The sequence below is a fragment of the Salminus brasiliensis genome, chromosome 7 (assembly GCF_030463535.1).
Source record: "Salminus brasiliensis chromosome 7, fSalBra1.hap2, whole genome shotgun sequence".
In the NCBI taxonomy this organism is placed as follows: Eukaryota; Metazoa; Chordata; class Actinopteri; order Characiformes; family Bryconidae; genus Salminus; species Salminus brasiliensis.
Window position 1 is genome coordinate 8,934,252 of NC_132884.1, and position 72,089 is coordinate 9,006,340.

The window sequence follows — 72,089 nt, forward strand, 5'->3', positions numbered from 1 at the left end:
GCTGTGGCTCCAATACCCACAGAAATTATTATAGATATTTAAAGAGATTTCAAAGGCTTGTGAGTTCAACACCCACAGATACATTTAAAGAGATTGGACCCATCTGACTAACCCTGCAGACTGACCCTGGCTTTCCAAGCTGGGATATGCAAAGAGACAAATTTGATGTGTTGAAAGCATATTTCACTTATACGGTATAAGTGATTATATGTATAAATAGTATTATTATATATCTATATATATATATATATTAACTGTCCTATTAAATGAGCTTAAAATCTAAGCTAAGCTATTGTTAGTATCTACTAATAATACTACTATTACTACTACTACTACTACTAATAATAATAATAATGAGGACTAATTGTGTAATTATAGATGTAGGAATTTGTGTACAGTTCAGACTTCATTTTAAGGGGTGGTTTAATGTATTATAATACATTCTGTCATTACATGTTTATTAATACAGAGATTTGCAGTGTTACTGAAATGACTGATGAGGAATTTTATGCCAATTAACACGAGCAACATTGGATTCAGCTGGTCAGTAACTAAACTACGGAACAAATTGACGTTTGTTCTAAATTAGACATGGCTGTACTCCGGCAAATACCCTGTCACCCAGAAAAATATTTCACTCCTTCGCTGACATGCGGATAGGAGCCGTGCGTTAGCCAGAAAGTGTTAATTAATGAAAGACGAGCTTTTTTGCCAATTAAGTGCACATCTTTCAGTGTGTGTATGTGTGTGTGCGTACCCCCTCACCCTGTTAATCATCGCTGTTCCTATGCTCATTGTGTTGCCTTTCACTGCGGCTCTGGGTTTTGTTTTTTTTTCTTTGTGGCCCTTTCGGAAGAGGGAGGAAGGGAAGCGAGGGAGGGTGGGGAGGGGGAGCAGAGGGGAGAAAGGTTGAAATAATTTGTTTAATTTGGAGCTGCTCAGTGTCTGGGCAGGTGAGGGCTGGTGGGCGCGAGCGCTGCGGGGGATCATGGGACGCCAGAGACGGGGTCAAGCTGCCCGATTCGCCCTACGCTACCCCCAACTGCAAGAGCACTGTGACCCCAACCACAACACCCCCACCCCAACCCCCGTTGGAACCCCCACCACCACACACACCACCCTCCGGTGCCCAGCAACACAAAACCAGCCGCTAATTATCTCTGAATAGCAATTTTATTGAGCCCTAATTTGTGGTAATGGATTGTGATAGGTTGTGAGAAGAAGAAAGGGAGAGGCCACGGAAGGAGTGGGCGATGGAGAAAGATGTGTTCTGTAGCCGACATGTCTTTAAAGATGATAGGGGTCTCACTTCTGACCAAAAAGAGAGATTTTTTTTATCTTGGTAAATTTGTTTCCAAAATTGAAAACCTTAAAAAACTATAGTAGTAACATACTACAAATTATGTATTATTAATATTGCAAATTGCTGCTGTCCAGTGGGGAAAAAAAATCTTCATTATTGCCATAAAAGCAAGCGAGACTCATTTTGTATTTTCTCCATGGTTTGAACCCAGTAGCTGTTCTGTACACTGTGTACATAATTCTGGATCAATGGACCAATAGAAATGCTCTAAATTACTTGGAATAAACTCTTATTCTACATTAACTAATTACATGTTTTCAATTTCTTTTTACCGTAGAGAAATGCACATGCATGCACTAAGAGGACATTTAAAAGAAATGTCCACCAATTAAATGTGGATTAATGCGATGTAATCAGAACTGTTCACATTGGGGATGATGGGAGCCAGACAAGTGATTTATGCCATTAATGGCTATCAACACACTGATTCAAAAAACATTTTATTTTACTATAGCTGAAAGTAAGATGTTATGAGACAAAATAGTCCCCCACAACAGTCCCATTTTTAAGATTTACTGCTGTTTTACCAACATCAGATTAATATATTGTCACTTTGGAGATGCAGTTTTTATACTTTTTTATAATTGTACCAAATTTTCATGATGAATGGACCAATAGAAATGCTCCAAAATGACTGACTGAATAAAATCTTCTACTTCCATTTAAAGTTAAAACTTTTTGTTGTTAATTTTTGTCCAAAAGAATGGATACAAAACCTCAGAAATCTGGCATAGGTCCACTGGTTGCTATATTTTTATATTTTTTCAGGATGCATGCTGTGAACCTCTGGTTCCAGTCTACACCAATGGGAAAAGTTTCTCGATAAATGAATTTGTGTCAAAACACAGTGAATGACTGGAAATTATGTTTACATTGAAATTATTCAACTTTGAGATGCTTTTGAAAAATTGGAATTTCCTTTTAAGTATATTGAAGAGTGCTCTGCATGACCACGACTTCTGGTGATAGTTTGCTTATAATAATAATAATAATAATAATATTAATAACTATCCTAAATAGAATAAAATAATTAATACAAATATATATATACTAGTTCACAACTGAAACAGCAATCTCCCAAGATTCAGTGGGGGAAAACAGCAGTCTATCAGCAGCATAGGAGAGTAAAATCAGAAAAAAAGAAAAAAAGGAAGAATTATCTATAATATATATGTGTGTGTATATCTATCTATCTATCTATCTATACATATAACATGCACACGCACATATCCTTTCACACATTGTTGAAAGAAAAATCACGCTCTTTGAGGCTTGCTTGCCACTAAGTCCGCCTATGCAGTTTGCTGTACAGGATATACTGTATAACCTTTACAACGACAGCATCAGCATCCCTACAAAAATCTTACAAAACAAATAGAAGCATCCCTTTAATGCAACCACACAATTTCCATAGATACCATAGTTTTCTTTCCACAGCATCCGAAATAAATATGCTTCTCCGCCTGACACCTTTGGTAGGCTTTTTCCGCAGCGGTCGGTCATGCATCCCGTGTTTGCTCAGGATTTTCAGCAGCGTGGATGCCCATCGCAATGTGCAGCTTTAGAGATTTTAAAGGAAGAGGAAGGGGCTGTGACTGCCCCCCCAACCCACCCCACCCACCCCCTTCCAAAGCCTCACTCAGCCCGTCCACCTCAATCACACATCAGCCGCTTCAGCTGAGCTCCGCTTAGCTAAAATACCTGATTACAATTCACCAATACAATTCAAATATGATACCCAGGCTTAAGGCTAATGCCACAGTAACAATATCATTTATTTTTCTGCCTGTACTCTTTATCCATCTCTTACTGGGCACTAAGCCTCTAAACCCTTCGCCAAACAGATAAAGATCCGATAACCAGGCTGCGTTGTTTTTAGATGTTTCTACAGCTGTGACAATGGAATCCAATGCATCTTTTCTCTTTTCTTGTCTAATAAGGTGTGGCTTTTTTGACTCCAGGCTGACACGAAACGAGGAACAGAAAAGGTTATTTAGCATAACAACGATACAATAACAATAATAATAATAATTCAATCTTTTCAACATTTCAGGCAAACTACCTGTTTACACTAAGTAATTATGCATGCAAATGAACGGAAATAGGGAGCGTACAACAATGTAAATTCTGTTTGGCTTGACATTTTGTGCTCGTGACAGTGATGCATTAAAATGTTATGCCAAATGCTTAGGCAGTTTATTCAGATTATTTCACAAATGTATTCATCAAATCTTACATTTAAAGAAGAACGGCTGGCATTTACATTTTAAGTTTTGCAAAATGCATTAAGTAGAACTAATGAATAATGCTTTTTATTAACGACAGCACATAATAACACGGTCCTCAGGGCAAGTGTAATATTTCAGAGGGGTTCCAGTCTAGCGACTGATTTGTGAAAAGTTAAGTGATTTTAATATTTTGACAAGGACGACAAAGCGGGCAAACAATTGTACTATTTGCAAAACCAGTTTTCCGAAAGACATTTGCAAACAGACGCTACAATAAATGTCTACTTTACTGCAATAAAAGCATGTGTTATATGGAGGGGGAAGGATATATATATATATATATATATATATATATATATATATATATATATATATATATATATATATATGTATGTATATCACTGTCCTTGTTAACATTATCAACAATTATCATGATTAAAATAATTAAATAAAACATTTGACTCCATTCTAGTTATATACTGTAGGCAAGATCAGGCACGCCATTGGAATTATTACTATCAATTATTATTCTGTAATTAATTCTAATCTTATTGTAATATATATATGTATATATATATATATATATATATATATATATACATTATTTATATATACACACAGACACACACACACAATAATATACATTCAATACTTTTTTATTATAGTAAAACACTTACTATTACTAAATCACTACATTAATCACATTTATACAAAAACATTCCCACGCTCTCCTCATGGGAGTGTATTATTATTTTTAGTTGGCATTCAACACCTGTATTGATAAATCAGTGTTTAACGTGTTAAAGCAGGTGAGCTGGTGATTGAACTGAACAAATCCATGTGCTGGCTGGGGGTGATCAGGAGAAATCTGGAACTAAATTTTGTTCTTCAAGCTACCTCACAAGTCCAAGTCTCCACTATTTTCTACAAAAAGAGAGGTTGTAGTTATAGTCCCCCTTTCTGTGTTTTTACAAGCAAACACACTGTCATTATATACACAGTACTGTTTTACATACGTATCGCTTTCAAGCAAAAAACCTGTATCTCTATTTGTATTGTTTTTTGTTTTTGATACATGTTTGAGATGTTGAGATGCTTAAGTTGTTCTATACATTGAGTCCAAATTTTTATGATGGATGGACCATGCACCAAGATGACTTGAAATCTTTTATGTTACGCATAACATTACATATACATTTTTTCCTTCTTTAGGAAAGTGTCCAGTTTTTAATATTCAATATATATATATATATATATATATGTCTGCAAATGTCTTTCGGAAAGCTAGTTTCGCAAATAGTACAGTTGTTTGCCCGCTTTGTTGTCCTTGTCAAAATATTAAAACACATAATTTTGTGTGTGTGTGTGTATATATATATATACATATAATTTATTATTTATTTATTTATTATTATTATTTTATTTTTTATGGCTATCCATACACAGGAGGTTATACTCTGACCACTTCTGGTAATTCCCACAGTGGATTAAGGGCACTTGCTTTAACACAGGACAGAAACAAGCAGACCTTTCCTGGACTACCTGCTGACGCTGCATCGGTTTCGCCTCCTGCGTGTTTATGGTTAACACAGGGAATAACTTTAGGACAGCTGATCCCAGCTCAACGTAGAGCAAAGAACACCAGTCAGAAAGCCGCACTGATCCACAGCATTCTGCTTGGATTGGAACCACGTTCATTAGCAATTCAACTCCTTATTTTTGTTTGGTTTCCCCTCTGGCTGCTAATTAATGCTTAATCGAAACTGCTGAACTGAGCTCATAGAAAATTCATGAATATTGAAATAAGCCCTAACAATTTTTTGGGGGGGTTTCTCTGCCTCTGTTTCTTTCCTGTAACTGTCAGAGGACTGACTCAGTGTTTCGGTCACTGGCTTTCGTCTCTCTCCCTCTTGCTCTCGCTGTCTCCATGCCGCTAACGTATGTGCCCTAAGAGACGCAAAGATCAGCACAAGAGTACGGCCATCAAAAGCTCCTCTTGCCGGAGTCTCGGAACAACAGACAGATATTTGATCATGTCTGCAGGTGTGCACTTTCTTCAAACGGGGCCTCATGGAGTGGGGATGTGTCTTTTTAAAGTACATTAGCATTATGCAGAATTATGCCACTTAGCCAGAATAACGGTTCCCTCACATCAGTGGACTGAATCATGGCACATAATCACACCATTGTGTAAGAAATAAAGCATGTGTCTGCATGCTAGCGTTACGGCTGGCGTTCGGACTTGGGACGGCAGCCACCAGCTCTTGGAAGTGAGGAGGGGAGGCAAGGAGAAGCCCAAAACAATTCCGACCTCCCAGCATGAATTTTTCCCTTTGAGAAGTTCTTCTTCCCATCTACTCCTGTCTGTCTCCATGCCTTTTAATGGGAGATGATTATTAATGTTCCCTTGCAGGAGGAGCTGTCATGTTTCTCCGTGGCGAACACGGGAGGAGGTGGAAAATGAGTCTCAAATATACAGTAAACCGAGCTCTTTACCATATTTCATTAGAAAACCATTTGAAATGGATTTATTCAGAGGTTAAATCTTTCATTTTATTACTATTCAAGCATCCAGGAGAACAAGAACTCTTCCGGATGCTTTACGCAGTCTTTTTGAAGAACAAACATATGTCTATTTTTATTCGCTGACAAAATCGGGAGTGGCACAGAGGGCGCTCGGCCTTAAATCTCACTGACAATCGCTGTAAAGTTACTCAAATCCGACCTGACTCCTGACAAGAGGGCGTAATTCCCTAAAACGGAACATGCCTATCAGTGCAGGCCCCCATTTGCATAATGAGAGAGCCTCGCGTCTCCACCAGCAATGCTTCTGACATTCGCAACTTGGAGCTGTGCTCCAGCAAAAGCGAGAAACGTCGATAAGGATAAGTGAGAGAGAGGAGTGAGGGCAGCCAGATCCGGGGCGGGAGCAAGGAGGACAAAGTCAACTCTAAAGGCACACACACACACACACACAGGGTGCTGACTTTGGCAGAGTGGTTCATCGGAGCAGGGCAAAGTGGCGAACGCGCACCACCACCACCATCACCACCGCAGGAAAGGCTTTTTTGGACTTTTACTGACAGCCTGACAAAAAAGCCACAGCGCTGACGTTAATTCCATGTAGCTCTTTTGCTCTAATTGTTGATTCAATTTGCTAATTAGTAATTTGATTTAAGTGGCAGCCACATCATGTGTTCAGGACATGGATGGTTGTGGTGGTGGAGGGGCGGTTGGGGGGTGGGGGGTGCTAAAGGGAGGAGGAGAGGGGGGGGGGTGGCTGGGACGGCAAAGGACGTAGGTGCCGTGATGGCTTGTCATGCAAGGGGTAGCTGAGTTATGAATATTGTATGAGAGTTCAGTCCTAATTGTTTCTGATTTGTTTATTTTTCAGCGTGCTGCTCTGCAACACACTCCAACGATCCGGGGCTAAACACACACACACACGGATACACACAGACACACACACACACACTCATGCACGCACGCACATCCCCCACAACCAAATTTCACAAGTGGCGTTCAAAGCGTCCATCAAAAGAAGACAGGGGATCACTAGAAGTTCTAGCAGCTCTCAGACAGAAGCACTTCTGTATGGACAGCTCTCTTCAAATTCCAGCTTGTGGAGGACCACCTGAGTACAAAAGCAAACACAACCGGCTCGGAGATGAGAAACCCTGACCTGTTGCAAGCTTGGCTTGCGTTTCCAAAAGGACTGTGGTGAGAGAGAGAGAGAGAGAGAGAGAGCGAGAGAGATGGAATGTTCCATTGGAAACAGATGAGCTACTTTGTTTTGGGACAGAATCTTCAAAAGCATTTTAAAGGCCTTAAATTTGCATGAAATATGCAAGATGTAGATGTGCACTGAAGATAATATACAACTGGACCAGACTAACCAAAAACTGTCATTCCTGGGATGTCAATACAAAATTCCTAGTTTCCATTACTAAGCAGAATGAGACTAAAAAAAGGCCTCCTGCTTCATGAAGGACTCTACCTACGCCATAACATGGCTTTTTGTTGGGCGCCGTGACTGACAAATGCTGTGTTTCTGTTGCTGCTCCTGTTTTTACTGTTTTCACGTCACGGCAGTGCCGCAATATAGAACTTTTTTACCGCACATCAAGACTCCACAAGATCTTCTGAAATCTTCTGGGCCAATTAGAGCCTTCTCGATTGTGAACTTTAAGTCTAAATTGCACACTGCCTCCTGTACAATTACTGACATTACCTTCACAATGAATTTGCTGTCATTCTACACTCTTGAAGGAACACCAAAATACACTGTCTGTCTATTTTCTCTGTTACAGCATCTATTTTCTTTGGAGTTTGGAAACGTGTGTGGTGGGTGGGAAGCTTTGGGGATGTATAAGTGACGCTTCATCACTACTTTGTCTATATAGTATCCATCCATACCACATAATAATAACAATAATAATAATAATAACAATAATAAAAAAACATAATAAAAACATATCATATATGATAAGTGATAAAAATCTAAGTGTACTGGAGTAGACATACCTAAATGTGTATATAAGACGGACAGACGGGGGGATGGATAGTGGATAGACAGTGGCAATGAATCGTGGCCTGGGATTATTATATTACAGAAGAAAAAAGAAAAAAAAAAAGAAAACATTATTTCCTGTTATTACCAAAAGTATTATTGCATATGAAGGCACTGCTGAAACAGAGTCAGCTTGTTTATCGTTTAGATAAACCATAGTCTATATTTAACTTTGTCTTTTTTACTTAATGCATTCTATGGTTTTACTGTGTGCTTTTTAGTATTGCTGCTACTCATTTTCTTGAATGACAATCAAAAAATTCCATTTGCTAATTCTACTCTAATTTCTATTTCTACATATATATATTTTTTTTTATTATTTAACTGAACTTTCAGACTATTCATTTTAAACCATTCAATAAATGTTTAAGACATCATTTAAAAAGAGGCTTTTTAAAGTTTGATTACAGCTCTGATATGAGGACATGTTCTGCTGAACAAACTTGTTGAACACTTGTAGTAAACGGCATTTAACCGAACTCGGATGGTTGAAAAGAGCATCATTGTTCGTAGTTACTCACTAAAGTGGGGTATCATGTTCCCAGACGAATGAAAGCACCATCGCTCCAGTTGCATCCCACGCTCTTTGGTGTCCTCCCAGAAACGAGATGATCGGCTGTCGATCCCAAGCGCCACTTCCAACTGCCAAACCCAGGCTTCCCTTTGGAGTGTTACGCTGCTCCTCCTGGTTCGAACTGGAACTTTGAAAAGACCTGTAGGTCTGGGATTTAAGCCCTTATATTCCCAGAGCCTCGGCCTTGGACTTGCTAATGATACGTTGATATTGAACGGCATTGACTTTTGCAGATGTGAATACGTACAGATACAGCGTGGCTTTGTTGTGGTGATGGTGGGCAATGGTATAACGGCTCTAATTAAATTACATAATGACAAAGATTCTCCCTCAAGACCACTGCGGGCCGGCATATGTTGCTATGGTGATCGTGAATAAGTATGCTCATGTATTCAGTTATTAACGTATTAATTCATACATCTGAGTAGATGTTTAGTTTGGGAATGCTCATGTATTCATTTATTCATTTATACGTTTGGGTCATTCTTTTGGTCGGAAGTGCGGATTTAAGGAAAACAGGAATGGGACCGGGAAAAATATGAGAATTAGAAGAACACACCCCCACATAAAAAAGTTCAGTTAAATTATGTAAAATAATAAGTGAATACTCTACCAAATATTCAATGCTGCTTTTAACATACTTCTTAGCATACTTCCCCACTTTCTTTCTTATTTACAGTCATGTCATTTATTAGATATCTAAATATACTGATTTCCAACACAAATGAAACTGCATGGAAACATTCTGCAAGAATGCAGGCCTGGCCCAGCGGGCCACAGCCCGAGGTGCTCCACTTTGAAGTTCTTTATATTTGTATTGATAAATAAACATTATTTAAAACATCTGTCAAGCCCTGTTAAATATCCTCCTGGTTCAGTGGCTTTCGGAACCCTGGGCACGGAATATTTAATTACGGTACTAACTGAATAATCAAAAAGTCAATTTCCAAACCGCCACCCGCCCCATGTTCAGACAATTGCGTTCGCAATATCTGTGTACGTAATCTCGTTCTCGCCCCTTTCTGCATCCCCTCCTACAGTATTACCGGGGGAAAAAGGAACGAATTTACATACTGTGGCAGAGTTGCCCAACATCGGCCGCATCGCCAGCTTCCACTCGTCCATATTAATTACCGGCTTTGACTGCAGTTCGCCATGCAGTGATAGATTATACAACTGGACAGTAAAGCAGACCCTATTGATCCTGTTGTGTCCATGAAAACGAGCTCGTCGATAGCTAATCATTATTCTGCTGTAAATAGGTGAACGTTTCATGCATCTCATTTAACTGCTACACAACCTTGCCGTGTTGGGCGGGAGTGGATTCTTGGGAGGGTGGGGGGGTTGCGTTTGTGCGTTTACATTGCTGTGCATGGATTTATAATTAAAGGCAAACATAACCTCAATGATGTCTGATAAGTTTACCCACATGATTTCATTACTGGGAGATGCCACCTGAATGTATTCATTGTTTCTATATTGTTTGACACAGAGCACGCAAAATAAGTGTATCAATTATTATGATAATAAATGCAACATATTCTCGCTGCTGCATAAAAAAAACCGGCCAACTTTACAGGAGATGGAAAAAACCTTCTTAACTTGAAATGGAAGTCACTGGAAAAATATTTAATTCCGAGCAATTTTAGAGAATTTTTTTTACTGGTCCATTCATTATGATATTTTTTGACACAATGTAAAGGACAGATTAAGATGATGTCAAAGTGAAAAATGTAGATAAGGCTTTTGCAGGACAGCGATGATGTTACTAGTACAATGCATATTTTTACAGTTTAACTGTGTTTTGTTGTATATTTTTTGCATTATATATATTTGTATTTATAAATGTATGTATTTACTATTTTTATTTTTGTTGCATTATTAAATATTATTAAAACAGATTAATAATGATTATTATCAATTATTGTTTCTTATTAATTCACATCATAGTATAAAAAATATAAGCTATATATATAAATAAACTATATATATATATATTCATATTTTACTATTTTATAATTAGCTTCATTTGATACTTACTGCATACATTTTATATTACTAATCTTGTCTAATGCTATGATCATCAATGTATTTTCCTACTACTACTACTAATAATAATCATAATAATAATAATAATAATAATAATGTTATTATTATTTAAATTTTTTTATGATGTTTCCTTCCTTCCATGTTTATGAATTGTAGCACTATTAATTGCATAATCATATGATATTCAAATAATGATAAAGTATCTTATTGCTTTTTCGTTGCTCACATTAGTAAAACATTCATGAAATATTAATCAGCATGTTTTGCATGTTCAAGTGCTCAGAGTCATTTTGGGGCAAGTTTGGTGAGGCAATTTTACTATTAAATCCATTTGTTGGAAAGTAATTATATTAGCAATGCAAAATTCTGTGGTACTTTCTGAAATCACACTGTTAGACATCAGTATTCTAAAAAAACAACACTTGTAACTCAAACACTAATGTGAACGATTTAGAAACAGATAAGAAATACAAAAATGTGCTCTGTATGTTTGATTGAAACACACTTCTCTTTACATTGCAGCAACTGTTATAGGTAGTGAGGTGGAACCTGTGCATGCGTGCATGTGTGTGTGTGAGTGCGCGTGTTTGGCAGGCAGTACCAGGCCAGGTCAAAGCAGCTTAGTTCCAAGCCGTTGGGTGACCTGCCCGAATGCCATGCTTGCCTGCTCCCACTGACCCGCATGATTTCATTACTGAGAGGTGAGGGGCACACACAGACACACACACACACACATTAATACATAAACAGCAACATGCGTTGAATGCTACTCTGCTATGAGCCCTCAGCTGCCATAAGGAAGGGGTCACACACGTTCAGTCTTGCATGACCCCCAAACCCACAATACACTGAAAACACACACGTGCGAACATATAGACTCCCATTTATATATATATATATATATATATATATAATGACCTGCACTTTATACTTTTGTTTGTTTGTAATATTTTAAGGGGCTACCTTAAAGTTTTGAGCTAATCAACCTCAAATAGCAAGTAAACAGTGCACAAAGCATAGATTGTTGATCTATTAACTATTACACTGCATTTTGTTTGCTTTTACACTGTCATACGTACAATTTTAAATTGCTAACATTTTGAGGTTTTTATCTCAAATAGCATTTTTTGTTTGTTTACAGTATTTAAAGTTTTTTTTAAGCATGCATTTAAGACAAAAGTACAGAACACTGCAATTTTGTACTTTTATACTTTTTTACTGTAAAGATTTGTTCAGAAAGTAACTTCAGAAAGTAAGTTACCGGACTAACGTAAATATTTTTAAGGTTACTAAACTACAAATAGTAAGTTAACTGAACACAGTACAAATTTGTCTTTTATTTCCTTGAATTTCTAATGCATTTTTTGCAGTGTCCACTAGATAATAAAATGACCCCAAAAACATTACATTTCTTAATCATGTGTTTCAGTAGTCTACAAAACAATTTGTGAATTTACTTGATACAAAAGTGTTATTTCTACAGGGTCAAAATACTGTCATTGTAAAAAACAAAAATTGTTCTCATGTCATTTTGGAGAGATTTTGGTCTGTTCATCTAGACATTTCCACACTATGTAAAAAAAAGGTGTAATTTTGAAAAGAAAAAAAAAACAACAACAAAGTTCAAGGTTTTGATACGACATGATAATATTACGGGAACAGAATTGTCAATCAAAAGTTGACCTTTAGACCAAACTGAGTTGCATGTTGAACTGGGGTACACATTTGCATGAAGTAAAAGAAGCCCATTCTTTTTTCTTTTTTTACAGTATATTGTATTGTATCCATGAATCACTCACTAAAAACTATTTCTTTCTACTTCAGCATCCAGCTTTTCAACATTAGCAATATGACTGTTACCTTCATTTCCTTGTTTCAGCTGTGGCAGACGGACTCACTGTACTCTCCTGGACGTGGAACCAGTAGGGGTCAAGCCAGCGCATGTTGTGGTGGTCACTAGATGGCGCTGCAGGTTTGTGGTCTGCGTCTGCAAATGGGGGGAGTGGCGGCAGGACTGTGGCACATCCCGTCTTGTCCTACACAGCCTGATATACTGACACAGGGTAAACACAAGACAAGAAAAGAGAGATATCGTCATCATACTGTGTTGCTCTGTTTACTGGGACTTTACAGGGCGCAGCAATCAAAGTGGTCAAAGTTTTGAACCATTATCTTAGCCAGATCAGTCCACCTTTCATCTTCTGTTGTTGGTTCCATTATTGGTATTTGCTTCGGGACAAAACCCTGTGGATCCTGTAGACTTGTGTGTAAAAGAGGTTTGACGCTAGTACTGGGACATGGATTTCTTATGCAATGGCTCCTTCCTTAGTAACAATAAGAGCTGTCATGATATTAGAATCTGAATTCTGAAGCCGATGCCAAAAATAGTATCAACCACAATACTCAATACCAAATGATACTCTGACAACTCATCATTGCCCAAACAGTTTCTTGGACACTGATAAATTAAGTGCAGCCCTAATCACAACTGTTGTTGTGGTACTATAAAGAAAAAACTACCTGAATAAACAAAGCCTAAAACTAATCATGCCATACCCTTCACTAAACCCTAGCCCTAAATGCACATTTCCCAACCGCAGCTGTAGCTTACAAGAGTAACAGTTTTTTTCACCAGCACAGCAACTTTAAATATTGTGTGTGTGTGTATATATATATATATATATATATATAGTGTACATAAATAGTGTATGCATATATATATATATATATATATATATATATATATACGTGTGTGTGTGTGTGTGTGATCTCTGTATATGTTGTATACCTTACTTAACTGAGGTTATTTTCTTTGACAAAGCTGTTTATCTTTTTTCATTTAGTCTACCTTATATTCTGTCCTGTTGTTTCATGTGACCAGACATCAGCTATCAAAGCATTTCACTGCTAGCTGTTCTGTGTATAACCATGTAACTTTGTACTTTTACTTTCAATATTTTCATACATTCAATCTAGATTCTATTAGAATGAAACATATTTTTTAAACTCTTCTATTCCTTATTAATAAGTCAGCCTGTTTGCATTGCAGTCACTGTAGTAATATAATAATAATAATAAGCTTTTGGGTGTAATATAGCTGATATCTTAAGGGATTCATTAACTTGACTTATTACAAATCTATTTGTAATGTAAAAAAAGAGAGTATTGTATTGTTTGTTAAACTGCTGTAAAGAGAAGGTACTTTCTGGCCTTTCTGGTAAATGTATATAGTGCAAGCTTCATGTGGTGTTTTCAGAAATTATGTAAAATAAAACAAAATAAAATAAAACAAAAAAGGTTTTTGATCTGAAAACAATTATAAATTAATCATAAATTAATATAGCCAATAACAAATAAAATTTCTTTAATTGTTTTTTTTTTCCATATTTTTCTTAATTATCTATAATGAATACTGTGGATGAATGTATATAGTGATAAGACTTTTGGCCAAACCGCTCAGCCCTATCTGTCACACCCCCACACAGGAGACTGAAAGATGTGAGTCTTGATTACAGTAATAATCCAAGTTGTGGAGTGAATGAATTGGCTTGGGTGTGTGCGTGTCTGTGTTGGGCCGGGCTGGGGGGTCGGGGGTGGGGGGTAATAACGCAGGCTGTGTACAGTGCAGCTGCCCACTTCAGAGCCACCTGACACAAAGCCTCCCGCCACCCTTGTTCTTTATCCCCTCCTTCTCCCTCTCTCTTTCACCCCCCCACCCCCCATCCATCCCTGGTTTTTAAGAGGTCCACAGTTTCTGAAAAGAAGTGGTAACACTTGCTGTCCTTCTGATTTCTGTCTCACGGTCAGAAGAGAAAAACACTGAAAGCAAAGCACGCATGCCAAAGAATAAGGGTCATTATAATATCCGTCAGCAAACAGGTACCAGAATACACTATTACTGCACGCAAGACACCTCAAACTACCCCTCCTTTATTCATTCATTCTGCTGTACCCCTCCCTGCTCCACTCCCCATCCCCCCGCCCCCACACCCCCCACCAAATACCACCCCCTTCTCCTTCTGTACTGCTACAATTCTCAGGTCGCACTTTGCGCATGAAATGCATTGTGAAAAACGGAAGACTGGAGGGAAATTGAGTCTAACAAATAGCTTGAAAGGAAAAACACGGCATATCAAACTCGGCCCGGCGACGACAGACAAAACGCTGCCGTTTCCTCCTAACTTCTGATGTCGATACGCAACAAGCTAGTGCGCTGACGCCGGCGGAACGGAGGAGCGACAGAATCGGCCCTGCATTTTGTTGGGCTGTCAATCTGACTTGAATGGGAAAAGTTAGCGTGCTGGTGTTCTGTTAGGTAGGGAGAAAAGAGGAGCTTGTCTGATTATCAGCCTCTCAGAAACTTCAGTCCTGTGTGGAGAGGAAGTTAACCTATTAAACCCTAAATGATCGTATTGGACGTGTTTTTAATTCCTTGATCTCACAGCTACAAAACTAACATAGCAGATTCTGAATCGTACAGTTTTAATAAGTAGTAATAAGTGAACAGTTTGACTACGGGAAACAATAAAACATGGCAAAATTAAGAGCACAGCTTAAACCAAAAGTAAATGGACAGTGCATTCAACTATGCAGGCGTGTAATCTGTACTTATTTTCACATAGTGTAAATCGACAGGGTGTGCCTACACTTTTGCATCCAATTGTAAGTTCAGTATATAAATAGTATACCTTTACTCCTACTAACATATGCTTTGAACTCCCTTACTGTCTCACGTGTACTTTACTGTGTCATTACTTTGCTATTGTGCTATTGAAAGGAAGAAAACTGGACTACCAGAAGAAATATATGATGCATTATTTTTCTATACAGGAAAGTTTTTGTGCAGACCCACAGGTCTTTTCAGAAATGTAAAATAATATAACAATAACTGATCATATCTAGAATAAGTCGGTGCATTTACTTTGAATGCTTTAGTAAATAAAAAAAAAATGTTCTACTTTTAGTCACACAAGATCGTACAAAGTACCTCTACTGTCACTCAAACACATGATTTGGGTAATTTGTTCAACCCTAGCAAAAATGTCAAACATCATGATGCTAAAAGACATTTGCATGGCAAGCAATACATATGTCATGATACAGAGCTTTTCTGAGGCTGTAGTTGAGATGGACAAAATGCCCCAGCAAAATGTTTGTGATTTAAAAAAGACATTTGTAATGTAATGCTGATAAAAGTAAACAACTTTAAAATGAAGATAAGAAGAAAACTGGTTAAGAAAAAGCTAAAATGTAAATAAATAAATGAAATACAATGGTGGCTTAATGGCCTACTGTTAACAGGCTCGCTATAACTGTAAATTTATATATTGTATATTATCTCTATAATATATATTTATTATTTATTGTACACAAAATGCAAACGTCTGATGACATCGTTAATGTACACTGAAAAAGATACTGGTCTAAACTGCCAAATGCAATCTCTCAGACAGACAGAAATTCTGCAATGCTTTACTTTCTGTGGGCAGCTGCAAGACTCGTCAGAAAGATAAACACACTCTGACGGATTGGAGATCGCTTTTGCTTTTGTTTTGAAGTTACATTAAATGCATTGGGGTTATAATCTTTATAAACCATCCCCTGAGAGCGGCACTTTTGTTGTTGTTGTTTGTGAGAGGGGGGATGGCGTTGTGGTCAGTATTGTGATTTTGTAGCCCTTTTATGGCCTGTTTTTTTTTTTTTTTAGTTATTTTTTATACATCCAGCCCCATCACGATTATTACTCTAGCCTGGCTGTCACCATCAAAGAGCTGTCTCAGGTCCCTTAGAGTGTACACGTTTGTGTGTGTGTGTGCGCGTGCTTGTGGGTCTGTGTGTCCACATCATTGATATTCGGCTAGTAAAGCAGCAACCTTTCCACACAGATCAGGAGAATACTAATGCCCTGTCTCTCTGTTGTTTTAAAACAACTAAATTACAGAAGCCATCCTCAGCGAGTGCGGAAATGACATAACATGCACACAATCATTTTCCCAGGTCCTGAACGGAGCGAGAGAGAGAGAGAGAGAGAGAGAGAGAGAGAGAGAGACAGAAAGAGAGAGATGGTAATGACACCATTATTCAGTACGCACCACACACACAGACACACACACTTTCAAGAGAGGACAGAGATAATGTAGCTTAGATATTACAAAGAGTTGTTTCAAGTGCAACTGTGGCATTTCCTTTTTATATAAATATATATCTACACTTTCTTTAATAAAGAAAACAAATGCATTTCTTTCACTCGCGCAGCGCCTTATTTTCCTGAAGAGACACTGGCTGAAAAATATTCACTTACTGAAATAGTTTTTTTTTTTTCTTTTTTAACTGTTTCTTCAAGTTTTTTTTTTTTGGGGGGGGGGGGCTGTTGTCATCATTCAGGAAAATAAGGCATGCCTATGAAGGGTACACGGAAAGCAGTGCATGGCCTAACACGTTTTGTTTTTTGCCATATAATTTTAAAAACACTTGGGCAAAATTAATACATTTTTGTATACAAGCAAATTCCAAAGCTTTATAACTACCCTGACCCGGCTAAAAGAAGACAGCAAAGCGCTTTCAGGTGGTCGTTTCCTCCGTCTGTAACGTGATTTTGAAATGGCAGTTAACAGGAACAGTGGAGGTCAAGTTTAGGTCTGGAAAAAAAACAAGAAACAGCCCTGTTTGTATGTAAAAAAAAAAAAAAAAAAAAAAAAAAAACAACCCTCAGAAAGATTCAGCAGACTCTGGATTAAGGGTGCACTGTTCTACTGTGCAGCGATACCAGAAATATACCACAAATATGTCTAATGCTGTGTTGAACCAGACAAGCTAATCCATATCAAACGAGGCAATGTTGCAGAATTGTTTGATTACAAAGTGGAAAAGCTACAAATTTTACATTATAAATAAATAAATCGTTTTTATTGGGAGGCTTAGTTAAACTCTAAGCCGCCGCCTGAAGGCCGCACTTTCACTGTGGCTAACTGTTCACTTAGGGGGTGGAAAATATGCAATATAATGTAATATAGAAATGAGTAGTGTGACTTATGCACACAACTTAGTAACTAAAAGAAAGAAAAAGAAGAAAAAAAAACAACACTTATAATATAATAAAAGTCCTCCGTTAACCCCAAACCTAAATGGTTTCATTTCGTCTACGGCGGTGTTTACAGCTGGGACACATCTGTGTGGTTCCTCATAATTCTCAATCAGAACGTCATTATCTCTGATTTGGAAGAACCCTTCACCCATGCCAGACTTTTTTTTTCAGACTAAAGGGCAAAAAGTCTAAAATGTCAAACCTCAGTGTTACCATCCTTGTTTCAGCACCGCTAGTACATCACTTCTCCCTGGCGCTGAGCGATATAACATACTCAGTCCTCTTTCGCTTATCCTAGTTTAACATAACTCATAACCCATAACGGAATTTTCCGAAAATGTATCACGATTCTGTATAGAAATGATCACTTTATTGGCTGTACTGTTTGTGTAAAACTATAACTGGCTTCATACCTCAGTTGCACCTCCTGATCTAACCGCTGCGGGAGGTTACCAGTTGCTCGCTAGCCCGCTGCTCGCTCGCCCTCTCTCTCCTGGCTCCTCGTGCCCAGATAGATGTGCGGACGCCGTGCATTGTGGGTATTGAAGTCCTTTGCGTTGTGTACTCTGCGCTAATTGCATTGAAATGTTTTGCTGTTGAAACTACAGCGTCGTCAATGTTGAGAGCCATGAAAAAAGTTAACGTGGTGACCTAATCTTCACGTTTTTACTCTTTAAATGATTAAAACAAACACTCAAAACTGTTTATTAGCTTAATGTAGTGGATCATTTTATAACAACTGCTAATAAACGTGATTTTGTATTAGGGAAAAGATCACTAAGTCAATTATACACGTCTTCCGGTCCCTACAAATATAGTGCTAGTTAGATGCAACTGGTTTTATTTTATTTATTTATTTATTTATTTATTTATTTATTTATCAAACCGTACAATATTTCAGAAAAATATAATTATTAAATAATTATTAAATAAATAATAAAGAGCTAAAAAAAACCCCACAAATATAAGTCTAATATAAACCTCTGTCCAATGCTGAAATTACCTGCTGATACCAGTTTACAGTCATTTGGATTATTACTGTATTTTTTCACTTGCAGCACATCCCAAACAATGAAGCCATAAATTCAAAACTCAGCACAATGCAAAGTTAAACTGACTCAAAGTCCCTCTTTCACCTTATCTAAAACCCATAAAGCTTTGAATGCCGATATATCGCTTAGCTTAGAAGACAATGTAGTCGTCTTGTTCTTGGCAGAATGAGAGGGACCAGCTGTTATTAGTAGCCAGGGTGAAGTGTTGATAAGGTGTTTGCTGTCTTAATGGACAGGCACTGAGTGCAATGCTGGCTTTCACATTTCTAGTAGCATCTTAAGATGGGGAGTCCAAGATAGTAGGTGCGGAAATAGATATGACTAAAAATTAAAGAGAAATTGAAAGAAAAAAATATAACATAAATTCTAAATAACTGTAAATTCTGTGATTTTTTTCACACAAAACACTTTGAACAGTGTCACATTCCTGTAATCTGTGTGTGTAGGGAATTGTCACAGTCGGTAGCAGTAGGGGGATTTGTGTGTTCTGCTGCAATTAATACACTGGCTAACTCAAACCCATAAAACCCATGAACCCATAAAATCACCAAAGACACATAATACAGTTTTTGGACATGGCTGCTGTCTCTCTTTTATGTGTGTAATTATTATATCCAGTGGGGATGAATATTCGTAGACACCATTACTATTACTAACTTGTTAGTAAAATCTCAGCACATTATCTATACGTGTTGCTTATACAGGCTACTTGAACGTGGGTATGTGAGTATCTGTGTGAATCTGCCCCTGTGGAGGAGGTAAGAGGAGGCGGCCGGCACCGTCTGAAGCTGCGACCTCCTGGCCCTCTCTCCCCACAACAGAGAGCATCCTGGGTAATGAATTGCCCCACTCCTGCTTATTAACCTCTGCTAATGAAATCGTCAGGACACTATTGTTCCTCTAATGAACCTTCAATGACAGGACAGAGCTCCATCTTTGTCCTTCGACACCACAGCTAAATTAGAATTCTATTCTTCTCTCTCTCTCTCTCTCTCTCTCTCTCTCTCTCTCTCTCTTTCTTTCTTTCTTTCTGGAGGGGTGTAAGAAAGGACGGTGTCCTGGCGGTGTTTCCGTGTGGTGCGGCGCTGAAGGGCGGATGGCGGGGATGGGTTCCCTGGTCTGTGGGTTAGCTGTGGCCAGCAGCAACCTTGCGTTAGCCGTGATTAGCACCTCCAGTGTGGAGCCGTGCTGCTAATTACTTGCTCGGCTCTGGTTCACTGAGATTTAAGTACCAGCGCCATCCCATTATCTGCAGTCCCTGAAGTCTGGCCCCGCCATGCTGCTCTGTAGAGCTCACCGCAGGGTTATCGATAAGAGCCGCCCTGCCTAGGCTTTTGTGGAGCTTATACACACACGCACACACACACACCCACTCACACACTTCCTCTGTCAGTGTGCACCTACACACACACATACTTTCTTTTTGCCCACACATACACACTCTGATAATCCTGGAAATGTATGTGTGTCTGTGTGTCTGTGTGTGTGTGTGTGTGTGTGTATGCACGTGTATATATATATAGGCCAAAAGAAGTACATGTTCTCCAACTGGCCACATGGGGGTTTAATAGTAACAGGCCAAGAGGCTAGTTGCAACAAGCACTAAAAAGTCAAGCAAATATGAATTAAATGCACGTCTATGTAGTTTGAACCAGATCAGTTTTTTAACCTAAATAAATGAAAATACATGCATCAGATTAAATATGACTAGAGGATGTGTCAAACCTGGCAAATTATTTTTCGCCCATTAGATAGAACAGTGAATTTGTAGTATGTTTGCACATAAACCTCCATGGACTTATACGGGTTTCTCTCACTGTTTACTTTGCGACGGCTTGGTTGTGAAAATGACTTACAGTGACTTACACTCACAACTCAGCCGGTGGTACATTTTTTTCTGTCCTGGCACCAAAGTGATTGAACAAGCTTCCCTTGGGTGTCAGAACGGCAGAGTCGCTTGCTATCCTCAAACGCTGACTGAAGACCCACCTCTTCCAAGAGTACTTGGGCGAATGGTAGTGTTGAGTATTGTGGTCTCCATACTGAGTTTTGTATTCAGTAATGTCTAAGCTTAGAGGGATCTTTTGAATCCTAGCAGAACGTCTGCTAATTGCCTTAAATGTAAATGTAAATTGTACCCCCCACATGAGATTGTGCCCTTTACAGGGATAACCTAGACCATCCTGACCAGATAAGGTGTTTTGTACAAAAGCTAAGTGATTCATTTTTATTGATATATATATATATATAATTATATATATATATATATATATATATATATATATATATATATATATATATACATTTTTATGTATACAATGAATACACATACACTTATGCAAAATAAAATTTGGGCACCCCTTGGGCACCCACCTCTGCAAGTTAACATGAAACATTTAAAAGACAATGGCACATTAAATATAATGGGTTTTGACCAATTTAAAATGTTCAGAATATGATCAGAAAAATGCAGATTTTATACTAATATTGATGACCCGAGAATGGCTGGCTCGAATCCCGATCCTCCCAGTGTGCCTGAATTGGATGGGGAGTCATTCTTCTTGCCATCAGCAGCCGGAGCCAGAAAGAGTGCAATTGGCCTTGTTCTCTTCAGGTGGGTACATGGCTCTCTCTCTCCCTACATCACTTCAGTTTGATGCTGGCCGACATGGGCGTCTGCTAGCTGATGCACTGGAGCTGGGTTCCCGGCACTTTCCTCCGAGCATGTTGGTTTCCCAGTGATGTTGTTTCGGAGCAATGTGTCTCAAGTGTCACATGTGAAAGGGTGGAGAGTACTGATGAGTGGGTTGGGTAATTGGCTATATGAAATAAATATAAAAATAAATACATAAATATCTCATCACTGTCTCAAAAAAAAAAAAAAAAAAAAAAATATGTATATATATATATATATGTATATATATATATATATATATATATATATACTGTCTTATATGAGTTCACCTTAGGCCCACTTTTGGGCCAAGCTGACAAAGCAATGAAAGCAAAGGGGTTTGTAAAAAAGAGGGGTCTGGGCATGGTACAAGCCAGGGCCTTTGCGGGGGTGGGTGGGTGGGTGGTGCAGAGTGGTTGAATTGGTTAGGGAGTTTTTGGAGGGAGTCTCCACCCTCTTGGAGTTGTCATGTAAGCCCCCAAGTGTGCGGAGGCCCCGCTCTGCCGTTCACCCCACAGCTACTAATTACAATTCACATGTCACATGTTCGCCGGATAATGGCAGTCGGGAAAAGCGGGATTGGAATATTCCAGAAAGCCTGCGGGGGTGTCAGTGCTGTGGAGAGGCAAGTGTGTCTGTTTCTCTCGGAGAGCGAACGGTGGCAGGGTGAGAGTTGTCGCTATATTTGGCATCTCTGCGTGCGCCCATGCCCTCTCTGTATATCTGTCCCTGCCATCCGTCCTTTCCGCTGGCACAGCGATGGCTGTCTGGGAGGCTGAAGATGGAGGGGCATCTGCCGGGTGAGGCTGGCACACGCGGATACGGGGGGGAAGGAGGCCCCGCTCGGCCTGGTCCAACAGCATGACATCTTCTGGAATGAAACCACACCCCATCTCTTTCTCACCCTCTTCTTCCTTGCTCTCTGAATCTCCCTCGCTGGTTCACTTGCTTGCTAAATAAACTCTTCAGTCCTTGCCTAAATCAAGTGCTCCATTCTATCTTAAATAGAAATAGACTACTACTCAAGTATGTAAAGTTGCAGACAAGCTGGCAAGTTTAGGCACCCCTAGTGAAATTACATGTGTGGTTTTCATGTGATGCTCAACAACCTTTCTGTCTATTTGTGTAAGTATCCATTCATCCATCAATCCATCCGTCCTTCTATCAAACCATCCATCCATCTATTGTTCTGTTCGGAATTTGATCTTCAAAAACAAAGGGATCATCATCATCCACCGTCCTCATTGACCTTATTTTCAGCTTCTTCACTCTCAAGGTTCTCCTCATTCATTGCATTCACTCTCCTTTGCTCAGCTTTAGTAAGGTCTGAATGAACTGTTTGTATTCATCCTCAAAAAGGTTAAATAATTTCACACTTTTCCGTGGCCAAATCAACAGCCGCCGCTGCGTTGTGGAGCCAGCGTGGTCATTTTCGCTCTGCATTTCATCCCGTTTCTTTCCTACTGAGTTTTCTTTTTGATTTGTGTGCATGAGTGTGTGTGCGTTTGTGTGTTTTTATCAAGTTCTTTTCTTCTTCTTCTTCTTTTTTTATATAAAACAAACAGCGTTAATGAACCACTGTGCTGACATCTGCAGGAACCCAACAACTAAATTAATGCGTGCACCACATATCAAGTAGGAGCCTTCCTACTGTCAGACATGGCATCTCAAAGAGAATACATAACAAGCCGAGACAGCTCGGAGAGTGCTGAAAAGAGAGAGAGTGAGAGACTCTATACCTTTCTACTCCAAGTAGCTATAGACTCTCATACTGTATACACAAAGAAAACCATTGCATGCTAAAAGTAACCTTAACACTGTGGAATTAGGCTAAGCACATGGTCCTGTTAATTACATGGATATAAGTGTTTTAGGATTGGGCTCATTTTGTTATAGAATGAGGCTCATATTAATCAGTTAAGATTAAGATTAGAAATATTATAACTGCTTATAACACTTATAATACTACACAAATGCCCCACTAAATATTTCAACCATATCAGGCAGACATTTGAAATATGTCTATAAGTTATTTATTATATTCTTAATAAATACATGATAAATCTAATACATGTAGGGTGAGACATTTTGCAAATTTGGAAACATGTGTATATATATATATATATATATATATATATATATATATATATATATATATGTGTGTGTGTGTGTGTATGTATGTATACACACATATATATACACATATATAATTATACACATATATACATATATCTATGTAAATATACATACATACATACATATATAAATGTAACTATAATTAATATAAATATGTTTATGTAAATATAAAAAAAAGTGTTAACGCAAATTTGTTGTAAGCATTTATTAATTATCAGAGTACTCTACGCACATTTGGGAGTGATTTTCAGAGTGGGACCATGTTTACCTCCTGCGATCAGCAGACTTGTTTCCTTATCTCTTTTCCTCTCCAAAGCGAATGTCTGATTCCTTTTTTATTTTGCTTTGTTTTTTTCCTCCCCATAATCACCAAGGCAGCAGTGTTGTCTGGGCAGAGAGAGGCTTTGGTGTTGTAAATTGATTCGGTGGGGAGAAGACGCTGATGGATGAATAGAAAATGAACATCTTCATGACTGACCCCTCAGCCGCCGCCTTGCAATTGCTTCACTCCCCCCAGCCAGTCGTTGATTGACAGCTCCCCTAATGAGCTGCGGCTGACATGGTGTCATCATTCACCTGGCCTGGACCCTCCTCCAGGTAACAACCAGCAAGAGAGAGAGAGAGAGAACGAGAGAGTGAGAGACAGACTTTATGGTTGTATGCATTAGGGGTGCAATGCAACACCATTGACCGTATCTGTATCAGAATCAATTACAGCTCCAAATATCTGCGGCTATGTTCAGATCCGAGGCAGAGGTGGGCGTAGTGTAACTCAGAACTGGGTTGGTGTTCAGACAATATCACAAACAGCATCACGATTCGCTTTTCAGGACAACTGTGTTCAGTCGAACATCCTGACACTCCTCATAACTCCTCATAACTCCTCATAACTGGGTAGATTTTTCTGTGTCTTTCATTTTACACTTCTATGCTTCCCTGTCCAGTGGTCATTTCTGAAACATGTCTGATAGCTTTGGTGTAGGCTAAATAGAAGGACATATGCAAATGTGATGGTTTTAGGGTATCACTTAACAATAAGAATACCCTTAGAAAGGCTATGTGAGTTTATTTACACCCTAAAATCTATATTATTAATTATCATAAGTTTACACAATTTGAACTAGCATCAGCAATCACTAGCAATGCCCTCAACACTACAGGGGTGAAGACAAGCACATATCCTCCAAGACATGTGACAGCAGCCAGTCACTTTTTTCAAACTGCCTCTGATGCAGGTAAGCGTGGCTCCCCAGCACCGATACGACACCTAACAAACGTCTGTGCTGACCAACACCACACTAGGAGTGAGGTGGGGAGGAAGTGCTATCAATCTATCCCTTAAAAAGATCAAGGCCAATTGTACTTTCTCGGACACCGGCTGCTAATGGCAGGCAGCATGACCTGGGTTTTGAACCAGTGGTTCTCGGATCATAAAGGCATTGCCTTAGTCCACTGGACGACTCTCAGCTCTATTAATGCGCAATTGTAAGAGTAGGCAAGCAGTAAAGCAGTAAACATACTATTTTAAGTTGGCTTGACATATTTTTCACAGCGCTGATATTTCAATGAAAAGTTGTGACACATTTACAGTACCAGTCAAAAGTTTGGACACACTTGATTAAATGTGTGCTGATCATCACGGTAAAATCATTTGATCCAAATGCTACCTAGGGTGACCGTAGAGTGTGCTCTTTAGGATGTGTCGGTGTCCAGTGTCCATATTTAGAATGTTGTAGCTGCATGATTCGAGAGGTATTTTCACCCTCACAGTCCTACAACTTAGACCAACAGAGAATACTCTGTGTGTCCCCAGTGTCCACAATAATATGGTCTTCAGCACACATTCAACCAGGTGTACCCAAACTTTTGACAGATACTGTATATCTATATTAACGAAGCAAATAATATAGCTAATGGTACAAATATCTACGAATACAATATACGACTGTTTCTTTATCAGTGATCAATGATGGAAACCACACTTGAGGGGTCCTTATGGCTTAAGGAGCCCTAAGCGACTGCTTGAAAGGGCCCTAAAACGAATGCTGGCCTGTGAATTAATGCTGATTTTTATTACAGGGAAGAAGTCATCCAAATGAAACAACAGAGAGGAGAGAAGTTTTTTTTTGCCTACAACAATTAGCTCTGAGACAGAAGCCTCACTTGTTTGTCTAAGTGATTAAAAGGTGAGGCGAGTGTGTTGATGGTCTGTCCTTTTAATCAGAGAGCGTACGTTATTATAACCTTGATTAAATCTTCATATTGTCACCTCTCATCAAGACAAACAGGTAGGATGCCGTTTTGATTACAGTGATTTCACTCTGTGCGTGAGTCGGGGTGTGTATGTGTGTGTGTGTATATGTATATATGCGTGTGTGCAAGAGTCCCTGCCTGCCTGCTTGTCTGCCTGCCTGCTTGTGTTTAAGCTTTTGTTAAATCGTCTGAAGGACAACCTGTGACAAATGCGCTGAAGGCCGTGACGGTACCGCTGTCGCTCTATACGCGGCGAAGCTCTCTCACATACAGTTAATGCGACCAGGCTCCGTCTTCCACCCACCTCTATGTTATCGCTGCCACTGTCGCGTTAAATCTGTAACGTGTAGGCCACATATCAAGTTGCAGTGTCATCCAGCCTCCTCTTCTCTCCCTCGGCACCGAACCTGCAATTAATTAGTAGCTGAGAGTGAGTCAGAGTCTCTTCATGGCTCATAATGATGATTTCACCAGTAGCAGCACGCTGACAGCAGCCCGCTAACGCTTACAAAGCCAAGTCAGCCTCGCATTACATTGCAGTAGACCACACAGCTCAACCGTGGAGTGACAGTGAAGGCCCAAAGGCCTCATCTACCTGTACGGACTCTTTTAATTGCACCATTCTACGAACAAAGGCTAGCAATAAAGGAACTGCGACGAGATAATGAGACAGGTACTGTAGAAATGGGCCCTTTTTTCCCCCCTACAACGTGCAAACTGTATTCACATCTCCAAACTAGTGCGTAACCTCTGGGCGGTAATAGCTGTTCCGCTAAGACGCTAAGTGGCTGCAGTGTTTGTTCATCTCTGCAGTCTATGAGCACATGTTTGGTCAGGCAGAAGATGAGTGGCTTCATGTAGCCCTTTCACAAGTAAGTTCTGGCTATCGCTAACGGCCCACCCAGAGTGAGTTCTTTTAGCTTGTGCGTGTCTGCAGTTGCGCAGAATCTGTAGGACGAAAGCAGCAATCAGTCAAGAGGTTGCCAAGGTAATTTTAGGGTGTCCAAATTCTGGGAACCCTCCAAACATTCCTTAGCAAGCTGCAGGTTGGATATTTGACCACCCTTCTTGGCAAAATTGGTGGAATTCAATTAGACTGGTTCAGGTTCTAGCAAAGACATGAGTTTTAAGCAATGTATATGGACAAAAGTATTGGGACACCTGCTCATTCATTGTCTCTTCTGTCCAGGCAAGACTTTCTACTAGATTTTGGAGCACAGCTGTGAGAATTTGATTTGATTGATAATGTTGGATGATCACCACCCTACCAACTCCGCAACTCATCATCATATTTAATGGAGCACCATCATTCTAAAGGACGCAGTTCCACTGCTCCACCGCTCAGTGATGGGGGGCTTTATATTCCTATTCAATTGGCAAGACTTCTCTACAGGGACTCGACTGTAATTGAGAAGCTGTGTGTGTGTGCATGTGCACATCTGTGTCAGCAAGGGGTGAAGGGGTGTCCACAAAGGCTGGGCAGGGACTTCTCCTTTGGACGACAGCCTCTTAGTCCATGATACTGCAAAACACTCTTTACTATAGAAAGTGACACTGGTGTTCCAGCAGCTTCAAGTTCATAGCAGAGTGTTGGTTCTTGGGTTGCTTCCGACTATCTGAACCATGTTCCTCTCAGCTGAGGGTGATAGTTTGGGTCTTCTTCTAGGTCTAGAGATAATGGCCACATTGTCAATGCTGGCAGTGCTGTCAAGAAATGCTGCACAGAGAAGCCACCAGCTGTAGTCAAGCATGATCACTAACAGGAAGTTAAGAGGCCTTGGACATTTTGAAACGTTCAGCACCACTGGATTAATAATCCAAGTGGGTGTATGGACATTATTGGCCCTGTATGTAAAATGTTTACCCTGTGTTGATCCCATGCCATGACATTAATATTCTTGATTCTTGAAGTTTACATTGATGAGCGTATGTAAACTTCAGATCACAGCTGTACATTATGTTCCGTGTATAGTTGTAAAGCCACTGTGGTGGATGCTAATAGCTGCGATGCTAATATGAAAGCGGCTGCAGTGTTTGTTCATTTCTCCGGTCCCTGAGCACATGGCTGATGTTTGGTCAGGCGGAAGGTGAATGCCTTTATTTAAAGGCTGCTGTTTAAGGGGTCACTGACCCTGACCTCTCCTCTAATGTCCACACCACTACCGCCCCCCCATTCCCCCAACACACACACACGCACACATTTATATACACAAACACACACACATACACACACATTCTCTGTCCCTCCTGCTGCTCTGGAGCTCTGCCCCTCACTGCTGCCCTGCTGAGCTCTGTGAAACGAGGGGTTTGGGGGGGTCCCATCACACCTGGCATCCAACCCTACACAGCCTGCCCACAACACCCCAGGTGGGTGGGTGAGAGGGGGTTATGAGGGAGAGAGGGCCAACTGTCTGCTCTGCACCTGGGGAAGAACACACACACACACACACACACACACACACACACCTCCTCACCTCCTCAGCCCTGGGCACAGGATTTGCTGACTGATCCAGTTTAGAGGACGCCTGGAAGATTCTCCACACTGCTTTATGGTCTCTTCTGCACCCTTCAGAGCAAGATTGAACCCAGACATGGCACGACCAGAGAGTGTGAGCATGTGAGAGAGGGAGGGCAGCATCTTCTGTAGCTGAAGATGAAGCTTTTAGGGTTTTCCAATCCTGTAGTTACATTGTTGTTGTATCAAATCACATGCTGTAGATGTTTCATCTTACATTCCTGGGTATATTTGCGAGGTAAAGCAGGTTGTGCGCTGCACACACTGAGCCAAATTCATAAAAGTCAGAGTCAAAGTGCCAAAGAAACCCCAAAGACATCAGAACCAGAGCAATGAATTAGTAAAACACAGAAATAAAAAGGCAAAAAATCGAAATATACAAGAGTGTACTAAATATACACTTCAGTGTGATGCCTGGTGGTACGTGCATCTGCATCAGAGGTAGGTACCTGGCGTTTTCCTCCAAGAGTGTTGGTTTACACTCTACACTTTCCAATAACTTAGGATCTTAGAATCTGCAGTTGTTTAGAAATGGACTTTCCCATTGTTCTGTCTGTGTGTGTTGGTCAATAATCCAGTCAGTGGTGTCCAACAAACCCTTTTATGTAAGCAAAGAAAAGCTACCAGCTGTAGTCAATCATGATCACTAACAGGAAGTAAGAGAGGCCCTGTCCATGACAAGTTACTGACCTAATCATCTAAGTGGGTGTATTGATATTATTGGCCCTGTATGTATATTTTTGACCCTGTGTTAATTCCCCCCCCCCCCCCCCCCCCCGCCATGCCATTATATTCATGTTCTTGATGAATGTATGGAAATTTCCAATCACAACTGTCCATCATGTTTCGTGCTGAGTTGAGTAATGCCACTGTGTGACAGGGAAAAGCTCCATCAAAATATCATTAATGAAAAATATCATTATGTGGGAGTCTCTCATGTTTTCAACATTCGTTAGTAGTGTGGGCCAGCCATTAGCCATGGTGATACTGGCATGCTTAAGATTCTATGAAATTTTGCCCCAGCACTTCTTGAGGTGTGTCACCATCAGGGGCGTCACTGAAGACGTATAGATGGAGGTATACCTTTACTATCATACTGTATATTATATGGGGAAAAAGCTCACGTTGATCTCAATAAGCTTTGAGCCGACATCCTGTCACAGCTTCGGCGGTTGCTGACCGTTCCCCCTATTCTTTCAAGTCCAACCGTATCTCTGTACGTATCTCTGTACGTAACTCTGTACGTTTCACCCTGCCCACTCTATGCCCACCCGAAGGCACTCCAGAATCAGTGGAAACCTCTGGTGTATGAAAATACTGTGCAATAGCTGTGGCATATTTTTCTGTTCTATTTTCCATTTAATCATCCAGATAGTTCCACCTGGTCCCTAAAGAAACACACACACAGCACGTTGTCCCAGCCCCTTGGAAGCCTTCACATGTCCTCCCTGCTCTCAGACATGACATCATCGACACTAAGCATGACTCAGCAGATCGCTGCTGCCTGCCACCCAGCCTGATTACATGCTCGTTATGTGCATAAAGCAGCGTTAGGAGGTGTCTAATGCAATTACCTTGCGCGCTACATTTCAATAACGCCCTCGCTCAGACATATGCACGGCCCATTCGCTGACACTAAATCAATAACCACACTGTCACGCCTGTGTGTGTGTGTGATCTGCCGCCGTGAATTCTGATGCCTCTGCTCGCGCTCAGAATGACTTCTGCTAGTAAAGCTTTTAGCTGCTGCTGTTGTAAACAATTAATGGCTTTATGGCATAAGATAATTTAGAGTGTGTGTCCGTGCCTGCGTGTGTGTGTGTGTGCAGTTTCTTTGTGTGTGCGAGCACTTTTGTGTGTGTATGTGTGGCTGCAGAATGTGGAGCTCTGTAGAATGTCTCACCAGCTGCAGCTAAATTACCTCCGAGCATCAGGTGACAAGACACCGGAAAAAAAGCCACAATCACAAAGTGAATACAATAAAAATGAAAGAGTGACACACAGACAGATGGAGAAGCAGAGGAGGGCTGACAAAGATGGGAAAGAGTCTGTAAGAAAGAAAGAGAAAGAGAGAGAGAGAGAGTAAAGAAAGGAAAAGAAGTAAAAGGAAGAAAAAGGGGGTAAAAAAAGAGGGACAGAGAGGAAAAAGAGAGGAAGAGGGAGGGAAATAAAGGAGAGAGGTAAAGGCCCCGTTTACACCTGGTCACTTCATGCATGTTGAGTATCAGGGTTATATCTGCAGAAGGCCAAGCCATATCCGTCTCTCCAGCCAATAACATTACAAGCATTTTTTGCAATCAGATCACATTCGGATTTCCCTTGTCTCTGCTGCAGAAGGGACACTCCCTGCCTATAGTGGGATCGATATGTGCTACATGTCTGTTAGTGTCCACAGCCCCATGCACAACCCTCCACTGTAAAGCTGCTGTGAGTTTTCCATTTGAGGTTTGTATAGAAATCTCCTGCAGCCTCGTGGAGTAAATGCCGGTGCCAACAAGCCTGACAATCTAGACTCCTTAAGACCAGAGAAAGACCAGAGTTCTTCTGAAGGACCTTCACACAAGCTCTATATAGTACCTTTTTGCACTAGCTGTGGCAGCTCAAAAAGAAGAAGTGCCCCCTCCTCCTCATGATTATCTTCTGCATTAGAAACTATAGGGTGGGGGAAGGTTCTTGGCCTCCACCTGACTGATGCTTCAAGATTTTCCTGAAAGAAACAGGCAATGCTGCAATCACCTCCTCCAGGACTCTCTCTTAGGACACCAGACTTTGGTACTATGGACCAGGCCTTCAGTACAGAAGAGAGAGAGAGAGGTATGTGAAGGATTGAAACATCTGTATTTTCAGATACTGCTTCTTATAAACCTCCCTTGTTTAATCACTTTCCACATGAGACCCTCCTGCCCACACACACACATACACACACAGACCTGGGGTGTTTCCCACACAGCCACCACCATTATAATCCCCTCTTATTAGCTTTAATTAGTAGCTTATTAGTCAGGCAGCCTCACCGTCTACACACACATTAAACAGTCATAAAGCCACCGATAGCTTTGGCCGTATTCACACTGACCACAGACAGAAAAGGGGTTGTTTAATTTTAGTATTGAAAAAAAAACAAAACTACATCAACAGACCTCTGAGGGTCTCATCATTTTGTACTTCTCTATTAGCATCTGGACAAGCCTGGGGCACCCTGGGTAGTTAACCAGCCAATTCCACCTCAGACTACATCACACACTGCACCACAACAAATCTACGACACCCTAAAACAACAATGTGTTCACCAAGGATTCTTTAGGAAAGAAAATGGTTCTGTGTAACTGTGGCATGGGGGTCTTTAAAGAACCTGGTTCTAGGTTCTAACCCCCTTCTCAATAATATTTTGAACCCCTTTTTTGTTATTAGAAACCCATCCCAGCCTAAACCTAGTGTTGTACGTGACAAATTGCCTTGAATCCTGCAGAAAGCTTTTTGTCAGGCCCTGACAACATCTGTAAAAAAAAGCTTCAGATGAAAAGAGGACGGGTTCCACAGCACAATAATGACACTAAACACACCTCAAAACCCACAATGGACTTCTGGAAAATGCACAAACCGAAGGTTCTGCCATGGCTCTCATAGTCCCTAAACAAGACCAAAACATCACTGGAAACCTGTGGATGGACCTCATAAGAGCAGTGCAGCAAGACAGCCCCAGAATCTCACATAAAAAAGAGCCCATTACAAGGAAGAATGGGCAAAATTTAAGAAATTAAGGCCTGAAAGACTTGTTACGAGTTACAGACCATACACATATACCTGTAAAACTATTTGGAAAACTATTCACAGTACCAGATATTTTAACCAGGGTGCCCAAACCTTTGCCTGCCACTGAGATAACAAAGCCTGTATATATTCGTCATTGTCAGACAACAACTTTTTATCTCCAATTTTTTACTTTTTCAGGAAAATAAAAAAGCTCTTAACTTTAAATGAAAGTCAATGTATAAGGTCTTCTTGGAGCATTTCTATTTCTATTCTTATTGGTCCATCCATCATGAAATATCTAGCATAATTAAAAATAAGGTTTCTACATTTACATTCAATTCTTTTGGTGTGGAAGGCCTGATCCAGCGCTTGCTCTCACCCACAGGTTCCAAACATCTCTGTAATTCATGCACCGACACTTTCCCCTCTCATCCCAGCCCTTAAACCCATCAAACATTTAAATCCTCAGACCAAATCCTGCTAAAAACTCATTTCCTGCTGATCTGTGATCCGGCTATTGCCAGTTCAGCTATTGCCCTCCCCCAAAAATGAAGATCTTGAGCAAAAGTATGCCCTTATTTAAAAATCATCAATTTGTATTTTTTCCCCTAATCTCCACCCACCACTCCCTCATGTATTCACTTAGCCTTGCGAAATGGAGAAAAAGAAAACTGAAGTGTGTCTGGTTTTGGATTTCTTGCCTATTCTTCTCAAGCCTCGACTTCGAAATACAGCAGTACTGTGATTACACAAGAACATCCATCATTAATCTATTATACACAATTAAAATTACATACAATTACATTGTTCATGGTATTTAGCAAAGGATCTTACCCAGAGCAACTTGCAAAAGTGCTTGGTCATTCACTTGGAATATCCAAATATCCAAAGTTAAGTAATATCAACCGAAATTAAGATACTACTGCCACAAATAAGCCACATAATACTTAATACAACCAATTTACACAAGAATTCCTAGAACCCGAATGTAAAAATCTCCTGCCCTGTGCCTGGTAGCTTGCATGGAAACTGAAACATATTTCAGTCAGTAAATATGTGTTTAAGCCCTTGCAGAAAGGCCTATTACACACTAAGGCATATTATTCAGTAACTACAGGGACTTCTGTACAAACTGGTGGGGCTATTCTTTGGGAATAGAAATTTCTAATAACACTTTCAGCCCACCAGCGGGCCATAGGCTGTTTAAGGGGTTAAAAGCATGCATCTGCTGGTCTGGTGCTGGTGTGGTTGACCTGCATACCGGTGTTCAAACCACAGAACATCCTGGTTTATACTGCTTTGGTGCTAGTGTGGTTCTGATTTGCCAGCATGCCCGTATTCAAAACACAATAAATGCTTATAAATGTTTATACTGGTGTAGTGCTGGCTGAAGGGGCAGTGGTGGCTCAGCAGTTAGAGCACCGGGCTATCGATGACTGAGTTGTGGGTTTGATACCCGTGGTTGGCAAGCTGCCTCTGTTGGGCTCTTGAGCAAGGCCCTTCGACTTCTCTGTTCCCCGGGTGCTGCAGTGATGGCTGTGCACCGCTCCAGGCATGTGTGCTCACGGTCACTGTGTGAGCTTGATCACTAGTGTGTATGTGTGTGTGTTTACTGCACGGATGGGTTAAAGATGTAGGCCAAATTCCATCTGTGTCCAACACTAATGGGAATACGGTTGTCTTGTCTTGTCCACCAGTGTTCAAACCACAAAGCATCCTGGTTTTATCGGTCAGGCGCTGGTGTGGTTCTGATTTCCCAGCATGCCAGAGTTCAAAACACAACAAATGTCAGTTTATGCTGGTCTCGAGTTGGTTGACAAGCATATTGGTGTTCAGAATGCTTACTTTTGTACTTAGGTTTGCGAGCACCAGAATCACAAAAGCCACCACTTCAGATCTTAACCTTGCTTCATTCAGTTCTGCTGTCCTATGGGGAAAAAAACCCAATGGTTATATACGAAACCATGTCGTCTCACAGAACCATTGGAATGCTTAATTAGTTCTGTGCCTGGCTAAAAGGTTCTATACAGCAGCAAACAGAGGTCCGTCCACAAGTCAAAGAACCCTCTTTTCAGTGCTGCATAGAACCCTGTGTGTTTTTAATGAAGTAGCCGTGTGCGCTACATATCAGCTGTGCAGCAGAACTAGCCAACACTCAAGTGTTACAAGTCTGCACACACCTATCATGCCTTTGAGGAATAATATTTACAGTAACCACCTATTTCTCCCAGAGAGGACAAGAGGAGGAGGTAATTAAGGAGAGCTGTATGATTGGCACACACACACATTAATAAATGAGATCTGCGGTGTGTGTGTGAGTGTGTGAGTGTGCGTGCAAGGTAGCAGGCCAGTGTTTGCAATGTAAACAAATGCCTGGCTGTGTTTTGCCGTGTACGGAGTTCAGATTGATCCTGACAGCTCCTCAGGTTTCTGAGCTTTAATTAGAGAGCCTGGGGTGAGAGAGAGAGAGAGAGAGAGAGAGAGAGAAAGAGAGAGAGAGAGAGTCTGCCAGTGCCCTGTTACTTCCACGTTTTTCTGCTGTGCAGCAGTAATTGCAAGCAGGTGCATTGCGACCGAATGTAACAACGTTTTTTTGCTGCTTCGTCTGCTCTCTCTCTGGTAGGAGCTCTCAGTGGCATACTGTTTTTTCTGTTTTTCTGGAGTCGAACTGCAGCTCTTGTGTTCCTCTTCAAGAACAGTCTTATTATTAGAATCAGAAGTTAAGATGGTAAAAAGTACAGCCGTGATCATTTGCTGAACTTTCACTTTACATTAAGGATTTCCTTACACATAACAACACAATAAATTACATCGATTTTTAAAATTCATTTGTCAAATGTATCCCTTTTTCCTCTCAATTAACCAGTTAACTCATCCGTTCGTAGCTCCCCCTAGCACTAGCAATGCACCCGTCACTAGGAGGGGAAAGACCTTATACATCTCCTCCACTACATGCAAAGGCAGCTACCGTCTCTTTTTTTTTTAATCTGCCGCCAATACAGCATCGCTGGTCCCCAGGTCATTTTGGAGCACTTCTGTCGTTCCTTATATATTGAAACATTGATACGATCTAAAGTGGCAACTGCCAAAAATATTATATGTGCTCTAACATCCACCCACAGAGTTGAAATATCACACCTTCCAGCCTCTTTAAAGAAACATAAATGTGTCAGTTTTAAACTTGAAGTTCTTTGAATGAGTTACAAATGAGAAATAATTCATATAAAATTACAGTTAGGTAAGAAGAAGTGCAAAGAAAAGAATAGGCCCTATCAAAAAACTATAGATGGAAAATATCCTGAATAAAAGTGTAAATCTAACAAATATATATAATATTCAAATATAATGTATTTATTTTTTTATTTTACGGCTGTTTTGATTTAAACTCAACAGCATAAACACACCCTTCCTTTTAGTGCTCCTATAAAAGCTTTGGTAAGTAATGACATCAGGCTTTACTGTTAGAAATTACTGTTAATTTGTCTTTTCTATGTTACGTAAATTTAGTGTATTTATTCTTTTTTTGTAATTCTTGTTTTTTAAAGATTTTGTCTTTAACACATCAAATTAAGGAGCCCAAATATTTTTTTCATTTATAGTCCACTTATGATCTTTGTGTAGTGTTCTGTACCATAATTAATTTGATATGTCCATTATATTAACTTCTTTTTATCTCGCGAACAGGCTGTTTTTGTTACTGTGTCTTTAAGACTAATATGTAAACAACTTCTGTTCTGATTGGTTGCCTTGTACCGAAGCACTCCACTACGAATAGGCAGAGTTAAACTGCTGTAGGTTGAATCTAAAATGGGCTGTTTTTGCATCCGAATTCGCACTGCTAGTTGTACCGTGTATGACTTCTGAATGCGATGAATAAACCTTCATTTGATTTTGACAGCAAACACAAACATATCAGCCAAAACCCAACGGAGTAAAAACATAGCTACCTCAGTGATAGCACCCTGGCTAGCAGCCTCGTCCAACATAGCTACCTCAGTGATCGCACCCGGCTAGCAGCCTCGTCCAACATAGCTACCTCAGTGATCGCACCCGGCTAGCAGCCTCGTCCAACATAGCTACCTCAGTGATCGCACCCGGCTAGCAGCCTCGTCCAACATAGCTACCTCAGTGATCGCACCCGGCTAGCAGCCTCGTCCAACATAGCTACCTCAGTGATCGCACTCGGCTAGCAGCCTCGTCCAACATAGCTACCTCAGTGATAGCACCCGGCTAGCAGCCTCGTCCAACAGAGCTACCTCAGTGATCGCACCCGGCTAGCAGCCTCGTCCAACATAGCGACCTCAGTGATCGCACCCGGCTAGCAGCCTCGTCCAACATAGCTACCTCAGTGATCGCACCCGGCTAGCAGCCTTGTCCAACATAGCTACCTCAGTGATCGCACCCGGCTAGCAGCCTCGTCCAACATAGCTACCTCAGTGATCGCACCCGGCTAGCAGCCTCGTCCAACATAGCTACCTCAGTGATCGCACCCGGCTAGCAGCCTCGTCCAACATAGCTACCTCAGTGATCGCACCCGGCTAGCAGCCTCGTCCAACATAGCTACCTCAGTGATAGCACCCGGCTAGCAGCCTCGTCCAACATAGCTACCTCAGTGATCGCACCCGGCTAGCAGCCTCGTCCAACATAGCTACCTCAGTGATCGCACCCGGCTAGCAGCCTCGTCCAACATAGCTACCTCAGTGATCGCACCCGGCTAGCAGCCTCGTCCAACATAGCTACCTCAGTGATCGCACCCGGCTAGCAGCCTCGTCCAACATAGCGACCTCAGTGATAGCACCCGGCTAGCAGCCTCGTCCAACATAGCTACCTCAGTGATCGCACCCGGCTAGCAGCCTCGTCCAACATAGCTACCTCAGTGATCGCACCCGGCTAGCAGCCTCGTCCAACATAGCTACCTCAGTGATAGCACCCGGCTAGCAGCCTCGTCCAACATAGCTACCTCAGTGATCGCACCCGGCTAGCAGCCTCGTCCAACATAGCTACCTCAGTGATCGCACCCGGCTAGCAGCCTCGTCCAACATAGCTACCTCAGTGATCGCACCCGGCTAGCAGCCTCGTCCAACATAGCTACCTCAGTGATCGCACCCGGCTAGCAGCCTCGTCCAACATAGCTACCTCAGTGATCCCACCCGGCTAGCAGCCTCGTCCAACATAGCTACCTCAGTGATAGCACCCGGCTAGCAGCCTCGTCCAACATAGCTACCTCAGTGATCGCACCCAGCTAGCAGCCTCGTCCAACATAGCTACCTCAGTGATAGCACCCGGCTAGCAGCCTCGTCCAACATAGCGACCTCAGTGATCGCACCCGGCTAGCAGCCTCGTCCAACATAGCGACCTCAGTGATAGCACCCGGCTAGCAGCCTCGTCCAACATAGCTACCTCAGTGATAGCACCCTGGCTACCACCACTTTTCCAACTAATATTATCTAGCACAGCATTCCAAACAATGCGTGTCCAAACAACAACACACCCAAAATATATATATTTTTACTTATCTTACTGATCTTTGTGTGGTGTTATTTACATAAAATAGCCATCATTCATTTTTTCATTTCATGTCCGTTATGTTGACTTATTTTCATCCCTTAGAACTGGAGTAGCTCCAGTGCAGACGTGTGTATAAGAGCCACACCAGGTTTCTGCTCGCACAAGCGCATCTTAGCGTGACTTTTAATCACATGACCATCTTGATCTTCCATTGAGGCGCGGGCGTGAGGAGATCCACCACCTGAGACAAACGGAACAATAAAGCGACATTACACCTTGAGTGACGATCCCAATCGCGCGCCTTTGTGATGTAAACAGGCCGTAAAAGGCGGCACGAGGGCGCACAAAAGGCTGCGGTTTATTCCCGGGGCCGCATGCGGCGGGCTTTATTATCTCCCTCTGATTTGGGCTGAATGAAGGCTTTCTTCCATTTTAATTAGCATCATAGTGTCAGTTTAATATCAGCAGCTTGGCGCTCGCGCGTGAGTGGCCCCCTCTCTGGGCGTGCGGGATAAAGTGGATGATAGAGAGAGGGAGGGAGCGCGCGCGCAAGAGAGAGACTAGCCGTAGATGAACACCACAGCAATTACGGCCAACAATAGCGCGCAGACACAGCGCTATAGATTCATTACCTTTAACAACCCTCCTTACTTTTCACTGTTAACTCTTATCACACGCTTTTCTTCTCTCTTCTTCTGCTCTCTTATTCAATAGACACAATTCAGGGCACCCCCCCCCACACACACACACATAAGTACACACCTGGATGGAAGCAAAAACACACTCCAGGGGCGCAGCTACGGCACTCAGGCTACCCCCAGATCTCTAACTGCTCAGCTAAGAAAAGCAACGTCAATGAAAATGTGAGGAAATGTCTTTCATCTCTCTCTTATAATAAAGAATGAACCTAAAGGCACTAAAAGGAAGCCCATTTCCACCACGCAAAATAAAAAAATCACCTATCACCAGCTATGTTCTTATTTTTAGATGCTAAATTACTGAGATACTAAGTTATTATTTTGAGATGCTGCGGCATTATTTTAGATGCTAATGCCAAGTCAATTTTTTTTTTTCTCATTATTTTGAGATGCTAAGTCATTATTTCGAGATACTATCTCATTATTTTGAGATACTATCTCATTATACTATCTCATTATTGTGAAATGCTAAGTCATTATTTTGAGATGCTAAGTCATTATTTTGAGATACTATCTCATTATTGTGAAATGCTAAGTCATTATTTTGAGATGCTATCTCATTCTTTTGAAATGCTAAGTCATTATTTTGAGATGCTAAGTCATTATTTTTAGATACTATCTCATTATTTTGAGATGCTAAGTCATTATTTTGAGATACTATTTCATTATTTTGAAATGCTAAGTCATTATTTTGAGATGCTAAGTCACTATTTGAAGATAATAAGTCACCTTGAGGTGCTAAGGCATTATTTTGAGTTATTTTGATTATTATGATTTCTCATTATTTTTAGAAATGTTCTCGTAGTTTTTAAATGCTTTTTTGTTCTTTTGGAAATCTTTCTCATTATTTTGAGAAACTTTCTCTTTACTTTGAGAGATATTCTTATTAATTTGAGATGTTTCTCATTATTTTACGAGTTTTTAGAATATCCAGTGGAGATTTAGTATCAAACGGTTTGTGATTGTATCATATTCAACGTGAATGCAGTCTGAAGTAGGCTACTGCTGTGGACGCTGATCATAAAGTGGCTAGCTTTCGCGCCGGGTACCGCAAGGCTGTCAGGTAAGGCTGTCAGGTAATGACCTCTACTTTTAGTTACTGTCACACTCTCTAACTGAGCATATTGTACTACTCACTGTATGTGTATTATCATTGTGGATCTGCTGTCATACCTGAAGTTCTACACAAAATAAACAACCCCATTGTTTAATAGAACATTTTTAGATGAGTAGCATTGCTCAAATAACAATTTGAAGACCCTTTATTTAATTTAATAGTGTGGGCTACCACTTGCATTGTGGTATTAAGCAAGCTATTATGGGGTATTAATAGTGTAATGGTGTGGGGAGACCTTTTCTTGGCACACTTTGGGCCTGTTAATACCTGCTAATATGTTCATTTGAATTCCACAGTCCTGAGCATTATTGCGGACCATATGCAGCCAGTCATATGTCAGCAGCTTCCAGAATGATGCACCATGTCATGATTGCATGATCTTAGACTGGTTTCATGAACATGGCCTTCCCAGTCATCTGGATCAAAATCCAATAGAACCCTTTGGGATATGGTGGAATGGGAGATTTGCAGCTAGAAAGTGTTCCTGAAGCACTGCAGGGATTGCGTAATACTCAAAGAAATTGTTGTGGAATGCCATGAAGATCTAAAGCTAAGAGGAGCAAAATGGAGGCCCTACCCAGTCCTAGTAGAGTGTAGCAAAAAATATAGTACAGCAAAAAATGATTTTTCCATGTTTGTCTGGGCATTTTTATCCTGAAACACAAGACAGGGTATGAAAAAACGGAAACTGTATGGGCTGTGGTGAGCAAAGCCAAAGGCCTTGCTTCAGAGCCTCCTCCACAGCTGTGGCAGTGCGGGCGGCTTAATGCTAATGCTATTGATCACCTCCTACACCTGACCCCTCACAGCCTCTGTCTCTGCTGCACACATAAACGCACACACATGCACAGCACTAACCCCCTACAGACCACTGCACTGCCTTTCCAATGTCTGTCATGTACACACATGCACACACTCGTACACTTTTGCTGTCTGTTCTTTTCCGATGCCCAGAGCAGGTGTTTACACTGCAGCACTGAATGGTACCAATAGATGGTACGAACCACTATGGAGGGTCAGTGAACAGCAGCGAGTGAGTGTGTGTTATGTGTAAAGTTGTCTTGATGGACTTGATGTAGTACATTGAAGTACAGCTTAACATTTTAGTCACTGTCCATACACTCCATATATGCAAATATAGCCGGTCTGGATTCTTTTTGTTTTGTGATGTCCAACATACTGCTTATTCGGCCTACAGCAGTTTAGCCTCACCCATTCAGTCCAAAGTTATAAGAAAGGTTTTAGCCTGGGCTGCTTTTTGAATGAGGCACAGTGCAGGGCAGCCAATCAGAACAGACATAGTTTACATATATCAGTCTTAAAGGTGCCACAGAATGCATTCGTTGAGTATTTTAAGTTGTTCTTTGATGAATAAATTGAGTATGTGACTTTGCTTGGGGTGAAAATGGCCATGCAGTTTTACAAGCTAGAGACGCTAAAAATGAGGAGACTGGGCTATTGATTGAGATATGAATGGGGACTGGGAAGACATGCTCAACATCCGCTGGCCGGACTGGTAGGTGGCAGCTGGTTTGACGCAGGTAGAGGGGACCACAGCGGGCAGTCTTCCAGCAGGTCGGGCTGGGTGGCCATTTACTTGGAGTAGCTTTTCTTGAGTTCCATGCCAGGATACCCTCAGGGTGCTTGCTTCAGTCTGCCCTTCTGTAGTCTCTGGTTGGCCTAGAGTTAGCTTTTAGCATGTCTTCCAAATTCTCTGTTGCATTTAGGCATCCTGTAGTGTTTATGTGAATTTTGGGGTCATGAGTCATGACTGTTACCTAACAGTTGGGGTTTTACCAAACTGTCACTATTAAAGGAAAATACTATTTGAGGGCAGGATGATTGGTAAATGTTATCCCGCACAATAGTGGAATAATAAAAAATTACAAGAAAGTACAAGAACAGTTGTGAACTCGCTTGTAGGGCTATTGTGACTGGTGTGGTGTATCAATGTGACTGTGGTGTTGTGTATCTCTCACCACGTTTACCACAAGCCTCTGAATTTCTTGCTGACATGCTACCATTACTGACATATGACTGAGCCAGAGTGCGAGAGGACAGCTTAGCACTGCCGTAACCTGTCCTCTAACACTCACTCTAAACTGCTCCGCACCAGTCCACCTCAGCTGGAGTCAGCAGGCTAGACTGCACTGTCTGGCCCTGGGTCCTAACTGCACTCCCTCTAATAGGACAGTAGCACTGCTACTGACACCAAGAGCGCCTCGTCTCATCGTTATCGGCCCACGGCTCTGGACTGTGGACGACTAAGTGACTGGGCTAGTAGTAGTCGCAGCACAGCAGTGCAGCAGTCCCGCCTTGTCCGCTACTGAAATAGAAACAGACACTCAGAGAGAGAGAGAGAGAGAGAGAGAGAGAGAGAGAGAGAGAGGTGCTCCTGGAAGGAGCTGGAGATCAAGCCACAACTTGAAAGGGTTTGTGCTGACAGCATTCGTGAGAAGAGTGTGTGTATGTGTGTGTGTGTGTGTGAGAGAGAGAGAGAGAGAGAGAGAGAGAGAGTGTATCTGAGTGGTAATGAGGGGCACATATGGGGTTGGGAGATGGCCCTCGTTAACCAGTCAGAAAAGGGAAACATCCTGTCACGGGCACCAGGCGCTGGGAAGTACCAGACGGGGGCACACACACAGACACACACACACACACACACACATACACACACACACACACAGATAATATGTTGCAATATCTCTTAAAACATACCGTTTTTATGAATCAGTAATTGTTTATTTTATAACAAAGTCAAGACAATGATTTAAATTTTGATATATATATATATATATATATATATATATATATATCCGTCTGTCTGTCCGTCTGTCTATCTATCTATCTATCTATCTATCTCTCTCTTTCTCTCTCTCTCTCTCTCTAACCTAACTCTACCAATCCTACCAAGAAGAGTGATTAAATACCCAACTAGAGATATTACATTGGGTCTCTCATTTTTAGAGCACCTGTCAGTCACAGGTCCTTAGAATTGTCCTCACCCACTAGAAATGTGTAGACAATTAATTACCCATCAGGATTTAAGGATGTTTAGCAGGAACACACCTAATTTGAGGTCAGTTTCAGGTCACGTCATCTGGGTTTTTACCTTAAAATATCCGCTTCAAAATCATGCTGCTGACCCATAATAGTATGAATAGTGCTGCTATCATTGCTACTCCTGGCTCAGGATGTAATAGACTGCACTATGTAACTTGGGCGAAGCGAGCAGGAAAACTCTCGCGAGAACTGTGTGATGCTGCGTAACTCGAGTTATATTTGTGTAAAATCCTGTAATACTACTTTATCACCTCGGCCCAGGTTCTGTATCTTTTAGCTGTATCTTTTAAAAACGTCTTCTTTAACTGTGGCTAAAGCACAAATTCCTGACTGTAGGGGAAGCCCAGGAGCAAGAAATGCCAATTCTTGCATAATGCTGCTTCAGATCATGGTGGATAACACAAGGATGGTGTGTTGGACAGTTGTAGGCAGTGACACTGCCAGGGATTTTGGGCCCCTTGAAAAGATGTTACGTTGGGCCCCACTGTACTGCCAAAATACTCTATTACCCATGCCATACCCATGCCCCCTGTTTTTAGGGTATGAACATGCTAATGCATAGTGTGGGACTAAACAACACTAGGATGAACACTAACTGTAACCCGACTGTCTGTTCAGAATGAGTAAAAAGAAACCGAGGCTAGTCTTGTGCATTTGGGAGGGTGGGCGTTTGTGGCTATTCCTTTTGTATTAAACTCATACCGAAACCGTGAGATACTTAACCATGACTTTTGCATACTACTACACCCCTATTTTAGGGATGATGCTCTATTAAACTTTATAAGAGTAGGGAACATAATACCATTACATTTTATGCAATTCTGGACCATTCCTTTTGGACCCTTTACCGTGAAACAGTCCAACAATGAAAAGGCCTTGTGTTCAAATGATGAAACAAAAAAAATGCAAAAACCCCAAAATATGATGAGAATATGACAGAGACAAAATGCATGCACAAGGACAGTTCATAATGATGCAATGTAATGTTAGTCATTTCTTTATTTTTGCATATTTTGCACCTATTTACTGTTTCGAGTGGACCCTGCTGTGGCGCTACCTGTTTGGGCTAATGGTGTCCAGCTGGCACAGTGCCCCTAGCTGTGGCATCCGGAGCAGAGGACAGGAGTGTGTATGACTCACTCGCTCTCTCTCTCTCTCACTCTCTCTCTCGCCCAGACCCCTTACCAGCTGTCACCTCAGCCCTGACAACAAAGCCTGTCAGTCAAGCCTACTGGGCTTTTCGCGCGCTGGGGCGAGGGACAGAGGGACGGAGGGACTGTCCTTCTCTCGCTCTTTTGTTCGTGGCCAGTAAGACGGGGCCAGGCTGCCAGGTGAAACTTCCTCGGGGACCTGCGTGCGGGGGGAGCGGTGAGCTAAGCCCAGTAGCACTGACACTGCGGCTGTCACTCACTCACTCACTCACTCACGCTCTCTCTCTCTTTCTCTCTCTCTCGTGGCCTGCTGGAGTTGAGCTGGCTGCTGATAACACGTATAGCTGCTGTTGCTGCTAGATCCCTGGCCGTTCTGCAGCCGCTGTGCTTTTTTGTAAAACTCCCCGACCCTGCAGAAGCCTGGTATAATAATGGTGTGATATAATGGTATTATAATGTCTGTTATACTACGCTTTTAGTAGTACTCTTGTGCTGGAGTATGTACAATGCCTTAGGGCGTTTTTTTTCTGGACCGAGGTCCGAACCAAGGTTTCTGTTTTTCGTACGTAGTTTGGGTTTCCAGTTGCTATTTAGCGAGCACATGTAAGAACTTAGCATGATATACCCACATTCAGTCGGGCTGGGTCTCCCTGTATTTGACACTGATTGGTGTGTCTGAAGTCGGCATGTTGTCAATTCAGCTGGAAGCGTTTTCTGGAAAAAACTGATTTATTTTGTTGCCATTTTGTAGCATCACTCCTAGCAGCACCAACTTCAAATTCAGTACTCGAGACTAGTTCCAATTCTCAATGTGCTTTTCTGTCATGGGCAAGAGGTATAATCATCGCCATGTGCTCCAGCCCCTCCAGTCTTTTCCTTCTGTCATTGCTTAATGGGTGTTTTCACACTGCAAATGAACCAAATCACGGTTCAGTTGAACCAGACCGTGACCACCTGAAATGTTGGTGCTTTGGTCCGAGGCACCTTTCACAACTGTTATTTTGGTACGGGCCAAACTGTGAAAGCACTGTTAAACACTGCTCAGTGTTGCACTGTGTAAACTGTGTTGTTTCAGAGGCCAAGGTAGGATCATCTTCCCCATGTGTAGAACTGTATCCTACGAATTACAAGGTTGTTGAATAGGCAAAATATGAATATTGCTACAAGCTAACAGACATCACAAGATTGGCATGCTAGCTAGCTAGCTTGCTTAAACTTAGTTAAGATCCTGGGGCAGCAATACTCTACAGATTGACTAGCTGATGATCATTATTTACTAGTGTTAAATAGTATTAGCAGCAGACTTACTTTCAGGCAACTTCGTTTCAATGTGCAACAATAGCATGCCCCTTCATTTTCATCTTCATCCTCATTTGCGACGAGGGTGAAACGATGAGGGCAGAGTGGTAGGACGTGCGACAATATGCAAATGTCCCATGATTTCTCAAAAATGATGGCCAACAAAATAGCAGTCCTCCTCAGCTGCAGCTTAAGCATTGGGGTGCCCCTAGTTTTTGTGGTTATGATATGAGGACTGAGTTGCCATTATTTCTGCTGCTAAGCCTTTCATACAGGTAGCAGAACAAGGCTGAGCAGGGAGCGATGTGCGTCACTTTGCCATGTGGAAAGCCCTTTAGCCTTTAGCACTTTAGCTATTAGCATGATCAGCTGTTAACTTATTATCATAGTGAATCAACTGACTTAAATGTAATTACAAATTAGGAGACGTCCCTCTGAAAATCAAACACATTTTAGAGCTTACTGTACAGCTAACCATTTGCCTCATACAAAGCAAATTAATCACATAGGTTTTTATTATTCTACACTGTGGTGTTCGACACTGTCTGACATACAGTTAACTAGCAAAATTCACAACATTAATAAAATGGGCAGGACAACCAATCAGAACACAGACCCCCCTTTTTTAGTTAAATGATAAAATATGTCTCAGCTGATTGGCTGTATTTGCGTGTCATTACGTGTCTTTTTATGCCATTATACAAAAAGATGTGCTGTCTTTTTCTAGTTCTAATATAACAGCATTAGAATTTAACTGAATCGAACTGAATTTAATTGAACCGACTTGAGGAGCATTCTTAGCCAAGCCACTGTCAAGCCTGTGCTAAAATAAAACCTGCAAAAGAGCCACTTCACATCCCCCCCAAAAAAGCTATTGACACTAAACATTGCCCATAGGGGTCAGTAGCACCTCACCAAATTCAGCATTACATTTGCATAAAAAAGGTAAATGCTCGGTGCGGAACAAAATCAAATTAAGGTGCAGGAACACACAAGTTGACATTGCATCACAAGGTGTGTGTGAACGCACCCCCGTAAGTCAGTGCTTACTGGTATATGCGTATGTGTACGCCTGTGTGTATGTGTGTGTGAGGTGCACATGGCTGACTAGGAGTCTCCCAACAAGCCCCCCCCCCCCCCCACACACACACACACACATGCACGCACACACACACATACCCCGGAGTGCCCTGCCCGTGGGCCGGCAGGAGGAACAGGCCCCCAGCCAAATCACTGCCACATGCTAATGAGGCCTGCATGGGCAGCCAGGCTGAAACGCAGAGACACAGGACCGTATGGCCAAGCAGCGGGACCACCCCACCCCGGCAAATGTCACCCACACTAAAACACACACACACACACACACACACACACACACACACACACACACACACACCATGTGCACACATACACACTTTGCTAAACTTTATGCTGCACCAACACCATACACACATACAAACACTACAAGAACACTAACCAACACATACTATGGTGCTCTGAATTTGTAGACATAATTTTTCTTTTTGCAGAATTTTGTCACAACTGATTCACTTCAATTACATAATAACTTTTATGTCCCCAGGTAATACATTCATTTATACTGTATTACAAAATAAATAGCGTACATAAATAGTGTACCACCAATATTAAATATAAAATAAATATATTTTATATATTTTTGGCCCTTGTTCCTAATCCTGACCTTAAATTATTTTGGCTTCAAAAAATGTGATTAATTTGCTTAAATGTATCATTGAAATATATAATTATTATAAATATTATTTTTGTCACTTATTATCATTTTAAAAATATCTTAAACACAGATAATGTATTATTTGATTCATTAAAATTTTTTCAGATTTTTGAACAATATACAACTATCCACGACATTACCATCATTACCGTAACAGCCTATTATTTCTGTTAGGAATTACTTACCAGTAACACTGGTTTATGTCATAACCATGGAAACAAAGAATGATGTCAGCCATGAGAGAAAAGTAACATTTTGATGCATGGGAAAGTGAGTCATTTATTAATGTATTCCTCCTGATCATCAATAGATTTATTCTGAGAAATTAAACTTAAAAAATATTTCTGATTCTACAGTGAAATTTAAGTCAAAGGCATCGCATCCTTATACTAATTTTCACGTTTTTCTGGCCATAGGAGATCAATAGGAGGCCACAGAGAAAAGAAAGTCAAAGGAAAAGTGTAGGAGGGGCTGTACTGCTAGCCAAAAGTGTTGGATGGAGCACCATCAACCCTCCCATCATTCCAGAGAAGTTGCACTGCTCCACAGCTCAATTCTCGGAGGACTTTGTACCCCCACTAGCTTAAGCCTGGCATTGGGCATGAAGCCAATAATTTCATGATTATCTACTCCAAATTCTATTGACAATACTTCCCTACAAGGCCTAGACAAGCTGTGTGTATGAATGTGCATTGCACATCTGTGTCAGCAGTGCCACTTAAGGTAGCTGAATGCATTAGAAGGGGTGTCCATAAACATTTGGACTCATAATGTATCTGGCCTTTTCCCTGGAGCTTTCATTTTATGTGTAACATACATTCTCCTGGTGATACAATCTGCAAAGCCCCTAAACAAAGCAGGGCTATTAGGTTTATATGCATATGGTAAGCCAGGACAGCAAAACCTTCGAGTAAACACAACACACTCACTAGTTCATCAGGCCTATCTGAAGATAAAAGTTGAGGACAGTCTATCCTCTGGCACTAACACCCGATGGCCCATCTACCATGAAACAGGCCCACTGTGCTTTTTTGAAGTCCCAATCAGTCAACATCCTTCTTTTTTGCTGATTGAGTGAATGATCAATTATTGTGCTGCCTAATGTTTTTAGCTTCACAAGGCAATGCAGGTGTGATGACGCTTTTTGGTGCAGTTTAGTTAAACAACTCTTTCTTTTTCTACTCCTTTGCATCATTCAAATATGTCCCAAACAGCAGGCTGGTCGTTAGCCAGGCATACCTCTTGCAGATCGTCTTGCAAAAGCTATGAGCGTAAACTTTGCTGAAAGATTTGTAGATGGAATCAGGTACGCCATAAAGTTCTCTGACTACGCAAATCTCATGTCAACAGTCATGGGCTCCTCTGAACAGCTGCAAAGTGCCAAGCGAATGGATGCTCACAAAGCAGACAAATACCAGATAGCGGGAAGTCAAATTGTGTAGGTGGATTACTAGAAAGGCAAATACAAAAACAAACCTCTACAATTTGACTACAGATAACCTTTAGAAAGATTGGAAGATCTGGAGTGGTGGTGCTCTGTTCTACTGCGCAGCGGCACCTGCACAAGTATGACCTTCATTTAACAGTGAGAAATGCATTGACACAAAATTCAGCAACAGAAGTTTTCAAATGAACATCTAATCAACACAGAGGTTCTTCCAGGGCTCTCACAGTCCCCTGACCTAAACATCACTGGAAATCTGTGGCTAGACCTCAAAAGAGCAGTGCAGCAAGACTGCACAAGGATCTCACAGAACTAGAAGCTTTCGCAAGAAGAATGAAGAATGAGAGTGAAAATCCCCCAAACAAGAAATGAAAGGATCACTGCTTCGGATCCTGAGTCATGCTGCTTGCCAACAGTAGCCAGAGTCAGAGAGAGCACAATTGGCCTTGCTCTCTCAGAGGTGGGTTGATGACACTTCTAGTTTGATGTTGGTCAGCACAGGTGTCTGTCAGCTCTCTGACCTGCAGACCATCTGCATCAAGCTGTGCTGGACCAAGGCCAAGAAGAAACCCTCTCCATGTTGCAGTCAGGGAATCACTTTCACTCCCTGAAAGCAAATGCAAAAAGGATAAGGAGGAGCTTTTTCCCACAAGCCATTTGCGCTCTCAAACAGGACAGCAATTAGGACTACCTCACACACACGTCATGCACAGAACGTTTTACTTTCTGGACCTTAATCACATCATATACTATTATTACCTGCTGCTCAGTTGCATGTTCACATTTCACATTTTGCACTTTACACCCTAAATGCTCATCTCTACACTGTACATTTCATTTCTGTACACAATATAAATCCCCAATCCCCAATGCCCCCAACACCACATGGGCCATCAAAGAGCCACTGATGCAGCAAGCTAGGTAGCCAACATGCTCAGAGGAAAGCCCGGCTCCTCAGCTGCGAAACAAAAGCTAACAGACGTCTGTACTGACCAACATCACACTAGGAGTGATGTGGGGAGGAAGTGCCATTCACCCACCTCTGAGAGCAGCAGTCCTCAGATCATAGTGGCAGTGCCTTTGTCACTCAGAGCCTTTTATATTTTTTATATTTTTAAATGTTATGTTATTTGTCACTAGCTGTATCTCCTTATCTTTTCTCTGTCTTTCTATTTCATAGATTCTATATATTCTGTATATTCTTTTATGTGAGGGTGCCGTTATCAAAGCATTTCTCTGTTAGTTGTACTGTGCACTACGTATATGACAAATAAACTTTGAACTGAAAACCTGAACGGGATTATCTGTGTTGTAAAACCGGATCAGTTGTGTGTGCTGTCTCAGATGATGTGTTAAGAATCCATGCCTGAAAGCTACAGGAATGTGAGGACAGAGACATAAATAATAAACATAGACCCATTTCCTTCCTATCGCACAAAACATTCAATTACTGTTGGATAAATGTTTAAACAGCAGCTTCTCATTTATTACAATGCGGGCGTAAACAAACAGAATGATAGACCTGCCATTCTCTCCCATTTAGCAGCACTACTCCAACGTTAATATTTATCCTCACATTTCACACAGCATTATTTTGCGATCAGACTGAAGAGATAACATGCTGATTATGCTCTACAGATTTCTAATGATGTTCTTATTGGGTTTCTATTAACAGGATCTCAAGTGTCAAACCCATTTTCACAAATGGCAGTGTGTTATGATCTATTTCTTTGATTGTGTTCTAATTAAAGTTTCTGCTTTCTGTCTTGCAGCGTCAACTACTTCTTTTAAGCCGAAAAGTAAGAGCACATCACAACTGTCAGTGCTAATTACAGCATATAAGAAGAAGCTGATGAACAATTCAGTTCAAAGTTTATTAAAACAAAAAGTAAATATATATATATATATATATATATATATATATATATATATATATATATATATATATATATATATATTTACTAAATATATAAATATATATTTATTTAAATAAAAAATAATTAATTGAATTTAAAAGGCCTTGTTTATATACTTTTAGTCTGAGCGGCGGTTCTGCAAATGAACATATCTTGTTGATGAGAGAGGTCTATGAGCAATAGCCAAACTGGTTTGAGCTGACAGAAAAGCTACAATAGCTGAAAAGCTTCTTACAATGCACAACAGGGTGAATTACGTTGAGGATGGGCTACAACAGCAGCAGACCATGTCAGGTTTCACCTCTGTCAGCCAAGAACAGAAAACTGAGGCTGCAGTGGGCACAGGCTCACTAAAACTTCACAGTTGAAGACTGGAAAAACACAGCCTGGTCTCGATTCCTGCTGGGGCACACAGATGGTAAGGGTAAGAATTTACCGCCAACAGCATGAATCCATGGACCCAACCTGCCTTGTTTCAACAGTCCAGGCTGGTAGAGGTGGTGTAATGGTCTGGGGAATGTTTCCTTGGCACACTTTGGGACCGTTACTACCAATCTATCATGGCTTAAGTACCACAGCCTATTTGAGGATTGTTGCTGGCCATCTGCATCCCTGAGTGGCCACAATTTACCCATCGTCTAACAACTACTTCCAGCCTGAAAATGCCACATATCCTCTAAAGTCTCCTAAACTGGGTTTGAGAGTACAGTGTTCTTCAGCAGCTTTCCCAGTCACTGGATCTAAATCCAAAGGAACATGGTAGAACAGGAAGATTTTCTGCATGAAAGTGCTCCTAAAAAACATGACAAATTAGACAAAAAAGGAATATTAACATCATCACAAAAAATGAGGCTGTTTTGGAACCAAAGGGAGGCCCTACACAGTATGAGTATGTTTCTAATAAAGTGCTCAGTGAGCTGCATCGAAAAAATTTCATCACCTAACTTTCAAGGGTGTTTATGCAGTGACTCCTGGTGGAAAACTTGGCAACTCATTTAGTGGGAGCTATTTCTTTAAAGCAGTATTATGTGAGCATTAGTGTTTCTTTCTCCTAGGCTTCCCCTACAGTCAGGTAGTGTAATTCACTCTTTGGGGCACTAGGGGACATGCATTACTTTACACATGCATTTCGGGACAAGCTGCGAGATACAAAACCATCACTGACAATAAAAATGTATGGACTAAGGCAGTAGATTAATATTATAGTATTTTAGATATATTAAACCTCTAAGTTTAAAAGTTTTTGCGAGCGTTGTCCTGTCCGCTTCACCAAAGTTACATAGCGTAGTTAACACCATGCTGAGCTGGAAGTAGCATGCTGCCCCTATTCTGCTTTTGTGAACACAGTTGAACATGTGCACAATGATTCTGAAGCTGTTATATTAACGTAAACATAATGTTGCTTTATGGTACACTATGAGATCTTTGTGTAAGCATTCTACCTTACATTTACAAAATTTACCTGTGCAGCAGTGTAGGAGGAGAATTCAGCTTGTGGATTTTTAGAAATGCTGTTATATCCCTTAGACTAGTTGAAAACTTCATGCATATGACCTTCCTTAGAGCACAAACCCAAAAAACTCACCTTTTTGCTTTTCCTGTGTAACCCTTTTACTTCTACTTTGTCTTAGAGGCATGTCAGAGTGAGACGCCATCGCGCAAAAATGAAAACAGCTCTGTGAGTGGAAAACAGCCCTCTCTCGAGCGGAGGTCGAGGTCAACTCGCGGGGCCCAGGTGGGTCGTAAACTTGACCTTCAGTCCTGACCCTTAAGGTTCCACAGGAGAACAAAATCTCCCATCTCCGCCCCCTATCTCCACTCCTACACACTCTCTCTTCCGTCTGCTTGTCTAAATGACCATCCAGACTGTGCCAGGCCGTGTGGAGGACCCTGCAGAAAGAAGAAAAAAAAGAAAAAAAAAACAGTGAGCGGGAGGGTTAGAGAGAGAGAGAGAGAGAGAGAGAGAGAGGGAGTGTGAGGGAGAGAGAGAGAGAGAAAAAACAATAACAGATGAAAAACAGAGATGTAAAGGGAGAAAAATGTTGCTTCTGGGGGCATTTGTCTCAAACCGGAGAAAAACACAGCGCCTCACCTTTGCAGTGCGTGGGTCAGACTGCGCCTTAGGCTGACTCAGCTGCTGGGAGAGAGAAAGAGAGAGAGAGATAGAGAGAAAAACTCTCTCTCCCTCTGCTCTCCGGGGCGGAAGAGAGGAAGAGGGCTGCGCTCGGAGACGAGCGGAGATGGATAGAGAGATATCTTTAACAGCTCCGTACAAACGGGGCTCCGAGGACTTCTTTGTGAGTGGTCGCGAGTCGGCCCGGGTCAGCCTCCAAGTCGGGCCTTGTCTCTCTCACTCTGGAATCTTGTGCTGTGAAGGAGAAGGGGGGGAGGGAGCCGTCGCCCCTTTGAAAATGAAATGCATTATTATAGATGTCAGTGTGTTCTAAAATATAAATGCAATATATTGGAATGTCCTCTGCAGAGTGCAGGCCCTTCGTGGTTGGAGGAGCTCAGTGCTTAATTTTTGAAATATCTGAGCGAACCTGACAGGACCCGACTGTTCATGTCGGTTTCAGAAAATTCATTTCTTGAATATTTGTCCGGCTCAGGTCAGATAAAATAATTTTTATGAATTTCCTCTATTTCCCTTTGCTTCAGCATGTCCCCCTGCTTTATTCTCATTTTCTACTTGTATTACCTTTAACAATGTTTTACTGTATACGCTTGAGTCACTTGCTTTGTAGCAGTAGAAGAAACACCCAAGAGCCTTCACAGGCCTTACAAAGTCTAATGATACCTGGGAACTAAATATAAGCATTGTATGCATTACACTACTATTCTTATTTCTTGGTTAAGCCTTGCTTGGAAACCAAAGGGTTAAAATCTTGAATTACCCAACAAAAAAATCATTTTTTTCATCTACCTAGGTAAAGCCAAGTGGGCTTTCCCATTGATTATGACTTTAGGTACAAAACTGTTTATGCATCTCAGATTAGCATAATTAGAAAGTGACAATCAAACTTGGCATTGGCATTTACTCGAGGACTTGATTGTGACTACAAATTGTAGTGCTACCACCGCACAATGGACAGGGGAGAGCAGCAAAGCAAGTGGGGCCTAGGCTAAAAGCTAACCCAACCAGAACACCTCCCCACCCCAATCACTTAGCTAACTGCACACAATGCTAACGGAACTCCTAGAGAGGACATGCACATTATCCGATACGACTCAGGAATGATTACAAAAAATGATTACAATGTTCAAGTTACATTACTATTAACATATGCTGTGCTATGATGTGCTACTCTATAGAGTAACATAAGTATAAATAAGCTTGTAAAACCACATCTGACCAATTTACCCCAACCAAACTGACATAAATAAGTAGAATCTTAATAATTATTATTAATACATAGAACTACTTAAAATACTCAAAAAAATGCATTCTACAACACTAAATATAAAGTGTGTGCGTAATTCGGTTCAGTTTCATTGACATTTGGTTCTTTGTGTATTGGGTCTGATATTCTATGACCACCATAAATAGTCATGACTTTAATAGTTCATTATTTTTAAATATAGCTGAATTGAATCAGTGAAATTTAAGGTTTGATGAAGCTTTAAAATGTTTCCTAAAGAATCCCAATCGAATCGCATGATCGTGAGGTCACCGATTGACACCCATGTGTAAATTAGATGTACCTGTGCTCTCCTTTTCTCTCTCTCCCTCGATTCATTACCACAGCTGCAATGGCCTGCGGGGGGACGTCGGCCTGTGCGGGCCTTGAAAGGGAGACGGCGAGGACAATGGGGGAAGGGCCGTGGCCTGCGTTTAAAGGAAAGGGAGAAGGAGGCCGTTTGAGTGCGGATGAATAGGCATGAGTGAAAAGAGGGGGAGAAAAAAAAGAGTGCATGCGTGTGAGAGAGAGAAAGAGAGAGAGAGTCTGATTAATTATTGCGAGGCTGCTAGGTGCCGATCTTGCTTCTCACTCCAGTGGCTCGGCGCGGGGCTCTCGCCTTCGGCCGTGTCGGCGGGCCTCATTAGCTGGCCTCTCGGGACCTGACAGAAATTGTTAGCTGGATGTGATGGCCAACTCCGTCAGCCCTAGACGCCCCCACCCCACTCTCCTTTCCTCTATCACCCCCTCAACCCACTGCACCCCCCCCCCCCCTCGTCTTATCCGGACAGGAGAGAGGATTCCCTCATCCAGCAAAAAAGAGGGCCTTAACAAGGCCGCCTGTACAACACCTGTAATCAAACCGCTCCAAAAAAGCGCCCAGGGAACCGCACGGGCCGGCCGGCTGATTGGAGGACGAAGGTGGGGGGGTTTGTTGAGGCCGATCCATAATTGATGTGTGTGCACAATTACGGGGCCTCCAGACATGGGCGGAAAAAAAGTGTTGCACAAGTGCGCCTCAAGGATTGTTGAATTTTAACAGGCGTTGCATAAAATCAAGGTTTCTGCCATTCGGAGATGTGCTGTATAAGGAGGCTGCCTGATCTCCATGAGTGAACACCTCGCACGGATAGATATGCATGAGGCCTGGACTGTGCCTACATGTTTGATATGTGTGTGTGTGTGTCTCTATGTGAGTGTCTGTGTGTGTGGTTCTTTTAAATTTCGCTCACTTACAATTGATTAGCCTGTGTATGTTTGCGGCACTAATTTGGTCCCAGGTTTTTATCTGGGGTGTTCATTTGATTTCTCGCTTGCTGCTTTTGGCGAAGTAGGTTTGCCTGCCTTGTCCCAAGAGGCATCAGGAAACAGAACGAAGAAAACTGAACAGTGAGGCAGTTTTCCTTGCTTTTGTTCTGACGGCTTGTGGGTGTGAAGGTGAGCCGGACACCTCATGCTTACATGTACGCTCACATATACCTGCAGGTGAGAATTCCTCAGAGTCAAATCAGTGCTCTTAACTGGCTTAACTGACTGGGAACTTGAACAAGAGTAAAAAAGAAAATTATATTTCGCTGTAAAAGCATCTATGGCACTCCCTCTTCCCATTAACTCAGGTGCTATGCTAGCTAGTGTGTGTGTGTGTGTGTTTTGTTTTTATAATTTCTTTAGTTAGTACTGCCAATTAACCCCTGCTTTTCACACTAGGAGAGTAAGTCCTCGTCTCTTCCGATACACGCAAAGCCAATCACCACTTCTTTTCAAACTTCCGCTGTATCTCCAGGCTTCCGTCACACTCAGAGGAAAGACTCTTGGACTACGGCCGCTGATGGCAAAGCTGCATTGCTCAGGATTCGAAAACACAACCCCTGGGTCATAGTGGTAGGGGATTAGATCACACTGAATCACTCAGAGCCCCCCAGTGTGGGTGTCTGTTAGCTGACACAATAGAACAGTCAGTCAATCAGTCAGTGTTCTCCTCCATTTGTCGTAATGAATGGTTAAAAATATGCCTTAAATAAATTTGCTCACCACAAGATATGCATTTAAATTTGATTGAAATATAGTTATATATATATATTAAAAACAACAAAAATGATTCTGATTTGATGATGCAGCTAACATCCTCTTTAAACTGTCAAATCCTCCCCATAAGCCTTAAAAACAACATAGTGTGAATGAACCCTAACTTCTAAAAACAGGAATGGACAGACAAAAGTATTGAGATAATACTTAAAACACTGCATGGCTCCCTCATGAGTATTTGTGATCGGGTGGTTGAAAAACTCCCACACACTCTAATCTGCAGAGATTTACACTTCATTAAGCGATGATACTTCAGCTTTGCGGGAGGGGATTATAATGCCCTCATAAAACTCTTATTAAGCCTTAACAAGCCAGTAGCTGGTAATTAACTGGCTGTTAATTACTACATTATTAAGCAGTAACTTGAGTGAATTATGCCTTCCACATCACATAAATGTGTGTAATATAGTCCTTAGCCTCAGGACTACAAATAAATGGTCTCAATCTTGTCTCGGCCTTGTGATAAACAGGACCTATAACTTTTCTCCTGACCAGACGAGCGCCAGACGTCCTTTATTTACATTTAGCAGCTATATAAAGCGAGATGCATTTTAAATCAGAGGCAGTTTTTGTAGTGCACTAATTAGCAGCTAGTTTTCTTTCCTTGTTAGTTCACGTGCTTAGTCATATAAACACGATACATCAGGTCATGGTAGTCAAAATACAGAATTCTCGATTCTTTTCACTTTTACTTGATTCTGAACAGCTTGACGTTTGTGTATCAGGGCAGGGGAAATTTATATGAACCCCTTAAAAAGCTTTTGGTCAGAATGTATTATTACAAACTTCTATTACCAGAGAATAGCCCCTCCAGTTTGTACAGAAGTCCCTGTAGTTACTGAGTAATACACCTTAGTGTGTAATAAGCCTTGCAGAGGTTAAGGGGTTAAATCAGTATTGTCATAGAAAGTATTAATTTCACCAACCCCACCTATCGTTGAGCAAAAACACCTGGTACAAAATCTTCCTCCTCCTTTACTATCCGCAAGTGGCAGTGGTATCATGAGAGGTTCCCATTCCAGAACGTCTGCTTTTCACCATCCAATTAAATCCCTACTAATAGCATTATGTCCCGCCCACAAGGATTTTTTACCTGCATGCCCCGTTTTACTCTGAAACATGTTACATTGTGGAAGTAAAATGCATCATGCTGACTTTAATTAAAGGATGATAATGAACAGCTAAAATGTTTTGAAAAAAAAAGATTATTACTGCTATTAGATACAGCTACTTTAGAAAACACTTCATTTACTCGAATAATAGTAATTAGCAGCTTGTTGCAATCAGCAACTATTGGCTTGCTAATGCTGAGTGAAGGCTTTCTGAAAGCACTGTGAAGTCCTCCTATACTGCAGTGCTGCCAATACAAAAATGCCCATACACAAAGATCTGAATGCCTTGCTTAAAATTTGGATAAGGTGATGAGTCTGTCTGACTACAAGTCAATACTAAAGTCAAGTCAAGGTGCCCTAGAATGGAAAACTGTAGGCACCCAGGTATGGTTGAATAATGAGAGTTTGTAACAGTTTGGTGCATTTTAAATCACAATGAGTGTGAAATAATGCTTAGCCTAATGCACAGTTTGGGTGAAAGTGTTATTGTAACAGCTAACCCTAGCTGACCAGGTGAAGCACCAATCGGAAAAAGATAGTTGAGGGGTATCTGTGGCACCTACCATGTCAGATACAGTGCTAAGAACAAAGCTATTCTATGGTATACGTAAGCCAGCCAATTCGGAGCAGAGCTCCTGAAAATATTCATGAGCCTATCATGAAAGGGATGTAAATGGGTGCGTGGAACCTGCTAAAAATAATACTTCCAAATAACTTATATGTCGACCCCAGAGAAAAATTTTCAATATTGAATAAATGCTTTCTATGGTACCTTTGACAAACTAGTTAGGAATTCACAATATAACACAATCCAATGTGTTGTCCCTAGAACTTACCTCGTCAAACCCTGCCGATATGCAAGTAGCCAAACATCATCTGGGCGTTCTGTCACCGACATGCTTTGCAAAGAGTAACACGTTGCTGTGAACAAGCTGCGATGCTGCTTGGCATGCCAGATGCACCACAAGCACCATGGTCCATTAGGAATGCACTGCTTATATTGTTTTTCTATCTCTGCATTGAGATCCTCCATGGTGAAGACTGCAGGAGAGTGACAGGAGATGGAGACCCAAACCCTGTGGAGCTCTGGGAGATAATCAGCGGTTTGAGAGACACTAACTCTGTGACATTTATAAATATCAGTGTGGAAGAGCCGCCATGCACGGGCAGCATGTTTGTAGATATGAAAACTATCTGCTGCTTAGAACTTGGGAGATTTGGTGCCTGCAAGCAATATTATGGGACATGGTGTTATCATATTGCGTGTGTTGTTCCTTCAGATATCTGGGATAAAGGCAATCCACGGGCTGCTTGTTCAGTGGTGTTCCTGCATAGGAACGTGCAGATTTGTCTTCTCTAGGATTGGGATGCAAACAGGCAGGTTTGGTCACCCCAAAGTCAAAGGCAATGAAAAACTGCTTCCACATACTATATTCCCCTTCTGTGTTCATATGAAGTTGCAGCTGCCAAATACATTTTTTAAAAATTTTAAGTTGTTCTTTGAGAAATTTTATGTATGTGACTCCGGCTGGGGTGAAAAATGCCCAGATGCAGTTTTACAAGCCTATTTACAACCCTGTAAGCAAGGCCTACTTTGCCTCAGAATGAAACAGTCAGTTTTTACTTTTATGGTGGCCACCTAAAATAAAAAATCTTTGCTTTTATTGCTTTTTAAAACTGGCTCTGCTTTTATTGGCTAGTTTTCATCACCACAATGGCCCACAGTGGCATGACATAGCATATTCTAGCCTAGCATAGCTTTGAAGACTACAACAATACATTTTTATTTTATTCTTACTGGACAGTGTTGCTGTTCTCTCTGGGTCTACTCAGCGTCCACTTAGTGCAGTGTGTGGTTAGGTCGCTGAAGAGATTCTTGTGGCGTCTGGTAGGGTAGGCGTTTAGCCTAGCACACCGTTATAACCTGGCAAACGTCAGCAGCTTTTCTGTGATGCATGATCGACCGTAGCACATGGCTAAACGTTATCCCTCTGTTGCTCCAGTCCATCCTTCTCTGAGCAGTGACTGGCGCTGACTAACATTAGCTTTTAGCCATACCTTCATATTCTTATAGTGGAACAGCACTTGTTATTGTTTAATATTGTACTTTTACTTCTACATATTTAGTTCTGAACCAAATACCTGCCAAAGCAATGCAGCACCCAGTGCTAAAACGTCTGGGCGCTAGTTGACAAATGTACCTTGGTGGAAAAAACTGCATAGGCCTATATGCAAGAGGCAGTGTCAGAATAATCACACATTGTTACTAGTTTCAGATTGTGACTAAGGTTGTCAAATTCCAGTCCCGGGACCAAGTTCAGCATGCATTGGTGACCAAACACATCTGATTCTGAACTCATTAGATAACTAGCAGATATAGTGAATGTGTTAGAGCTCAAGTACTCTAGTAAAGTGTCAGCTGAATAGCTGTGCTTTTACTTAAGTACAAATTTTCAGTACTCTTTCAACCCCTGATTAAAACAGAATCACAGAGATATTGAGGGCTATTTCAAATGCATTGTTCTTTAAAATGGCCGTTCAGCAGAATTGCTAGTTGCAAACTCTTGTCGATTTGAATAAACCCCCGGGGGATGAACTAGCACTTTGTTGAAGCCCGCCAGGCCTGTGGAATGTAATAGAATACGAGTTACACCGAGTTAAAAAGTTTTAACACACACATCCATTCAGAATCAGAAGAGAAAGTAAAGCTCACATAACCAGAGGTCAAATACGTCTCAGAAATACAAGGATATTAGGGTGAGTACAAACTAGACGAAAACACAAAGAACCTCATTGCCATTGTCGCATCAGATCCAGATCTTGGTAAAGCTGCTTTGTAACACCATCTGTTGTGAAAATCTCTATATAAATGAAACTCAATTGAACTTAAATGATTTGATCTAGCAATACTCAATCTACTTGATCTAGCAATACTCAAAGGGTGTGTTTTTTAAATTGAGGTCGATGGTTTAGCTGCTTAGTCAACCTGTATGACCAGTTTGGTCAAGCTGGTCATGATGATAGAAGAAAGTTCGCAGGGAGTTCATCACGCTCATCATGAAAGACATCAATGGAGCAGCACAGCTAGCTAGTTAGAATGACAGCTGTTACCTCACCTCAGCTTGTCTTTTACAGTCATTTAACCCCCATAGGCAACAGAACAGTCACTGTTGTTAGCGGAGCAGCAGCATTGTCATTATTTTACACAATGAGCGAGTGGCCGACTTTAAATCCCGCCCACAAAAAAACACTGATAGGGCTGCTCAACAAGAAGAGAGACCAATCAGGATGCTCTCTGTGTCACTCTCCCTCTCTCGCTATGCCTGTCACTCACAAAGTGTGCGAAAAAGCCCAAAATACAGAATTCTGATATGCAGGATGTATGTAATTTGTGGGTATCAGGGAGCCACTATGCTGGTTAAATTTGGTTTTGGAGCTAAATTGGGTGGCCAGTTTACCCAGCTGGCTTACCAGTATAGGATATGTTTTTCCTCTCTGGATGCTCTAGTTTAAAAATGCACTTAATTGTATTAAAAAATAAGATTTGTCCAAGTATGCTGTAAATATATTACCAAATATGTACTTACTTATAAAAAAACCCAAAACATTAATATTATGCTTTAATATTATGCCAACTTTGATCACACATTAAACACAAAATAAAAAGAAGGCTTACTGAGTCAGGGATGTCTTTCTTGTGGAAGCATTAAAATCAGGTATGGTATCTTTAATCAGATAAGAAGAAACTATGGGATGAAACCATGTGATCAATCCTCGCACAGTGCTTTTGAGCACCCCTTCTGATCTGTTGTTAGTTTCAGTCTGTAGGGTGAACATATTTTGGTTGTCAAAAATGAGGTTACTGAGGATGCACACAGGCTTCCATAATGGTTAGGAAGTTGTGGCCAGGGGGCTTCAAGTAGTCCTAAGTTGTAGGACCGTGGCAATGTTTATGTGTGAAGTGGGAGTAAATTAGGAGTAAGGTTAATGAACTCATTTACCAAAACTAATAGGCTTAAGAGTCTTTATAACAGTAATAATCTCATTTTATTTCAACTCATGTTTTACAAGTAATAATTTACTTACTTATTTTTTTTTATCCATGTTATACATTTTTATTATTTTCATTCCAATAAAAAAACTTAAAATAGTGTATGTTGCCATTAAAAAAAACACTTTTCCCTGGACACTGTTCAGTCCTCCTGGTGTCTGACTGGCTATAACTCAATCTGGCCCACTTGATTTTACAGAGACGACTGTGGTAAGAAACAGTTTGACCACAGGTTGATGTAGATTCAGGGGCAGATAGACCAATTGTGATGGTGAGAAGGCAGGACTTAAATCAATGTGAAATTCCAGACATTTTACACATTTTGGTGGTGTAAAAACAAAGATCTTAGATTCTTTGATAATAGCTTTGGGGTTGTGGAATTGACCTGTAAATACACATGTTCCATACTAGGGTCCTTTTAAAATATCTGTCTATCTTTATATTTTAATCTCAATTGCATAAACTACACAAGCAAGCATGGTAAATGTTTCCCTTTTCAAAGAAGCTCCCCAAAATCCCCACAAAAGTGAACAATGAATAGAGATGAATAATTATCTATGCCCTAAACATGTCCTGAAAGTCACCTCACTGAACCAGTAATTGAATAACAAATGCAATCCACAAAGACAACAATCAGGATTGGCGCAATATTGACCAGCAGCTCACTAATAGAGCTGAAACACTGTGTGTGCTAGTAATTCCAAGTGTCTGTGCATACTAACCCCACTTAACACTGCAAGCCTCAACCCATTGTAATTCTGGCCCACAGCAATGATGAATATTGCTAGGGCGGTGCTACATTTAATAATAATTATAAGATGACTCAATCAGGAGGAATAGTATTGTTAAAACATGCCCAACGTATAATTAATACCTCGTTTCTATATTATACATTATTTGACCCATCTTACAGATCAGAGGTACAAGATAATTCATTTGCAGTTACTGATGCAAATCCATGATCTTTACAGTATGCTAATTTTGCACATCCTAGAATACTATAATTAAAGACACAGCAGCTTTTAATAAGCTTGGAGGCAAAGTAAAGAATGGCGTCCGACACAGCACACATGCTTTCAGTTTTTACAATAAAATATACTATTTAATTTTATCTTAATGTGTTCTGCCTGAATATGTTACCCATGCTATGTAATGCACCTCAATTAACTACATAGACTACATAGGCCGGAAAGCTGGAACTTGAACCAAGAGAGCATTTTAGGTGGATAAACATTGTGCACAACTGTCCCAGCAGAATTGTTAAGATTAGTACCTGAAGGAAACCCACAGGGCCCCAGAGAGAAATCACCAACGTTCTCACAGACTGAGACCAGAGCAGGGATCAAAGCCACAACATACTACCTGCTGCACCACTGTGCCATTCCGTGACGATAAAAAAACAAAACAAAACACAGAAATCATGACAAATAATGATTATGACTACATTGTTTTTGAGGTAAATAGTCAGATTTCATGTATGTTGTGTCATTGTTTAATGTACAAAAGTGTACAGTATTTGTACAAAAAGGTTCAGTTTTTGGTTGCACTGTTCTCCTGAAGCTTCCACTGAAACTTTTCTACTGAAGCTTCTCCTTAAACTCTTCTACTGAAGCATCTACTGAAACTCTTCTACTGAAACTCTTCTACTGAAGCATCTACTGAAACTCTTCTACTGAAGCGTCTACTGAAACTCTTCTACTGAAGCATCTACTGAAACTCTTCTACTGAAGCTTCTACTAAAACTCTTCTACTGAAGCATCTACTGAAACTCTTCTACTGAAACTCTTCTACTGAAGCATCTACTGAAACTCTTCTACTGAAACTCTTCTACTGAAGCATCTACTGAAACTCCCTTGAGCAAGGCCCTTTACCCTCTCTGCTCCCCGGGCGCTGGAGTTGGCTGCCCACCGCTCTGGGTGTGTGTGTGTACTCACTGCCCCTAACACATGTGTGTGTGTGAGTGTGTGTTCACTACCAGATGGGTTAAATGCGGAGGACACATTTCGCTGTACAGTGTACAGTGACAAATACGTGCACCTTTACCTTTTAAAGTGTCTACTGAAACTCTTCTACTGAAGCATCTACTGAAACTCTTCTACTGAAACTCTTCTACTGAAGCATCTACTGAAACTCTTCTACTGAAACTCTTCTACTGAAGCATCTACTGAAACTCTTCTACTAAAACTCTTCTACTGAAGCATCTACTGAAACTCTTCTACTGAAACTCTTCTACTGAAGCATCTACTGAAACTCTTCTACTAAAACTCTTCTACTGAAGCATCTACTGAAACTCTTCTACTGAAGCATCTACTGAAACTCTTCTACTGAAACTCTTCTACTGAAGCATCTACTGAAACTCTTCTACTGAAACTCTTCGACTGAAGCGTCTACTGAAATTATTTGACTGAGACTCTTCGACTGAAGCATCCACTGAAACCTTTCTACTGAAACTCATCGATTGAAGCATTTACTGAAACTCTTTGATTGAAGTGTCTACTAAAACTCTTCGACTGCAGCTTCTACTAAAACTCTTCTTCTGAAACACTTCGATTAAAGCATTTACTGAAACTCTTCTACTGAAACTCTTTGACTGAAGATTCTCCTGAAACTCTTCTTCTGAAACACTTCGATTGAAGCATTTACTGAAGCTCTTCTACTGAAACTCTTCTACTGAAACTCTACTGAATTCAACTGTTGTAGATTTAACATTCCCAGTCAAAAACATTTCAGAAACATCTGAAGCTACTTCTTCCAATCCTAAAAATACTATAAATAAAATACAATACAATAAAAACATTGATAAAACTGATACATAATCACATTTACTATTAACATTTATTAAACATAAAATAGAATTTTTACACTGATAACAAAAATTTTAAATAATTACTTGCATTACTTTTTTAAATATGTCTACCAAACAAGTCTATATTTAACTGTGAGAATAAATGAAAAAAGGATATAAATAATTTAATATTTAAAAAATAGAAATAAATAAATTAAATTAAATAAAAAAACAACATTTTAGGAACGTCCAATAAACTTTCTAAGTACCAAAATCTTAATGTTCAGAACATACACATAGAGCCCTATTTTAGGCAAGCTGTCAATCGCACAATGCACAGCTTGATTTAGGGCACGCCAGTGTGTCTGGAAGGCATGAAAATAGACTGTTGGTGGGTTTAAGATAGCAATGAGCATCGCAGTGTGCCTTGCACAGGGTGTAAGGGCACATAATGTTCTACGTACTAAAACGTCCAGCAAGGTAGATTTGCATTGAATTTAGAAGTACCACTGGGCCTGGTTGTGTCCAGTCACACAATTACAGGTATGGATCAGATTTAAGACTAAAATTATGATTTACTTTATAGCAATTGTACAACAGTACAATGGAATGCAATTTCGGCTTTGCAACATGCACCTCAGTGGCGGATGCTAGTCCTGGGAACCGAACCAGTGATCTTCCTGGTCCCAAGCCCACTCCTTTAAAAATAGCTGTTTAGGTTGGGCTGCACCATGCTAGTTGTATTTAAATTTAGTTTCAATTTACAAGTATTTGTATAGCGCTGTTTACAGCTGACATTGTCAACAAAGCAGCTTTACATGAATCCAGTAATTGGACAAGAGATCAAAAAAGCATAAAACATAAGCCTAAACCCCCTGCTGAGCATGCCAAAGGTGACAGTGGCAAAGAAAAACTCCTTCAGACCTGGAGAAAGAAACCTTGGGACCCAAGTGGGACCCATATACTTTATAAAATTATTAACGAAAAAATAAACACCATAAGCTCATTATATATTATTATAATATAACTAAGATAATCATAACAGAGAGTGGTTTTGGTTGTAAACAAAAGGGTTAAACCATGGGTTAAACAGTGGTATCTGCATAGATACAGCCAGGTGAGCTCTCTCATTTTGTTCGGACTCGGATTTTATTTTTTTAAGGCATTTAGCAGACACTATTATCCAGAGTGACTTACAAAAGTGCTTCACTGTTTACTCCGAAAATATACTTTGTATAGACTAGGATACAAAAAATACCTCTAAACTTAGATGCTATTAAATACACAACTCAGTATGGAGACCCCAATAATCAACACTACACTTTGCCCACGTAATCTTGGAAGAAATGAGCCTTCAGCCAATGTTTGAAGACAGCGAGCGACTCTGCCGTTTGGACACCCTGGAAAAGTTCGTTCCACCTTTTTGGTGCCAGGACAGAAAAAAAGCCTGGAGGCTGGTTTTCCATGGATCTTAAAGGATGGCAGGTCAAGCCGAGCCACACTTGAAACTCAAAGGGCTCTTGGTACTGATCTGCTTTTGACCATTGCCATCAAGTATGGAGGGGCTGGTCCAGTGTTGGCTTTGTAGGCCAGCGTCAGGGTTTTGAATCTGATGCGGGCAGCTACAGGAAGCCAATGAAGAGGCTGAACTTTGAGGTGTTGGTTTGCCTGAGGAAAAAGTTACTCTAGAACTTCTGCCAGGGCTCTTTACTAAAAGAGAGTAAAATTGCAAAATAGTTTAATAGGTCTGTTGTAAGCTTAAACAGTTTTTAAAACTAGAATGGCCAATAATGTTCAGGTGTATTGGCATTAGCTTAGTCCTAACATACTATTACATATTAGAATCCAAAAGGAGCCCTGGCAGAAATTAGCATCAGCATAGTTCTGCATTTTCATTGTGTTTTGCCCCATGTTCTGATATTCACAGCCCAAACTGAAGGCCTTAATCAACACAATTCACCACTGGTTTACAATTCAGCTCATTAAGTATGGTAGGCTTACTAACATGGACATGCTGACTAACTGTGGCTAACCAGGAATGGAAGCTAGTCACGATCCGTTAGCAAGTTTCCATTTATATTGGTTGGTAGCTGATCACTTTTGTTAATCAACATTAGCATTTTTGTCTGAAGTACATCTTTAACCTAAATATACAAATAAATGAATAATCTTCCATGTTTGGAGGACAATAAAACCATATGACGTTATTGATATACAGTCATTTCACTGCATTCAATAAGCAGTTCGTGTTCAGTTGCACTAAATATGATATTGATGAATCAATTTAGCATATTTGACGACAGACCTTTTAGAAACTGTTTTGGGAATATCATTGGCTGAACTGGCAAAGCAGCAAATCAGTTTATATTTGAATCTAAAAAGGGGGAGAGAGACGGAGAGAGAGAGAGATTGAGAGAGAGAGAGGGATTAAAGAGAGGGAAGGAGGACGAGAGGTGTGCATAAGCAGTCTTGGTGCGGCTTATAATGCAGCCCTGCCGCTGTATCTAGCGTCTTCACCCTTGGGTGTCAACAGGTGAGAGTGGGCGATAAGGGCTTTTGATGTTGCCAGCCAGAATTTATACCACCCAACTTTATTTCTTCTTCTAGACCTCTTGACAGACTTCAAAGGCCCCCCCTGCTCGCATCTCGCTTTAATCCAGGAGCACCCTGGTCCTTCAGTTCAAAGCCCCCTTCCCCTTCTCAGAAGCCCCCCTCCTCAAAAAAAAAAGCAACCCAAACTTTTTCTTTTTCCCCTTCCACTACAGAGTAGCAATTACAGCCCCATCTCGCGCACTGACCAACTTCTGTTATTAATTAGTCCTACAAAGCGGCCTCGTTTCCTGCCTCTCGCCGATTGACAAGAGTGAGAGAGACACATGAACAGAGGAGGCTCTTTTCAAAGGCCACTCAGACCGGCCAGGGAAAAGAGAGGGCGGTTTAGAAAGGAGGGGGAAAAAATAAAAGCAAAAGATGAGAAGAAAGCCTCTCGCTCTCCCAAAAAGTGAGGAGAGGGGTGGAGGGCACATTTGATACCGTGCTACTTGGAAGTGATTGAATGCTTTGTTGCCAAGAGCTCTTTACTAATCTTTACCTGACACAAAAAAGAGCCTTAAGCTCCAGAGAACTTGGAGGAACGGGCATGCGAGAGGGGCTGTCACGGGTGGCTGTCAGGCGAAGATCTCACCAACTCTTCACCAGAACCACCAATAAGAACGTTTCTCGTTTTTTCCCCCACTCTTTTTTTCTCAATGAGCTGGACGGTTGAGAAACCACTAAGAGTGAGATGGAAGTGGAGGGAAAAGAGATAGGACGATGAAGAGCAGGAGGAGGAGGAGGAGAAGGAGGAGGGGCAGAAGGGAAAGAGGAAGGCGGGCGTGATGAAGAGATGCACGCCAACAAGATTAAAGTCTTTCATTCGGATGTCCAGGCACTGTGACAGGAGGATGACGGAGCTGGCGGCGCTTTAGTAGTGCTCTCAGCTCATTGGCAAGGAGAGCGAACTGTGAGGGAAAATCCTAAATAATATTGTGTACGCCATTGTTCAAATCATTAAGCAGCCACCATATGGCATAGTATAATAATGCTCCCTCATTTAAAACAAGTCAGGGCGCTCAGGATTCCTAGTTCGGGAATGCGACTGTGTAATAAGGGTTGCATTGCTATAGAGGCAGTTGTCAAACCCAAACCTAGTCCCGGAGGCCTCATCCTCGTATAGTGTTCCCCTGCTCCAGCACTGGTACTGATCAGGCCCTTCCTGAGAGGAAGTAGGCGTGTTATGGGGCAGCATCAGTTTGTGAAGTTGGAAACTTGCTATGGAACCAATGGGACCAGTAATGGAACCAGGAGTGGTTAAACATGGGCTCTATCTGGGTTATACACTGGTACATGGGGTCTAGATGGGACCCATTTGAGATTAAGGTGGGCAGTAACAATGAAGCCCATTTGAGAAGCCCAACTGGGACTCAGGAACAACACATGTACAGACCCATTTACAGCCCATGTCTGCCATGGAATCCACTTAGCTCACTTTCCACCCATGTGAACTCCACATAAGTGTGTTGGCTTGAACCAAAAAACCACTTGCAGAAAGTTGAGCCAGGCTATCGTAACCCATTAAACAACAGAAGACAGAAATCATGCCTAAACTTTTTGTTCTTTTTATAATAAATGACTACCTGCTTAACACACAACCCAGACAGGTGATGCCTGTGAAACAAAGGTAAATCATCCAGAGTTCTTTAGTGTGCTCGCTAAGTGGCATGGCTTATAAAGTCGGGAAAATGTTGTGTATGTGTATCTATGTACACCAAAATTGTGCATCGTTGTATCTAGGATTCAGTACTGACTCTTGTGTCTGGCAGTATCTCCGCTCAAGGGCATCTTTGGACCACCCTAGTCAGACTAGACTTTAAAAAAAAGTCTATATTAATTCACACTAATAAAGTAGAACTGGTGTTTAACATGCATTGCTTTTTGAAATGTGCCTACCAAATATGAAAAGCCCAATTTAAAATGTTTTAACAAAAAAATAAAAGTTAAACACTCTAGGAATGTCCAGAAAACTTGACAGACTATGAATCAAAGAATTGTATCTGGGGTCTTTGTGGTAGATCTGGCTATCTTTTTAAAGGAATGTTTTCACATATTTATATATTATTTATGCATTGACATGTGATTATTATTGAATACATTCAAAGTTATTTTTTAATAAAATTCATTCTTGATCTAACCTGCCCCCATTTTAGAATCATCTACAGTCCTGTTTATCATCCGACGCAGTCTGACAAAAAGCTTTTATCTCCCAAAGAAGAATTTTTCAGGAGAACTGGAATGTGGAAGTCAATGGAAGTCAATATAAATAATTTTGGAGCATTTCTATTGGTCCGTCATAAAAATTTGACACAATGTAAAGAACTGACAGATTCACATTATATCAAAAGTGAAAAAAGTTTTTTTCAACTTTCCTATACTAAAAACATTAATTCCAAAATCTAAAGGCATTTCCAAACCTTCAAATATTATGTATTATAGGTTTGACAGATTTTGTCCAAAGCAGTTTTCTCACAATACAAGTCCAGAAGTTGATATTATTATAAAAAGGGGGTGTTAAGGTCAAAGGTAAAGGGGTCTGATTTTGCCGCCCTGTCTTTTCCCCCCAGTAATAAGCCTTTGTAAAGCGCTGACAGGTGTGAAGGCCTCTGGGCTGTGCTCCCTGAAACCTTCCACACAGGAAGCGACCGGCTAAGTATTCAGCCGAGGGGGAAGCACACATGGGGGCGTTCGCAGGACCTGTGCGTTGACCCCAAGAGCCCCGGCCACTGCCGTAACTCAGACCCGAAAATGGCCAGATGTCCGTCAGAACCAGAAGTGCGCCGGCCTGTGCGTGTGTCGTGAGGCTTGTATGGTTAGCCACTGTGTTTTTCTATCATTCATCAAACCAGTGTCACCAGACTGGTTGGAGCGGTCATTTCCCACCGCTGCCCTCTGCACGAGGTCACGTTAAATGAAGGGTGACCCTCTAACACAAACATGATTAATGGCAACACCTGATTAGCTGTGATTTCCTTTACGTGTCCAGTGTGTGGTCAGAAGCAGGAGCTAGCATGCCCGTGTCGATTCGCTAGCCCCGCTCCATTATCAACTTAAACTCTTTGTTTATTCTGCCTGTAAAACCAGCACAAAAAAAACAACCAAAAAAAAAAAGTAGAGGTCCACTGGCGGCTCGGCTCTCAGGAAAATGGGTCTGTTTATTTGGAGTGTGTGGATTCCCTCAAAGAATGCTTAGCAGGCTGTATAAGTACTGGCACTCTGCAAACAGAGCGCTTCCTTCTGGGTAATACGGTCCCAGGAGATGGCCTTATGAGCCATTAACAAACTTCCCACTTCAGATGGGCGGCCACGGCGGAAAGAAAAACTAACACTTTAAAAGCGTAATATTCCTCTCCCATTTGGATAGCCTGATTATCTGCATGCTAATTCTCGCGCTCGCTGTAATTCATCAAGCTGTCACTTCTGATGAATATCAGCGATATTCTTCGCTCTGCCCCCCAACCCCCCCACCCCAAGTAAGAACTACTCACGCCAGCCAGTACGACAGTGTTAACCAGGCCGCTCATACATGTTTCAGTTCATGTGTCATTACTGTATGTTTTCATAAATTTTGATTGATCATTGAAGGAAATTGGCGTGGAGCGCTAAGACATGCAAAAAGGGACGTTTCCGAACTTAATTAATCTTGCGCTAGAAGTACAAATGGCCTTCGTCTGTAGAACGATTTCTTCTGTCTAAATACATTCCTTTCGAAACTTTCTGAATACACATTCATGCTCAGTCTGTCTGTCAGCTAGTCAGTCTGTCAGTCAGTCAGTCAGTCACTCTCACACATGTGCAAGCACCTATTTAATAATTCACTTTGTTTCTAGGAAGACACTACTCTATTATTAAATTAACCCAGGTTTGATTGCAGGAATAATTCATTTTGGTGCAGTACAAGGGAGCTTCAAAGCTGACAGCAGATGCTGAGACTGCAAAAACAAAGCCAAGGGAAGGAGACGTTGAGGAAGAGGAGGAGCGAGAGGGTGAAGAATGCTAGGAGTACTCTCTAAAGGTGTACAGTAGTTGACTTTGTACTTGTTGACTAGAAGAGCTCAACATTACAGTACTGTAAAAGTCAGAGGCCATCCTTCATATGCTTAACTTTCAGTCAAATGGACAAAGTACAAGTTGTTCATATGTGTTAAGAGATCATTCTGAAATTGTATTAGATCGAAGGTAATCCACTTAAATAAGGAACAGAAATATTATAAACCTTCATCTAACCATTGACCCCATCATCCAAAATCTGAGGAGTCTGAAGTCAGGAGTCTGAGGCCCTGTTCACACCTGGTCACTTCATGCATCTTATATCTGGATAAGTCCAAACCACATAATAATGTAACTGCATTTAATCCATATAAAAAAATGTAAACCAGCAATCTAAACACATCTGTCTCTTCAAGACGCATTGGACAACCAAAACCCCTCACAGTACAACCCAAACACCAGTAATAATTGCTGTTTCAATGAGCGACTTTGCATATTCCGTCCCACACAGTGACCAGATTTCATTCTGACTAACCAGAGACGGCTTTGAGTAATATGTGTAAATGCATGTGGCTAAAACTCTACCAGTATCCAGATACTAGTCACATTCAGTGACCAGGTGTAAACAGCGTCAAAGTGAGCACAAAAGCCTTATTTTAAGGTGTTGCATGAAGCTCTCCCCCTAATCACTTAACGAGATGCTGGCTGGCATCAGAAAGCAACACTAAGGCTAAGAGATACAGAACCGTCACTGGAAGTGGAAGAAGCATGTGGACTAAGGCGGTAGAGTAAAATTACAGGAATTCATATCACACATATGAATCATATTTGGGTCATGCAGTGTTTTGCAGTTCTTGCGAGTGTCTGCCTGCCCGTTTCTCCAAAGTTACATAGCGCAGTTAGCAGCGTGAGTCCGGAATAGCAAGGACAGTGATGCTATTTGTTTATTAAGGTTCTAAACAGAAACATCTCCAAGAAGTCCAAAAAGCCATTAAATCAACATTATGTAGCAGTTTTAAATTGAACTAAAAACCATGATTTGTATCTGGGGCAGCGGTGTAAAAATGAATTACACTCCATTTCTGACTAGACGCAAAAGATACCAATTCTCAGTACTTTCGTAGTCATGGTTTTATATAGAACCACTGCCTATGTATAAGAACCCTTTAAAGAATCATTTTTACAGATCGTATCATCATGTGAAAGGGTAAGTCCTATATAGAAGGTAATTAAATTTATATTGGGGGAAAAAATGCTACAGAGAAATGGGGACTTCTAACAACCATGCAAGATATGGTAGACCATTGAAACTGATAGTGAAACAGTTAGTAGAGCAGGTGTCTGGCTGGCTAGCTAATGGAAGCTGATCTACATCGAACTACATTACATTTTATGCAGCAATGTTTTTAATGTATAAAATGATGTATTTATACAGAGCACTGTAGCTTAAAATACAGCCACCATTAGTACACATGTCAGTTTGTGGCAGGATGTCTCGAAGGCTTTGGAGAAAGTTGTATTTCTGTAAATAATTAATTATATATGTAAATAATTCTAAATCATATACATTTTTTTATTTACACATTATTATTTACTTTTACAACTACACATTTAGTCGTTTGGACAGTGTTGTTTCTAAATGAGAATAAGTAAATAAATCCGCTATAGAACACAAACCTATTATTGTATATCAGATACTGATTCTTGAACACAATGTTCCCCGTTATGGTGTAAATATAGGCCACGCAAGCTGGATGCAAAGACAGTGAGGACAGTGGGATGGTGGACTGTTAGACCATGTACAAATGTGAGATTCCTACGTGGTAACACTCAGTGTGATCACCAAAAAGGACTAACCCAACACACAACCATGTGA

At 41.0% G+C, this 72,089-nt stretch overlaps 1 long non-coding RNA gene across 1 annotated transcript; it reads right to left on the reverse strand.

Moving 5' to 3' along the window:
* Positions 1-23,953: 23,953 nt before the first annotated feature.
* LOC140559410 (uncharacterized) lies at positions 23,954-52,361 on the reverse strand. The gene is made up of 3 exons (XR_011979887.1): positions 52,293-52,361; positions 51,786-52,090; positions 23,954-24,321 (listed from the first exon to the last, which is right to left on the reverse strand). It is a non-coding gene; the product is annotated as an uncharacterized lncRNA (long non-coding RNA).
* Positions 52,362-72,089: the final 19,728 nt, after the last annotated feature.